The 63985-nt window shown below is 37.4% G+C and overlaps 3 protein-coding genes and 1 long non-coding RNA gene across 5 annotated transcripts; 1 reads left to right on the top strand and 3 right to left on the bottom strand.

The window, feature by feature from the left end:
• The first annotated feature begins 1180 nt into the window (after positions 1-1180).
• On the top strand, positions 1181-2707 carry LOC148871028 (uncharacterized). The gene is made up of 3 exons (XM_088971656.1): positions 1181-1525; positions 1640-2004; positions 2272-2707. Exons 1-3 carry the CDS (start codon positions 1426-1428, stop codon positions 2518-2520), a joined length of 714 nt encoding a protein of 237 aa, XP_088827782.1. The 5' UTR covers positions 1181-1425; the 3' UTR covers positions 2521-2707.
• Positions 2708-8601: 5894 nt separating this feature from the next.
• LOC148871027 (3-phosphoinositide-dependent protein kinase 2-like) lies at positions 8602-23559 on the bottom strand. Of its 2 annotated transcripts, none has more exons than XM_088971197.1 (11): positions 22494-23559; positions 19531-19711; positions 19293-19345; positions 19094-19195; positions 18907-19015; positions 18736-18814; positions 18467-18632; positions 10000-10134; positions 9747-9892; positions 9194-9416; positions 8602-9114 (listed from the first exon to the last, which is right to left on the bottom strand). In XM_088971197.1, the coding sequence occupies exons 1-11, from the start codon at positions 22692-22694 to the stop codon at positions 9031-9033; spliced, it is 1479 nt and encodes a 492-aa protein (XP_088827323.1). In that variant the 5' UTR covers positions 22695-23559; the 3' UTR covers positions 8602-9030. The 2 variants fall into 2 exon arrangements, with proteins under 2 accessions (XP_088827323.1, XP_088827322.1); XM_088971196.1 differs by having other exon boundaries at positions 8602-9117; positions 22494-23226.
• A 6448-nt stretch (positions 23560-30007) lies between these two features.
• LOC148871026 (glucosamine inositolphosphorylceramide transferase 1-like) lies at positions 30008-40867 on the bottom strand. The gene is made up of 4 exons (XM_088967484.1): positions 40131-40867; positions 39873-39995; positions 32531-32698; positions 30008-32390 (listed from the first exon to the last, which is right to left on the bottom strand). Exons 1-4 carry the CDS (start codon positions 40428-40430, stop codon positions 30708-30710), a joined length of 2274 nt encoding a protein of 757 aa, XP_088823610.1. The 5' UTR covers positions 40431-40867; the 3' UTR covers positions 30008-30707.
• A 3634-nt stretch (positions 40868-44501) lies between these two features.
• LOC148871025 (uncharacterized) lies at positions 44502-52529 on the bottom strand. Its single transcript, XR_016107014.1, has 2 exons — positions 51542-52529; positions 44502-44739 (listed from the first exon to the last, which is right to left on the bottom strand). It is a non-coding gene; the product is annotated as an uncharacterized LOC148871025 (long non-coding RNA).
• Between the last annotated feature and the right edge of the window lie 11456 nt (positions 52530-63985).

Genomic DNA, 63985 nt, shown 5'->3' with positions numbered 1-63985 from the left:
CTCTGGGAGCCGTAGTTGTCAACTGGTTGATTTTAATTGCTCTCAAGAAAGAAGAACACCAACACCAGAGAAACAATCAAACAAAGAAAAAGAGTTGGATTAATTAATGGGTGGGGAGGACTGAGAAGTATAGTAGGAGGAGGAGAAAGAAGAACAACACACGTCCAAACAAATGGAAGGAGACGTTTCATCATTCTGTAGTCCCTTCTGTGGTACCACCCAGTTCTGAAATTTGCGGCTCAAGTTCTGTTGGGACCGTTATGGCTTTGGAATTACTCATGATCCCTCCCTCTCCACACTTCCCAGACCTGAGCCTTCATTCAATGCCATTAAAACCAAATGCAGGAGAGACCCCTCACCACACAAACGCACACGAGCACCAGTGGTCATAACTCATAAGCGCTTTACTGGGTAGCCCATGAGAAGTTAGAATCCGTCCTGCATTCCGGTCATGTTTTTTTTGGTAGCACTGCATTCCAGTCATTGATTTGAATGATTTTACAACTATTTTGGTGTCTGATATTTAAACCCAGTTAATGAATTACCTGGTGGAGCTCCAAGAAGTGGTTAATTTACTCTATGAGAGCCTTCTCTTCTGAATTCTGATTCTCATCACTTTCATAACTCAAGCACACACAAGGAGAGAGAGAGAGAGAGAGAGAGAGAGAGAGAGAGAAAGAGAGAAGCTCAGAATCTCCAGCTTTCTCCTCTAGGCCCCTACCTACTGTTTGTGAGTTATGGAGGAAGGAGGATAAGAGGAATGAGGGGCCCATTCTCTAGTTTTCTTTAGTTTCTTACTTATCTTCTGTCTCCTTTTCCGGTGCAGAAGCGTTGTCAGGGTGAAGATACCTCTTGGGTTTCATCCCCCTACAACAACCTTCCCCGCACGTCGTATACCATGTAGAATTTTTGGACGAGAGAGAGAGAGAGAGAGAGAGAGAGAGAGAGAGGAGTAGCAGGAGTCAGAGTCAGGCCAAGGCGTGAGAAAGGGAGGGCATATTTGTCAGCCTTGAAGGGCTAGGCCTGGGGGACCAGATGGCGACCTTTGATGCCTCCCTCTCCTTCTCCTTCCTCTCACCCTTCCAACAGATCCCCGACACTCCTGCCATTGCTACTGCTCTCTCGCTCGCTCTCTCGCGTGGATACAGTACAAGAGAAAAGTCACCACATCTCACTTCCTCATTCCTACAGTACGACTGTTTTCATCAATCCACTTTTGTAATGTTGTCGCGCCCCAAACCAACCCCAGCTTCTATCGTCCATGTCTGGTCTTGCCACGCCTCATCTTCTATATATGTAATACCAATCTCACTCTATCTACACCCCAATTCATCATCCGTCCCCACTCGATCCCTTTAATTTCCATCAATGGAGATGGGCTCTATCTTGATTCAGTAGCTGTAGCTTGACAGAGATATCAAAAAAATGGCTTGGAACAGCAACGTTAGACCCCTTTTATCTCGAGCAGGAGACCACCAGACCTTCACCTTCCTATACGACTACGATTACGACCACCCATTTCCAGGTGGGTAATGGGTTTTACCTCCGACTGGGTCCCTCACTCTCTGGCTCTTCTTGTATTATTAGTCTGCACTCTGCACTTGAGTAATGTGTATTTGATTTTCTTTTAATTTATCAGGAATGGAGATGAAGTGTCGTCCGGAGGCGGAGACAGCCGTTGAGAGGTGGGCGCCGGTGATGACTAACAAGAGCAGCAACGGTAATAATCATGATAACAATGATATCAATAACCAGGAGAGGAAGAGACGGTTGACGAGTGATCAGATTGAGTCATTAGAGCGGAGCTTCCAGGAGGAGATAAAGCTGGAACCCGAGAGAAAGATGAGGTTGGCTCGAGAGCTTGGGCTTCAGCCTCGTCAGGTGGCTGTCTGGTTCCAGAACCGCCGTGCCAGGTGGAAGGCTAAGCAGCTCGAGCGTGTATACGACGCCCTTAAACAGGAGTTCGATGTCATCTCGAGAGAGAAACAGAAGCTCCAAGAGGAGGTCAGCACTCAGTAGAACTTTTCTGTCCTTGAAACAAAAAATCCCCCCTCTCTCTCTCTCTCTCTCTCTCTCCTTCTACATATTATATTACTTTCCTCCGCAGTTCAAAAATTCTCTTTTAGTTATCTATTCCATGCAAAGCCCATGCAAATCGAAACACGAAAATTAATGGCAGGAAGTAGATAGTTCTGCTTCCAGTCTTCCACTGTCCACTTCTTTCTCTCTTATTAGTTACAAGTAAACTCTGTAATGCAACTGTGTACGTAGGTTATGAAACTGAGAGCTAAGCTTGAGGATCGAGCCACAGCCAAAGAAGGTTCCACAGTTTACACAGAGGCCTCCGCAGAAGAGACAGTGGAGAGCACGTCGTTTGCTAGTCGCAGCTGCACCAAGTTATTAAATGGCTCCACAAGCTACGCCCAGATTGCTGAATGCAACAACAGCTTCATTTTCAATGTGGATGACTACAATCCGGCCTTGCAGCCTTACTGGGCTGTCATGTCTGGCTATCCTTGAGAACTGCAGAGGAACTGATTAGAGCTTGGCTAGAAAGCTAGGAGATATATATATACGAGTTAGTAGAGCTGGTCTTAATTAGTTGCACCTAAATTTCTGCTTACCTTATATGTACCCACCATGGGAGGAAGCTTATATATGTGTTTTGCACAGTTGCAGTGAGCATTAATTGGTTCTTCTTCAACAATTTGCACCCTTGAAGAGGGTTTTCTTTTTTACTTCTTTTCTTCTATGAATATCAATCAATGAACAGGAACAGAATACCTAACAAGAATTGCATCTAAGTATAAGAAGTTGATGACAGAAAGCTGCCTCTTGAGGCATCTCTGCAACTCTAATTCTATTCTCTGTTACTCTATCCGGCCATGCATCAGCACGTGCTTGGTCAAGCATTTTTTTTTTCACAGAAGAGGGTTGAGAATCTTGGTTTTTGAGTGACGTCGTATAGATTTTCTGTGATGCTAGGGTGATGTCTGGGAGGTTAAGTTCCAACCGGACCCAACCTTAATCATGATCCGGTTGGGTTAGGGTTGAGACCCCAGGATGGTTTAGTGTTAGTGATGAGGTTTTAACTTTGGGTTACTATCCAAAACTCCCTCTCACTTATCATAGCTCTGTTAGAGAAATTTTCTTATGTGAAACTTACCCTCTCTCTCTTTCTCTCTCTCTCTCTCTCTCTCTAAGAACCAGGAAAAGAAAACAAAGCCTTCTTTTTTCTGTTGTCTTCGCTTCTCCTCCGCCTCTCCACCAAGTTTCAACAATTAATATATAGCCGTTAAAAATTTCTCCTTCTACCTCTCAGAACTCAAGCCTGCAATACCTAATAAGGATGAAAGGAAGGGATACGAGCAGTAGGTAAAGAAAAAGGCTTCCTCTCCCAGTGGTTTCAGTTATCAAATTCAAGGGATAGGATTCCCCATATTCTGATCTCTTTATGGTTCATATGCTGACCTCTCCCAACTTAATGCGGTGCATGCAGTTGTAATTAAATTATCCTAGATTGTCGTTTCTATTCTTGGTTTTACCTAGGGTTCAAGAAATTCTCAAGGAACAGTTCAACTAAATGATTAAGCTATTAAGCTATTAAATAAGGAACCCTGTTCATATGCATGGTCTTTTTCCTCATCTGTCTTAGGGCAATGCTCAAGACTTAAATTGCGGTCCTTCTCAACTAGAGCATCAACAGGTTTTGAATAATGCATCTCAAACCATTCTAAGATTTTCTTTTAGTGGTGTTGATCATCTCCAAATTATCCCAACCAGTAGAATGACATTTATATACAAAGAAAGTGATGAAATAATATCCCCTTACTCTATTTTCTTGACATACATGAAATAATCTTCATCAACCATAGTTATCCCAAAAGAAAGTTATAGCCTCATGAAATCTCAAATACCATTTCGTAGATGATTGTTTGAGACCATAAATAAATCATTTGAGACAACACACTTTACCATCTTGCTCCTCAGCGATAAATTTGAAAGGTTGATCCACCTAAATCTTTTCCTCTAGTTCTCCATTGAGGAATGCAATCTTGATATTGATTTAAAATAACTTGAAGTCCAAATAAGCCATTATGACTAGGATGAGGAGTATAAAAGCAAGTCTCACCACCGGTGACAATGTCTCTTCATAGTTTATACCTTCTATTTGGGTATAACCTTTCATCACAAGTTGGTCCTTATACTTATCAATTGATCCATCTACCTTGCGCTTAATCTTCAAACCTGATTTGTTTTTAATGAATTTGTGCCTAAGTAGAAGGTCAAATAATTCCCACACATTGTTTTTTTTTTATCACTGAGTTAATTTCTCATAGCAGTTCACTGTAATTGAAGATAAAGAGCCTTTTGATAAAGTGTAGGCTCATTAATCTCTCATAGCAGTTACTCCTATGTAAATGGGGACCTTAAGAATTACTATAATAGAAGCATCCCAACTGATAGGTACACTCTCTTTAGACAATAACACACTCTCACTATTCTTGGTGATTTCAGTATGAGATTGAAATTATCTACCCTTGCCAAGTGAGTATGGGATTTCTTCATGTAACTCATACAACTTGATATCCCCTCTAACTTCACCAATACTTAGAAACAAATCCTCAAGAAATTCAACATTGCAAGAACCTATTTCAGTCATACCCCCATTAGGATGCTCACGATACGTACATCACATATCCCTTTAAATTTTCATGATATCTAATGAATACATACATGTTTATTAGACCCTGGACCAAGTTTTTCATATTTATGTGTGGGGTTGTGGACATAGCCAGTAGAACCCTAAGGGCTAAGGATAGAGATGGTCCAAGTTAAGTCTTTTATCATTCCACAACTCATGAAATGGTAGGCACCGACTTACTTGGGATACAGTTAAGGATATAGGCTATAATCAAAATTGCATCCCCCAAAAACTAGTTGGGAGGTTAGCTTGCACCGTCAACAACCTAATTGTATCATGTAAAATATGATTCCCTGCAACACCATTTTGTTATTGGATACTAGGAATTGGTCTATATATGCCTTTTTTCTTACAAAATGTATTAAATTGATCATACAAGTAGGAGAGGCCACGAGCTCAGCTTTTTACAAACTATTTGAGCTTGACTCGTGAAAAGCTTGGCTCGATTTAAACTGAGCTTCAAACCAAGCTCGAGCCCCATTTATAGGCTCATTTGCTAATTGAGCTTCTACATACATACATACATATGTATAATAAAATAATATATATAATATTATTATATATATAGAAAATAATATATATAAAATAAAAATGTTATATATATAATATTTTTATATAATAATAACTAATTTTTTTTTATAGAACATTTGGCTCACAGTTGAGCTCGAACTCGAGCCTCATACTTTGTTGGGGAACCTTGCTATTCGACTCACCTCGGTTCGACTCCACCCCTACATACAAGTATTCATGATCACAATTTATTTGAAGAGTTTTAACTCTTCTTTCTTTCTGATTTTCATCCTTTTCAACGATGCATTTGAAACAATCCAAAGCTTCAAAGCAATGAATCAACAAGTACACATAACCAAACCATGAGTAGTCATCAATTAAGGTATGCATTGTATCGTGCTTTAAACATTCATGGCACTTTAGATGCCAAAATGAACTAATTCTAGCAGATCAGAGGGCCTTACAACTCTACCAAAAGGCTTCCTACATGTCTTTTCTTCCAAACATGGCTCGCACACCAGTAGGTAATTAACCTTAGCATGTAACTCTAAAAAGCCTTCTCTAGGCTCTAGCCAATCTAATCATCCTTTCTTGACTAAAATGGCCAAGTTTAGCATGAAGTTTCAACAAGAAATTAACACAAACAAATAGGCAATCATATTTATTATCATCTAAATCAAGCCCGAAGAAACCATCAGATGGAAAATCATGTCCAAACAAACATCCATCAAAGAAGATGTCTAAATGATCACCACTAAACTAGAAAGTGTACCCTAAACGTAGCAAGATTAGAACAAAACACAAATTACACTGAACATCGGAAGCATATAACATAACACATCATGTAGGAGCAATGTATGTCCATTGTGCAACCTGAGTTGATACGATCCAACTCCAAGGAATTCTTCTATGCCATTTCCTAACATGACGTATTGTGCTCCCGCTAGAACCCAATGGTAGCCCACAAAGTTTGTTCCCGTATCTATAATTCAATTGGGAAGAGTATGAGAAACTAAAGCATGAATACACACAAAGGTATTAAAAGAGCTAAGTAAGGAAGGTACCTTCTTAGGCTTAGAGCAATCTCGATTATAATGACCCTTCTTCCCACAATTGTAGCATCACTACTTTTCTACGTCTTGCTTCCTTGCACGCTTGCCTCTACACTGCTTAGCAACTCCCCCTCTTTTTGGCCCATTGTTTTGATGAGAGCCTTGCCCACCCTTTCCTCCTTGTCCTTTACACTTGGGCTTGAATGCCCTGTGCTTGTTTGTTTGCCCAAGTCCTTTACACTTGGGCTTGCTTTTTTGTTCAATTAATGATTTTCCAAAAATTTATAGTATCGGTTCGATTTTGAAAAATAGGCTCATAGATCGGTTAACTAAAATGCGAGCACCCCTACCTATAGAGGGGGCATTTTGAACTCCCCAATCACTTGTGTGGATGTTACATGACTTGGTCAACCAAGTTCAAGTCATTGGCTAACATGATCCATCTCCAACCTTTTGACAATCTGAGTCATTTTTGGAATAGGCAAAATCAGAATGGCCAATTTATGGACGTTATGTAGTTTAAGATATTAAAAAGCTTTCCAAGGTCTCCAACTATGTTCAAAGGATCTTCAGCAGCTGCTTAAACGACAGAGATAAGAAAGGAGATGTAAACTCATGAAAATGGAAGGCCCGATATGGTATATATTAGAGAAAAACCACAAAAAAGAAAGGTTACTTTCTACCTCATCACGATCATCTAAACCTTGTACCAGCTATATAGAGTCAACTACATAAATCTAGTTCCACCATTTCGTTTTGATCAGTGTCATATCCATTGTATGAAGTTTTAATTTTTTGAGATTTTTTTTTTCTTTAGGGTTATTATCTGAAGGCCCTCTTCACTTTGCTAACATTTTCTTCTTACTTTGATTTTTTGATATTCTATAAACCCTCTCTCATACGCTTTCATTCATAACATGTATACTTGATATGTTTGGGGTTGGTCAATACAAATTGGTAAAAAAATATGTTGTCACATCTAAGGGTGTCAATGGACTGGTTTTGGATTGGACCCCGTCCAGTCCAAAGTCAATTTGGACGGACCAACATGACATATTGGATTGGACCAATCCGGTCCAAAATATTTATTAGATTGGATTGGACTTGCTTCATCCATAATAAATTTATATTGAATTGGGTTGGATTAAACCCATATATGGTCCATTGATATAAGAGAAGAATATAGGTGTCAGTGGACTGGATTTGGGTTGAAACTAATCTAAATCAAAACGAATTTTAACATATTGGACAGTCCAGACATTGAATTGGACTGATCCAAAATGGTCCAAAATATTCACTGGATTAGCTAGGACCTGATCCATTTATTATGAACTCACATTGGACTGGATCAGATTGGACCAAATCCATCTCAATTGAAACCCCTAGTCACATCACATAAGATAATCATTTCAACTAAAAAATGCATGTAGGGATTAATCAATTCCATTTAGAGTTGAAGCTTCAAATATGACGTTTTACCACTGAAATCCGGCAGCCATAGCCATTCTGTTGTGACTGCTGACATGGGAAGTTTAGAGGTTAGGACCAACCTTTTGCCACTGCTTGCCGAGAAAAGAAGCAATGCAACAAGCATGCAACCAGTTCTATCAAACGAGATGTGTCCTATCTTTCCAAATTCCATAAAATATTAGCCTTAGCAAAGACAGCCACGTTAGAATCGGAATATGTCCCCTTGACGGCAAATATGAACTAGAAATAATGAATTAATGCAAGGCTTTTTAGTTAACAGTCACGGAAATAAATCCCACAAGAACTAGGTATAATAGCCTGTGATGGTGCAATTCAAACAAGTTCAGAGTTTGAACAAAACAAAAAGAGAAGGGTGGAAGATACTATCATTCCAGCTTTAATCTAAATACTGCACGTTCAGACTGTTCAAAAAAGAGGCCATTACCCAATGTTGGTCCCAGCCATATGGGGTCATGTCCTCTTTAACCCTTTACATTCAGACTGTTGAGTGTTGAACACATGATCTCATGCTTGCCGGACTGAGATTTTACATTCAGACTGTTCGGTGTTTTTTTTTTTTTTTTTTTTTTAATTTACTCTACATATACTAGAATCAATGCCATCCCAGTAGTCTGAATGACTGTAGACCAGAGATTTAGCATATTGAGCAAGCTAAGTTTATTAGAGTCTGTGTATAAAAAATACATTTTCTAGAAGATAGGACAGTTATAAGAAAACAAGGGTTATCATCTTCCCATTAGATAGTCATCTGGTGATGTAAATCTGCCTTAGACGAACCGGATTAGTGAGATGAGATGTTCACCCAATTGGATATTAATGGGGCCGAATCAATTAGACAATTACTGTAATGAAAAGTGGAGCTCCAGGAAGAGCTTCCTCCCAAAGCTCCTCTGTGCAGATAATATATATTCAGATATTGTAATTTGTACAGTGCTCGAGGGAATGAAATTTCCATTTATGGATACTGTCTTTTTCTTAACTACAATAAACAGGTACTTGAATGGACGGGACCTCCACAAGGCGTTAGGCTTGCCAAAATACCACCATACAAGCAGGGTCGTGCCCAGGTTAAGAAAGGGAGACAGCCCAGCCATACCCAGTTCCAGAGGACAAGATGGTGGGTGGAAAATGAGCGTCTGCACCTCCAGAATGCAATTCAATTCTTTCTAATAAGTACTTCTCTGAAACATTCAATCCCTTAGGATCTTCATGCTCTTTCTTTATATCGTCAAAATGTCCAAAGAATATCTTTTGAAAATTACAAGTCTGGAATCACCGGTTTTGAAGGCCTTCAATTATTTTCTTCCATTGCCATGCCCTTTGTTTTGGATCCTCAAATGACATTACCTTCTTTGGCTGCTGACATGAAGAAATCTAATTCAGATAAAGCACAAATAAATGCAGAAAGAAGAGAAAATGAGAAGGTTGAGCATACCGTACAAATCTTGAAATGTGAAGAACTCAAGACTTGGATGCTTAGTTCATTGGGGTTGTCAGACCATATTATGTTCCCTTTTAGCATCAACTTTGTTGGGTCCACATATATCAATTTGGGTTTATCAGTAAGGATAAGCTGAACTTTCTTGTTAGATAATTTCTGTATTTTCTTAACCATTGATATCATTATAACAGACTCGCCTGGATCAAGAAACTGTTGCCTGTAAATATGACAAATTAACAGATCAATCAAAGATAATAGTAATAACAAGATAATACTAATCAATTGACTTCTTTAGGAAAGAAAGATACAACAAAGAGATGGCAACTATAAGGGTCCATATCTTGTTGATGATGAAGTTCTAATGGCATGATAGTGGATATACCACCAACAAAATTAGAACTCATTCACTAGATCTCATAGATCTGACTTCATATTAGTGATCATATACTTCCATCAAGAAACATCTAATTTCTTTTGGCTATGTTTTAACTCTTATTAGGATTAATGTCAAACACAAGGAAAAAAGTCAACCAGATTGTTAAAATACCATCTTGAATCAAAAGAGTCAATTGAAGCAAGCCTAGTCACGTGAGATGTTGCTTCAGAAGATGATGTAGCATTATCACTCCCATCATTATCTCCAACATGTGAATGGTTCCATTTAGATACTTGGCCATTATTAGCCTCAGCCACCTGAAACCACATACAAATGTTTGGTAATTTATTTCTCTTTTGCAAACATGTTAATAAACTAACTGCATCCCTTTTATAAGAACACTTCAAAAAACAGATTATCATACACTGGACTGCAAAGCAAGTTTGGGAGGAGTTTGCCCTCTTAAATTTTTCCAGTCAATCCCCTCAAAAAAAGGATGCATCTTGAGTGCAGTATAACCATCAGGTCCAGCACCTGGCCTTTTGCTTGGATTCATATCCTGCATTAGAGTTGCATGGCTAGTTAGAAGGCACAACTATTCAGACAATGCTACAAGTAATCTTGGTTGAGTGGTAAAAAAAGTGAAACTTATAACATAATAAACATGAGAGTTAGCCAGTGCCCAACAAGTATATTTCCAGTTTCACCAGAAGAGAAATTTCTCTAAGTCTTTTTATATGAAACTGAACTCTTTATTTTAATCCAAGCAGGCAAGTGTGTGTGTTGAAGATGACACAACAATGGTCTGGATATGGGGTATATAGGACCAACTAAATAAGCGTCTATTTTCTTAGTGCAAAGTTTTGATGGATTAGACACATAACCATTTACCTGGAGACACCCCCAACATAAATTAGAGTCATCTGGTTAAAATAAATTTGCATTCAGAAGTTGAAGGTTGAACACAAAATTCAACTAAGAATGCCCATTAAACCTCATCAAGTATAGGCTTTCATACACATATTTTAGGATTCTAATTGTCACGCTACAAACTGATTTTAATTACCTTATTTTTTTATACTTCCTTTTTTGGATACAAAATAATGGAACACAACTAGATTATATATAGCTTACTTGCATGATTTAAAATTAAACAATTCTGAGCTAATACACTTATTGGCAGATTAGTTTTAGCTAAGTCCTTGTATCTTGATTTTGAGGACAGATAGATCTGAGTCCTAGATGCATACATGCACCCAAGACACATGCTTGGATCATTGAATACATTAGTACACATGAAAAGAAGATGCACTCAAATTGTTTTTGGTTCTCCAAGACATTCAGATCCTTGACTATAAAGTTGTAAATACTTAACTAGTCCTACAGAAATGAACCTTTTATATTGTCTGATCAATATAAAATAAAAGGTAAATTAGAGACAGCTACCCTGTACTTAGGAGGTAGTGACACTTGGTCCCCTGAACTTTGTTTTGCAACAAAGACCTACTTTGCCTCTGCCTATCATTCTGTTAGTTGACTTCATGGAATATTCCATTAAACATTTCTAAACCCCCAAGCTGCCCTTGTGTTATTTTACAAAACCATGTTGCCCTTTTAACTTAGTTTTTCTAAAATCTGAACTCTTACATATTTCTCTCAACTTTCTTTCAATAAAGTTCATTTTGAGAATGCCTTGAGAATGATTTGTGCTTTAGAATGCTTATTTTCATCATTTTGATGTTTGTTGCTGGTTGGCCCATAGAATCTTGAATGGGAAATTTGGTAATTTTACTTTCACCATAAACCCTGTGAGGTCAGGGAACAAAGTTCTGGAATCTAGAAGCTCCATAGCCCAGGAGGGGGGGCTAAGTGTTACCACCACATAAATACAGGGTGGCTATCTGTAAATTACCCTAAAATAAATAAGTATACCAAAAAAATAAAATAAAATGAATAAGTAGAACCAGTGCTTGCATCAAGGGTTTTAGATTTGAAACATATCAACTTTGGATCTGTGCTACAAACATTAAAATGTTGCACGGTTTAAGTGGTCCTGGATTTGCAATTGTTATCATTTTCTCTACAACATGGACTCTTGTGTCACTGAGATTTCTCGCTTTGCTTTTATGGAAACCAAATTCTGACAAGTAATCATCTTGTAAGAGGGAGATGGTTCCAATGATCTCTAGCATTTACTAGTCAGAATCTGATCTTCAAAAAGTTCTAGGTTGCTTGAGATGGTTCCAATGGTCAGTTCCCCATAATCTGATTTCAAACGGGCAAAAGCATTGGACGCTGATGAAGGAAGTGATCATGAAATCATTAGGTTGTGTTCACAAACACACTAGGTTGCTTGAGAGAAGCCTGGTGGGCCAGTTTGTTAATTCGGATCCAAATGTAGAGTGCACAAGGGATTGGGCAGCTGCAGAATGATGCCTAAATTCGGCGTTTCAGATTAGGAAATTGAACTCTGGCTTTTTTTTTTCTTTTTTCTCTTTACTTTTGGTAGTGAGGATGAAGAGAGCAACATTCTGAGTTGAGAACAGAATCAGGTCCATGTTCTGGGGTTGGGAGATGGAACCCTATGGTAGGTGCAATCAGAGACCTCAGTCCTTCAAGCTTGGTTTGGATTAACATCTTTGGCTTCATGCATGATTTCCAGACTTTTGAATCTGTGGGAGATGTTTGTGGAAAATTCAGATTCGTTGACCCAAGAACAGCTTCATGGCAGAATCTAGTTGTTGTGCACTAGATTTTTTTTTCCAGCTAGTAGGTTTGGGGATAAATGGTGCAAATGGATAAACGGTTGCCTTTCCAATTGCCATTATCCATCCTAGTCAACAAGGTAGTTAATGATTTTTTCCCAGCTAGTAGGGGTTCGAGACAAGGTGATCCCATGTCACCTTTCCTTTTTATTTTAGTTGCCGATAATTTTAGTAGGCTCTTCTCTTAAGCAGATAGAGCCGGATCTCTAAGAGGGTGGAGAATAGGTAGAGATTGAGTTTCAGTAACTCATCTCCAATTTGTAGATGACATAATAACCTTTTGTGAAGGTTGTGACTTGATGAAGGTAAGGAATTTGAAGGATTTAATAATTCACTTTAAGAGGGCCTCAAATTTGAAGGTAAATTTTGAGAAGAGTTGTATTGCGGGAGTTCATTTGAATAGAGAGGAGATGGGGTTTATAGCAGCCTTGTTAGAATGCACCTGCTCTCAGTGGCCTCTATCCTACCTAGGACTTCCGTTAGGTGCAAATCCAAAGGAAAGTAGGTTCTAGAACCCGGTGGTGGAAAATTTCGAAAAATGATTGGCAGCTTGGAAGAGAAACTATATTTCCGTGGGGGGTAGAGTTACTTTGATTAAAGCAACTTTAGCCAACTTGCCTTTATACTTATTTTTTTATGGAAAAAAGGTGAGCTACAAAGTCTGGGGGTAGCTTTTCCCCTTACATTCGCATCACAAATAAAATTAAAATCACAAGTCCTAAACTCATTACTATCCTCACGATTATTAAGAGCTTTACGAGCTAACCGATCAGCCAATTGACTCCTTCCCGATACATATGCTTGAATCTGATATTTAGGTTAAAAAACTCAACAAGGTTTTGGCATTCCCTAATGATACTAGCTAATCTCCACGGGGGCGAGACTCGACCATTGAGACAATCTTTAACTAGTTTAGTCTCCTTTGATGGTGATTTGCTGGTCCCTGAAGTTAATCACGATGTTGATAGCCTCCCAAGTAGCCCACGCTTCCGCAAGGTTGATCATCACGATACCAATCCCAATCGCTTTGGTCTCAAGGACATAACCTTGGTGGTTCCTAGCAACACACCCAATAGCACAATTGCCATTAATCAAACAGGAAGCATCAAAGTTGATTTTGATGCAATCAGCTTTGAGCCTATACCACTTAACAAGAAAACTTTTACTGTTAGTGATACCCACACAAGAAGAAACTTCTTTAATTTCATTCCAGTAAGCAAAAGCTCTGCCAACGATATTCTCTGCATTACTGAAACCTCCATTAAAACATTTATTATTTCTATTCTTCCATATGAACCAAGAAACAAATGCAAAATTTTCTCTCAGGAAATTATCCCTGGAATAACCATTTGGCTTGCTTAGTAAAGACCACCATTTGGCTTGTATTGGGCCTTTATACTTCTTGTCAGTCTTTAGAATTCCCAAAAGGGAGGCAAAGAGGTTGGAAAAACTGATGAGGGATTTCTTATGGGAACCGGGAGAAGAGAAGAAAGATCACTGGTGTGTCGGAGTAAAGAAGAAAGAGGCCTAGGCTTAGGGAATGTGGTGAGAAAGAATGAGGCTCTTTTGGGTAAGTGGCTTTGGAGGTGGCCCCTGGAGAGGTAGAGGTTGTGGCATGAAGTAGTGAAAAGTATCCATGGCTGTTCCGAATCAGGTTGGGATGCGGGGGTATCCCGAAGGGCTTTGCTCACAACACCTTGGAAGGCTATCTCTAGCATTCTCCCTAAATTCCTCAGTTTTGTAAGGTACGATGCTTGTTCTGGAAACTCCATTCTTTTTTGGGAAGATACTTGGGTGAGCACTCAACCCCTAAAAGATTGTTTCCCTTCTCCCTATTCCATCTCCCTCTTTAAAGAGAAACCCATTTCATGGTTCCTCCCCCCCCCCCCCCCCGGTTTTCCCTTTGGCTTTAAACTGGGATTTTGGGTTTCAAAGAGGGTTAAGGGATGAAGAATTTCTTTGTGTTTCAAAGCTGTTGTTGCTTCTAGATTCGGTGTGTTTGGACCCCCCTAACCTAGATAAAAGAGTCTAGTCCCTAACCCCGGTTGGCTCCTTCACTTGTGCTTCTTTCTTTAAAGCCCTTTGCTCCAACCCCTCCTCTCAGGTCTTCCCTGTTAAAGAGGTTTGGTCAAGACAAATTCCCCCCAAAATAGCAGTGTTCTGTTGGGAACCTATTATGGTAAGATCAATACTGTGGAAAGCTTGCAAAAGAAGAAACCTTTTATGTATTTGTTCCCAAATTGGTGCTTTCTATGTAAAGTGAAGGGTGAGGACTGTAACCATTTGCTGATATCGTGCTCCTTTGCTGCCAATATTTGGAACTGGGTTGTTTCCTTATTTGGGTGCAAGTGGAACTTGCCCTCTGAAGTAAAGCTGCTGTTTACTTTGGCTGCTTTTGGGAGATTGACAAAAAGAGGGAAGCTAATGCAGAAATGTATCAGAGCTGCTACCTTGTGGACTTTAAGAGAGGACAAAAATGCTAGAATATTTCAAGAACAGGAAAAAAATCTTGCTGAAATCAAGGAATGCATATGACAAGGACTATCTCATGGTTAAAATCTTCACATTTGTTGGCAGATTACTCCTTTGAAGACTTATGGAGAAACTGGGCTGCACTGGCTTCTATAGTCTCCACCAAGATCAATTCACAAGTTGAATGGAAACCCCCACCAGATGGAATGGTAAAATTGAATTTTGATGGCAGCTGCCAAGGTAACCCAAGGCCATCCGGTATTGGTGGGATTCTGAGAGACAAAGACAGCAATATGTTGTCTCTATTTTCAGGACCAGTGGGTGAAGGTGATTTTGTAAGGGCAGAGCTACTAGCAGTGGTACAAGGTATACAGATGGCCAGTCAAATTGGAGTGAACAAATTGTTTGTAGAAGGGATTCCAAGGTAGTAGTAGGCTGGCTGATTAGCCCAGAAACAGCTTGTTGGGGCTACAGGGATCTATTAAAGAAAGTTAAATGGATGACAAGAAATATAACTGTCTGGTTTCAGTGGGTCAGAAGATCAGCAAATGCAATGGCGGATTCTCTAGCCAAGCAAGGGGTGTCAAGGGGAGATCTGTTTTGGGCTACTTTGTAATTGTGTTTCAGGCTTGGGCATGTTTAGTGTATATGGTTCAGTCCTCGGGGGAGGTAACATCTCGTGCCTCCTCCTAGGCTGATTTTATTTTTGTTATTTGAATTAATAAAACTTTTCTCACTTATCAAAAAAAAAAAAAATCTAGTTCTTGTGCACATCCTAGTGGAAGTAAAAGAGATTCATTCAGTTCCTTCGTCCTTGTCCCTTCACTTTGCTGGAGAGTTGTACGGCGTAAGTGTTGTGGTGGAAGGATCTTACCCACTGAGGTGGGTTGAAAGCTTGGGTTTGTGGAGGGATGTGGGCAGTGAGATATGTTAGTCCTTCTGTGGAGAAATCCAGGGAGACAAAAGGTTAGCTCGAGGAGGAAACAGAGGTTCAAGATGAAGGCAGGTCTGGAATTGAAAATTTTCATGTCAATGGGGGTGGTTTGATGGTTTTAGGAGTAAATGAAGACTGCAGAGTCTCAAAGCCTAATGGAGGGAGTGGGGCCCATTTGATGTAAGATGAAAGGGTGGCCCTAATGTTTTAATCGATAACTGTTCTGATGTGGTGTGCATTCCAGTGGGAAACATGGATTGTCAATCGAAGAAAAGGGAGGATTTGGAGTTGGGAGTTTGTTTGAAAATTGTACCCAATAAATTAAGTTGGGCCACAAGTCCGGCTGGAGGTTTGAGGGGGGCCATTTCTCGAGGAAGGGGTCCACAGAGGTTAGAAGGAACTGGTTGGTTAAGTTATAAGTAAACAAGAAAATATGGTTTATCTTTCAAATGTCTTAGCCCAAAAGGTTTGGGATCTTGAACAGATCTGGTTTTAGGAATGGCAATGGAACAGGGTGGGGTTGGGTTTTGCCTGCCCCGTCCCCAACCCCAAACTCAAATGCCTTGTCCCAAACTTTGGCGAGGCAAGAAATTCTAACCCCATCCTTGTCCTCGCGGGTAATGAGGATCTCTGAATTTGCCCCGTTCTGCCCCGTTCATTCCTACTTGCATACCTATAAATTTATTTATTTTTTATTTTTTTGAAACCTATCTAGAACTATTTTATATTATATAGTATAATATAATATATAATATTATAATATAATATAACATATATTAATAGTTATGTATGTACTATGTTACATAATATAGTCGAGGCGGGTTCGGGGCCAATGTTGGGGTGGGGTGGACAAATACCATCCCCGTCCCATCCCCGATCCCTAGAGTTTTGTGAACCCCGATCAATAGTCAAAAAATCCACCCCAACCGAGGTAGGGTAGAGCGGGGTCCTGTGGGGACGGGTCAAATTGCCATCTCTATCTGGCTTGTGCAAGGTGCAAAGAGAAGGGGAGAGCTGGGTTTGAGTGTTTTTCAAATTCAGCAAGTCAAGAAAGAAGAAGGTTGTTTGGTTAAATAGGGAGGAGTTTGCTGATCTTAAGAAGGCTCAAAGCAATGCTCCACTCGATTTTTCTCTATGTTCTTGTGATCAAGCTTGTGCTGAAAAAGATGATTCTGTTTCATCTAGTACCCAGATGGAGGTTAGGTCGACCAAAGATTGTGATTCTACTTTGCCCTCAAACTTCTCTTTTGATGCAAAGAAGGTTTTTGGAGTGGAGCCTGGGTTGGGGGGAGTGAAGGAAGCCAGAAAGGCAGATGATAAGAGAGAGAATATCGAAGATATTGAAGGTGCTATAGATGAGGAGATAGTCGAAGATGCAGGCCATAGGGGTGTTCTTTCTCTCAGGAACTCAAAGGATTGACACGGTTCAAGAGGAAAATATAATTATGGTTAGAAATGATGTGAAGCTGTTGACATAAATTTACAAAAGGTGGAAAGGAATGGATGTTTGGACATTAAGAAAATTGTTGAAAGAGACATTAGGATCAGTAAAAGCTTGGCTTTATTTTATTATTATTATTTTTTTTTTTTGGGGGGGGGGGTGGCGAGGATTTTGATAGAAAAGCATTTGACGAGTTTGAGAGTAGTAGAAAGGAAGAACGAATGAGGAAAATTGTAGTAGGTGAAGGAGGAGAAATTTGGAATGAAGATGATGATGGGCAGGAGGAAGTGTTTGAGGGGGAGGACTAGGGGCAGCTGCTTTTGGTTTAGATTTTGTATTTGTGTCCTGCTGTAATTCAATTTAGGTTTAGGTGGTGCCTTCTTTCTCTCAGGTGATTTTTTATCACCTTTCTTATGTATTATCCTTTTATTTTTAATGAATTTTTTGTGATCGTTCAAAAAAAAAATTGGAAAACTCTCAATTATTTATCAACAAACCATAGACTAGAAACATTTTGAAATGCAATCATGAATGTTTTATTAATTAATATAGTCCCACAAAAAACAATTAATTATATAATGGTAAAAGAGGATTAAAGAAAATCATCCATGCATTCAACCATCAAAAGAAGCATCAAATAAAGGAATTTTAGTAATTTAGCTTATCCTATTCTTCTGATGAAGCTTTTATTAAGTTTACTTCAGTTGGGTTTATCCTCTGCTCTTTTAATAAATATTTCTGCTCTGCACTGTTAATGTCAGACAGATTGCTAACATCCAGAAGGCAGGAACTTCAATGCTTAATATGTTTGCTAGCCTCATGTAGATGGAGAATGATGAAGAAATTGCCAAGAAGTTGAGAATAAATTGCATATTTTATTTATACTGAATATTGTGTACACATCAATTGGTTTATATAAAAAATTCCGGGAAAGTAGTACAGGGAAAAAGGTTTCATGAAAACATGAAAGTTAATAAGAAGATAACAGTTTACAATCAATGTTTCTCATCTTTTAAATATTAAAATTAGTAAAACATTAAAGATAATCTGAAAATGGTTATTGACTGACCAAAATATGAATCCAAGTTTTGGTTAAGACTTGGAGAGAGAGAGAGAGAGAGAGATGAAAGGAAGGTCAAGACAATTTGGACTGCATACTTTAAACCAAAAGAACAGAAGGTAGACAGAAACGAAAAGTTGTATTTTTAAAAACAATAAAATGTGTATCTAAACAATCTCATACTATAAAACGTCCAACCCGCAAATGCTTTTAGCTTACCAGTAGCTTATCAATAAGGTCTTTAGCTTCAGCAGAGAAGTAATCTGGAAATCTAATATCTCTGGCTATGATTCTTTGAAATATGAGCCATTCACTGGCATCCTTGAATGGAGAAGTTCCTGAAAGCATTTGATACAAGGTACATCCAAGTGCCCAAAGGTCGTTTCTGTTACAGGATTAACAAATGGTATTATGAAAAGGTCTCATCCATTTTGCCACAATGAAACAATTATCTGATATGCATCTCCAGATCTAGAAATGCCCCTTACCCAAAAGTTGCAGGAGAAGAATTAAGGACTTCTGGTGGAACATATGCAGCTGTTCCCACAAATGTGCAAGCTTTATCATCTGGGGGGGGGGGGGGGGGGGAAGTAAACTATTATTGGACCTTCTCAGCAAAGAAATCTCTCCTGTTCTTTAGGACACTACAATAACTTTACCTGAAGATGCATTCGGAAGGACTGTAATTTTGCTATCTTGCATTGGCTTTACGCTACCAAAATCAGCAATTTTTATGTGTCCTTCTGTAGTAAGCAGCAAGTTCTCTGGCTGCCAATAAAGAAATTATTACTGTGTTTGGCATGCCAATGGAACAGAATGCACAGCAGCACATGTAATTAGATGTACCTTAATATCCCGATGGATCAATCCTACACCATGAATATATTCAAGAGCATCTACAACTTCTGCTGCATAGAAGCGAGCTTCATTTTCTGACAGACGACCTTTCTGCATTCATACATTGATTAGCACCAAAAAATGACATTTCTAGCAGGAAATATAGTGCTAGAAGAACCATAAGCTCCAGAAAATAAAATTTACTTACCCTAGTTATTTGGTCAAAAAGTTCTCCACCTTCACAAGATTCAAGTGCCATGTCTTCAAAATATAATAATTAGAACCAGATCAGATAACAAATAAAACAGCACAAGAAGGGAGATAACAAATTAAACAATCTAAGGTACCACATGAAACAAGAGCAATGGTCCACAAAGAAAATAAAAGATGCAAAGTGAGCATGGAGAAGATAAAATATATAGGATGGATGGAACCGGAATACCTACATAGAGAAAAGGAGTCTTGGAATGTGAAAAACAGTCGGACAATGCCTGGATGATCCAATTGATCAAGTACAATGCGCTCCAATTTCACATACGAAGTTTTATTTTCTTTTGTTATGAATTTTTTGTCCATAATCTTCAAAGCATATATATTTCCTGTGTCCTTCTTCTTTGCCCTCACAACCTGATGTAAAACTTTTCAATACTTAGAGAACAATAAAGGATGAGAAAATTACAATATACAAAAACAAGACATAATTGGTTACTTCAATTCATGCATCTATTTTGCTGCTAATGGTCCAAATAATGACATGTTTCTTAGATGTAGTCCAGCATAAACTGAGGCTTAGCTTTTATTCTAATCAATCCTTTGATATGAAAATAGCTGTTATACTATTAAAGCTTCTCAAGATGAAATAAGAAAAAAAGCAAAGTACAAAATAATCACATGTAATAATATTAGGATAGAACATGTATAGAATGGAATAGAACAGAATGGTGGGACGTGGAAGAGGAAGACAGGGTACTCCAGTAAATCAGGGAGTACACTAAAGGAGTGCTTACTAACAATGGGCTAACTGATTTATATGCATCAAAATGAACTCATAATATGGACAATTTGGATAGGTAAGTCCTTAAAAGAATGTCCCTTTCCAAAGAAATAAACAATTAAAAATTTTCCAGTAGTCACTGATAAAAAAAGTATTTTCCAGTGGGTAAAAGAGAAAAATATCAATTCTTGGTCATCATTAAGAAACTAAAGGCCATCCAACAGAATGATGATGAGCTCACCCAGGTGGAAAATGCTGGGGAAGATAAAAGTGAACCTCGGGAAGGGTCCGACGATTAGCAATCAATGATATTTAATTCATTGCCAAATTGTGCATGCAACAATATATTTTTTTGATAAATATATGCAATAATATATTGTCAAATAGAAAATGTCATTTCATCATTATTATCTAAATTAGGCACCTATTTTGGCTTGGTAGCATCAATCCATACCTCCATTGTGCTCTATCTACAGCATTTCATATTTAAAAGAATTATCTGCCAAACATTTTGCACTACATGAACCAAGTCCTTTTTGGCTTCCACTTGACTGATTAGGACATTCAATTATACCAAATAGCTACAGATTTGAAGATTCATTGGTTTTTATCTTCCAATTGCAAAACCATCTCAGTAAGCATTCCCTTATTCTGCCACCATCCTAAGTTCACCAATCACCCTGATGCAAGCATTTTAGTTTTTCACCTGGCCTTACAACTCATCCATCTCAAGACTCTAATCTAGTAATCTCTGCCACACCCAAAAGCATTAAAATAGTTTTCTGTGCATTCTAGAGTTTTTGACGCTCAGTTTAATTATCACTTTTGAGTCCTGGACAAATCTGAAACAAAATCCCAAATTCTCATATACCATAAAAATTTTGTCAGACAAGTTATTAATGGTCAAAATGAAGAAATTTCGAAGAACTGAAAAGAAACTTAGAAATTTTTAAAATTCTATGATATTGAACCCCATCCCAAAAATAATAATGAATTATAAAACAAATAAGAATACCAACAACTGCAATGACGGTTGGAACAATGACAATAATAAAATTTACTATGCAAACCTCATAAAACATCATCAAGGGCCTCAGATCAAGTGGGTGCAGATCTCTCTCCTGGTGACAGATTACAAGGAGAAGCTAAGTATACCAGTTTGAGCTTGTCTTACACCACTGGTCCCAAGCCCAAATAAAGGAGGAGGGTTGCATCAGGTTGGCAGTCGTCATTAAAACCTTTGCCAAACTCTCATGATCAAAAAGGAGAGGCTTCCTCAAAAACAAAAGAAACGCATGTTCAAACCGTCAAAACGGCATTTAGGTAGCTAATTTAGTAAAGCCTAGGAAAGTTGGATCTCGTGCCTGTATTGAAGTCCCATCTTAACCCTCTACTGAAGCTATCAGCAACAATTTTATTTTCATATATTATGAGCAGAGAAAGAAATTATGCTAAATCATAGATAGTCTAAGAAAGTTCTTTTTTTTATCAGCAAAAGGATTTCATTAATGGTAGTCTAAGAAAGTTGTACACCATGATTGCATTGAAGTCCTCTCTTAACTCTCTACTTTACGGTTACCAACAACAATTTCATTCCCATAAATCATGGGCAGAAAATAAATTGAACTAAATCATTTTATTTGTTCCATTCTTGGACAATTAACCTTAGCTCCAACAATTACTAGGAAGGTATAATTCAAATGCTAGAAAGATGGGAAAGGAAATATTATGCAAAATAAATCATTCAATTGAAACCATACAGAAGGTGTATATAGAATAGATTTTCCCTCCTGCTCACCATCCATTCGTCATTTTTTATTGGAAAATACCAGTAACATCAGACAAACTCTCAATGCCACCTGGAAGACAACAAGTATTGAATTTAATATGAGTTTCTTCTTGATTCCCCACAGCTCCTTGTTGTATGTGAAATATCGCCTGTTCAAAGTGGAATCTTCAAAAGCGTTCTAACCTGTTAGATATAATCGACATGGATTATTGCTTTCATGAACCATCACCTTAGCCTTCTTCGTCCAATAGAAAAGATGAATATTTTTTCCAAATTCGCTGCAATTATTTCATAAAACAGGGCCCTTCAAACCAATTTAGGTGGAAAAAATAGAGAGGACCCAGCAAGAAAGATTTCCATTTTTTGTCTCTTCAGGTAGGCATCTCAAACATTCAAGCTTCGATAAACTCTAAGCTCATCAATGACAAATGAAAACCAGGTCCCATTAAAGACCAGAAAGGCCTAGAAATTGTTTGATAAAGAAGATAACCGTTCAGGAAAAAAACACCCAATACCACATTCATCGAAAGAATACGATTACCATCATTGCCCAAAAACTAGAAGGACAGAAGGAACAATGGAGGAAAAATGAAAAAGAAATGAAGGGGAAGAAGAAGAGGAAGGACCTTAGAATAGGAACCGACACCATAGATCTTGCCCAATTCGAAGTCTTTAATGGTAAATTGCTCTTGAGGGGCTCTGAAAGCAAAACTTTTAGATCGCGGGACGCCTACATTGTTGTTCTGAATGCGAAGCTTAGAGTCGACATCTTTCTCCATTTCTCCAATTCCTTCACCTTCACCCTCACCCTCAACCATCTCTGCCATCCTTCGCTTTCTTCCACAGACACTCTCCCCCTCTATATACTACCTCTAGCATCAAATTCTCTCACTTTCTCTCCCAGCAGCAATCTCTTGAAACAAGACGACAGAATAAATGAAGAATGAGAGAGAAACAGAGAGAAGAGTGTCAAGGGGTGGTAGCGTTGCAGCTGTTGCAGCTGTTGCTGCTGTTAACAAATCAAAACACGGCCTCCAACGAAGGGAAGACGGTCAACGAGAACCCAAATAACCCATCAGATTCCCTTCTTTGCCAATCTGATAAAGCGGTAATAAAGCGACGGTTCCATCTGACCACCTCTCAGCCTTTACTTTCTTTGTTTCTTTCTCTCCTGCTTTCCTCCTTTGTTTTTCTTCCAATCCAATCTCCAAAAAAAAAAAACAGCTACGAAGAACAACCACCCACCTGGAGAATTGGAAAATTAATGTTGATTTGGCCTTCTATTAATAATGGGTTTGTTTTCTTTCTATCCTTCACTCTTTTCCTCTTATCCAATGAATCTAAATACAATACAATCTCAATCCAGACATTGGTTCTGATGCTCCCCTTATACAATACTAACCAATATTATAATATGGAATATTACTTTGTTAAATAACAGATATAATAAAATAATAATAAATGAACAAATTAAGAAAATTAATGAAAAAGGGATGAACATTGATTATTGAGATGGATGTTGGATGGTGCGAGATGGACATTGGAGAAGAAGAGCCCATATATTTGAGTGATAGGTGGTTCATTTTCACAAACCCTAAAAACCTTTTTTGATGCTGATTATTGGGATATCCTCCAAACAGCATCTAATGCTTCCATCCATTTTCCATTCTCAGAAATTGAACAAAGTTGTAAGATGAGAGAGAGGGAAGAAATAAAACCAAACATTTTTTAATTATTATTATTATGTATTATTATTTTTTTTAGAAAAATGATAATATTTTCTAAAATTAGAGGGCCTCCAAGATAAGATTGTGAAGTGGAAGGGGGTAGGAATCCGAATTTTTCTCACTGATTTCTGTCCACAAAGAGAGAGACTAGTCGGTAATTACTCATTCTTTGAGGTGGGATATAGTAAATCCGCTTTATGTACATTTTGTATTGGATGAATCCCACAACTGTCACCTCTGTATTTGTCCTATCCCTCATGTGTATTTTAGCAAGAAGATGCATATTATGCTAAGGTGAGTGGTGATGGCTACTACTTGTCCATCCCCACTCTTTATCTACTTTTTATACATGTAGGTCATATCCACTGTTCAGCCATCCAGACTTATTCAAGGGTAGACATATTAAACATCCAATCCAAGCAAATCATTATTCAAGTAGGATGCATCTACTAGAGAAAAGTTGTTTAATAAGGTTATTAGACATGCTGTTGATATTTTTTCTTTTTTTCTTTCTTTATAATATATATATATATATATGGAGAGAGAGGGGGGTTGGGGTTGGGGGAGTAGCAAGGAGCTTTCAGGTTGGAACTTATCGTATGTCACCAAGATCTTTTGGCCAGGTGACATGAGTGTTTGGAAAAAGTAAAGTTAAAAGGGAAGAGGTTTCCTAAATGGTTTAAGTTGGAATTCTTTTCACCCATTGACTTGTATTCTAATAGTGTGAAAGATGGTGTGTCCAATGTATATCATCTATCAATCCAAAGATCCTTTGGATTGACAAGGTGTCAGATTGTCCAATTCAAGTCAGCTTTACCATGTATTGGACCTTTGAAGCTTTAGATTTCTAATAATACCCCAGAAAAGAGAAAAGGTCTTTCCTTTGGTAAAAAAATGGAGAATAATATCTTTTCTATCAGTAACTAAGTTGTCTTTCATATAGAAATATTCAATTGTTCATATTCATCAGACTGGTTGACAATTATATAATAAAATTAAAATTCTTACCTACCATGCATCTCAAGATGGTAGAAAAAAACTCCTTGTCTCAATTATTGAATTGATGACAATAAAGAAAAAGAAGAACAAGAGCTTGGAACATATTACACTCATATGAAGGCTATATATATGAATAGGTTTAAATGTATCATTGCATATCATTATATATATATAACAATATATAGTTTTTAAGGGACATTCATATATTATATATTGAGAATTGACTGGGTTTAAATGTCTTGAATGATAATTTGTGTTGTGGCATTAACCCCTATAACATGTCAGAATGAAAAAGAAAAAAAAATAGAGTTTCAGTTGTTTGATTTGCATGTATCAATACTTTGAACCTTGAATAGGAATTGATATCAATTTGTCCATATGCTCTTGATATAGCACAATGGTGGGGCAGGATTCTTCTAAACAACCCCAAACAGGAAATTAAACTAAAAATTTGTGGGGAGGCACCCTTTAACTCCCCTTTAGATTGGTCCCTGCTTGTGACCATGGTTACCAAATACCTATATTTAAAAAATACAGCATGGCAAAAAGATTATGTATAGTTGGATTTCAGATAAAAGTAGAGCCAAAACAAAGCCATACATAGTAAAAAAAGATGAGTTAAAATCATAATAGTTGCATCTGTAATTTCTGCTATTCTATTTACAAAATTCATAAAATTTTGAAAGACACTAGGTAGCAATAAATGAGGATTCCAAGTTTAGTGAGAAGGCCTTGTTTTTAGTGTTGGAGTAATTATATTTCGTCTAAATTTTATGAATTCAATCTTAGGAACTCATTGTAACATGAAGAACCACAACCTGCTCAGTTGTTTGGTTCTATGATTCTAGGCGCTGCATTTTCCTGGTGGAAGTTGAACTGAACTTGAATTGGATTCCCTGCCTCAATTCCATATAATTTCAATTCATAGGTGTTAAAAAATCACCTCTTTTGCAAATTCGACTATGATGAAAAAAAAAATCCAGAGGATGGAACCTGGAGACGCACAGAATTGAAAATCCCAGTTCTGGACCAAGTTACTTTTTCCTTTTGAGAGGCTAGATTACTTTGGTTGTCAATTTTACTGCTTTGCTTGGTGGTTGTGCATTTTCTAGGTGGGCTTCAAATGCTTGTAGGGATTGAATCCAATTGAGGTTCGAAGTATCCATAGCTAAATATGTGGCCAATTTTGAAGGTTAATACGCTTCCTAGAGATGTCTTGGCTCAATTCTTGAAATTTAAAAAAAAAATAATCTAAGAATATCACCCTTCCAACCGTGGGATACACAACGCGTATTGTGTGTGTCAGTACTTTAAACCTTGAATCCAACTGCAAAGAACATTCATTTGTTTTTCTAAGAAGTAAGAACAAGGGACAAGATGCCTGGTCTAGAAGTTTGAAAATTTCTTTTTTCACAGTAAATGTCAGCTGGGTTGAAACCAAAGTAGTAGATTTATATGCCTCCAACTGTCTGTGTGTGTGTGTGTGTGGGGGGGGGGGGGGGGGGGGGTGGGGTGGGAGGAAGGGTGAGGCATTTCATTTTCTCTGGCAATTCATTTGAAAAGTATGGCATCATTTCAGCCATCTCTTTAGTAAGAGCAGAGGACCCCGCACGTCTTGGATATGCTCCTCCAACTACTGCCAAGGGTACAGTAGAAGTGGAACGATCATATGGAATCTATTGCTTTTTGTTGTCCTTTGCTGGTCTTTATGGAAAGAAGGAATCAATGACCAAAGAGCTCTTTGTAGATAGAGGGTCATGGTCAAAGTGGCGAAATTCTTATCTGCCTGGCCAACTTGCTTAAAAGAAGTCCAAAATATTGAAGTTTGTGCATGGTAAAATCTCGGGCTGACGAGTACGAGAATGCAGGTTCGAGTTGGAGAGCAGCCACTTTGCGCAAAACCCTAGATATCCAGCCAAGACCAGCATTGGCTAATGTCAACCATGTCACAATAACATGTTAAGTATAAGATTCTCTCAAACATGGGTATGGAGCAGCTTTGTTATCTACTGCCCGAAGCCTTTCCAAAGTTCCCTCTTTTCCAATGTAACTAGTTGATTCTCATTGGCCTAAGGCTGCATCATTGCATCTTGAGCCATGACCCTCTCAAATTCTGTTGCCAAGAACTAATAAAGAGAACAATGGCAGCATTATCATCATATGCTTGGATTGCCTGTACATGGGTTTAATGCCAGTAGGCTGTAGAGCTAACATTTCATGAAGCTTCTGGCATTGTGGGCTTTGTCTACAGAGCTGCTCCCTTTGGAAAAGATGGCAACAGCTACAACAATTTGCCAACCCCACAAATTATTTCCTTATTGAAGTAACAATTTTAATAATAGAAACACATATGAAGTGAACCTGGGCAGAAAATGAGGAAGGCCGACAGCCCATGCTAGTTCCTTCTGTAATTAGTGTTTCAGACTTCCACTAGAAATCTATGAACAAAAGCTTGATTGGATAAGTTGTGCTGATAAAAAAAAGAATAAATAAATCATAGATAGAGTCATGGAGGACATCCAAGCAGGTCCAGACACATCTTTGGATATTTCCAGTTAGACCTGTTAACCCAATAATCTAGCCCAGTTAATTTTAATGAGGCCAGGCTTTTGTGGATCAGAATCAGACATTTTCTTTACTGTTTGTTAGGGGAAAGATATTTGATCAAATGGCATATTAACCCAACATGGACCATCTCTGGACCAATAAGCATTGGTAGAAAAATCCAGTATGAGCCTGGTTCCATCTTTTAGGCCGACCAGAGGGTCTTAGCATTGGGTTGAAGCAATACAATGCCAACTCTCCATCAATAGGATGACCCTGTAAGCAAAATAAGGTGAGCAGGTAGAACTTCTCTTGGTCTTCATCTCAACCTATCATGATTCATGCAAGCCAACCAATAACCTGGCTATAGTTAGCAATTACTCAGAGCCAAAAGTTGATATGTAAAATTGGGCAGAGCCGAGGTTAGCAACCATTAACTTTGCATTATGTTTTCTCCACATTTGACTGCAAAATGTTAGCATTGTCTTCCAAATAAGAGGGAGGGGGTGGCGCCACCCCCTCCGAACGTAGAGGCTCCACATTGATTGTCTTGATCTCCAGCATTCCCCCTTCCCCCTTCTAAACCGAAAAAAGGCCATGACCCAATGTCTGTGCCGGCCATCTGGGGTCTCGCAGGGGTGGATTGGATATAGACCTAACCTTTTTTTTCTCTCACAAAGTGGCTGCTCTTAAACTTGAACCCTCTTCTGAATAATATTTAATTAATACAAAACTAGCAGAGTATTGAATAGATAGAATTTTACTTTCAAGAACTTGCCAACTATAAAAGAGAGTTCACTCTCCTTTTCATTCTGTTCCAACATTTCTTTTTCCTCTCTGTATTTACAATCATACTCCCAAACATGAGTTCAAATCAGCCCCCAACAAGATTGTCCCCCACAACACATCCCCACCGTGTATGGGAACATCTCCCGATGATATTATCAGAAATGATGATGTCATCATCTGGAGATGCTCCCAATACACGGCAGAAATATGCTGTGGAACTTTATGGGGGGGCTGATTTGATCTCCCCAAACATAAAATTTTCTTTTTGGTACACTATCATATGACTTTGCTTAGCCTCTATTTCTCCATTCAGAAGGTGTTTGGTATGGCTGGATTCATGCCTAATGCATTCACACTGCTGCACAGCTATGCATAACGAGCTATGTAACCAATCACAAGTGAACATGCCAATGTTTTATATATATAACACTGACTCGTGTACACAGAAACAGGGGAAACACTGGCTTGTCCACTTGTGATTAGTTAAATAGCCCATTACACAGCAGTGTGAACCGTAGATCCAGAATCATGCTAACAAGGCATTCAAGGTGTTTTTGTTACCTTTCAAAAAAGTGTTTTTGTTTTTATCATTACAAACCAATCCAGGTGAAGGTGGGAATTAATCCGCTACAACCAGCCGGAGACCTTACCACCTAGGCCACTTTGATACTTTCATATTATCATCCTAGATACTCATTTATATTGTGATTAACAAATTCTGTACATGCATATTATTATCCTAGATACTCATTTCTATTGTGATTAACATGGTCTTCCCCACTCAAGAAGAGAGAGAGAGAGAGAGAGAGAGCTCAAAAAGGGTAAATTACTTATTAGGGGTGTAAATGGATCGAATTCGAATGGAATCAGATAATATCTGAATTCGAATCTGATTAGAAAAACTGATATCCAAATTCAATTCGATATTCGATGGATATTAGAAATTAATATTTGAATTCAACCAATTAATTATTTTAAGTAATTAATAAACATATAAAATAATTATTTTATTTATATAAAGTATATAAATATATAAATTATTTATAATTTAATTATCATATATATAAATTATATAAATATTTAATTATTTTATATAAGAATTAAATAATCAATCAAATTCAGATATTTATCAAACCGAATCAGGTAATATCCAAATTTGAATCCAATGAGCTATTCAATATTAATAAAATATCCAAATTCAACATGCAATTAACTGATTAATATCAACTAAACCAGAAATAAATGAAAATCGGAAAAAAAAAAGGCGTAAAATCATTGAAAAGGGTAGTTTGGGGATTTAAAAAAAAATGACGAAATGCCATCAGAGGGGTCCTTGTCAGACGCAATCTAAAAGCTCAGGGGTCTTTGTCGCAAATAAAAGTTTAGGGGGTTATTTGCCACTACCCCCCAAAGAAGAGGATAGTGACCTGCAACTTACCCTAAAAATATCTTTCTACTTTCTTACACCAAATCAACCATCTTCATACACTTGCATCCTTTCCACCTCTCATCTCTCACTCCATTTGGTAGAGCTCCCATTTACATAGACTGTTACTTTTGGATACACAATCGGTAATTACTTAACAGTTAACACAGTCCAGATTGGCATCATGTGGAATATTATTTGGTCAACCTTGTTATTAAAGAAAGAAACCAACCAAAAAGGAAAAACTAAAAAGAATGTAAGAAAACTTAGCATCTCTTGTATCATAAGTTGAAAAGTTGATCATTTGGCCACTTAGGCTAGGCAAACTAGCAATGAAAAAGAATAATCCACTAATGCCCAGGGGAAGAATGACCATTTTTTGTTTCTTTCTAACAATTTATGAATTTCGTTTTTTTCTTTGCTATTTCTTTCAACTGGAGACAGTTTCTGGAAAGTAAAACCAGACTATTTTCTGTAACCAAATGAAAGTTTTTTTCTATATCTTGGTTTTTTACTTCCAAAGTATGAAAGAAGAGTACTATTTCTTTTCATTAAAGCTACAAAATAAATAAAACATTTCCTCTAACAAATAATAGAATCACTTTCAACCGCTTGTACAATCAAGTTTCATGGGAACTTACACTGCACACGCACAAGCCCATAAGATCTTTTTTCTCCATTTCTTCCAAAGTATGAGAGAAGAGTACTATTTGTTTCATTAAAGCTACAAACAAAATAAATAAAACATTTCTTCTGACAAATAATAGAACTACTTTCAACCGCTTGTACAATCAAGTTTTATGGGAACTTATGCTGCACATCTAGGTTCCCACTAAGGCATTAATACAATAATACCTCAAACGGATGGATCAAGCTGTTTCTGAAGTTTCTTTCTTTTCCATAATCCACTTCAGCTTAGGCTGCTACAATTCACAAAAATGTTTGTTGCATCAAATCAGATACTATCGCACTACTCAGTTCTTTAATGGGCAAAAGAATCCTAAAGGATTGCCCTCAAACCATCCCAAGCATTTCGTGCATTCAGGACACACATCAGTGGTCTCAAAATTGTGATTTTCTTTCTGTTTCTAGAATGCCAACATCCAACCAACCTTTCAACCAAGCCCACACTGACCAAACATCACCCCATAAAAAAGTAAAGACATAATACCTTTAATGTACATCAACTAACCAAAGCTACTGATATCCCCAAAAACCACAGCCCCCAAAAAAGGAAAAAAAAATAGATACAGCTTACAAGAAAAAAATAATAACAAAATATTAGAATAAGAGCAAAAAGAAACCCCAAAATGAAAAAGATAGGTGGCAAGTCACCTGTTGTTAATTCCTTCTGCCTATACATCCCAACCATCTTTCCGACTGTCAAAGTTACATTTCCGATTAGCCAGAGTCCCATACATCTCTGAGAACTTGAGAAGGCAATCACTTCTTATCTGATAATGCACCTGTGTGTTACGGCTGATTGCCGCACCAGACAATTTTGATGTGTCAATGGCCCATGTGGGCTTCACATACTCAACTGTCCTTGATGAACTAGCATTGGCATACAAAAAATTCATAAGCACATCCTCACAGTTGAAGTATTTGTCCACAACCTCCCTTCCTACCTTGGATTCTTCACTCCAATACCTTTTGAATGATACCTTACTGTCAATGAAAGCAGCCCCTGTCAATATCATGTTGTACCCTTTGTGGGTTCGAGCATACTTCTCATCCCTGTATTTCAGTGGGTTCCCATTGATGAGTCGTGGATAGAAGCCAACTATCCTATCTGGGTATTCCCGCCATACCCTGAACCCTCGTTCAACATCATCACATGTCATCATGATGTCATCATCCAGTTCAAGAACAGCCCTGGTTTTTATCAATGGATCTAACTTGAACCGATTGTTCAAAGAGTTCTGTTCTTCTACTCTGATCCTAACAGGCACCACTGAGTCAAAGTCACTCAACTCAGGAGGTTGGCCTTTGTTCCACACCACAACAATTTCCTTCACCGATGAACACCTTGAATAGTGTTTCACATACATCTTCAAATTCCATAGGCGAGCTTCATAAGTCATTGTTATTAATGTGAATTGTGAATAGGCACCCTTCCAAGGGTAAGGTTCCTCTGCACCATTGCCACCATATATATTTCTAACCCCCACGCATGTTAGCCACACCCCTGTTACAAATATTAAAGCAAGAACTGATTTTCCAGCACAGGTGCTGGGCTTCATCCGGCCTCTAAAAAATGAACTTGTCCTGTTCAAGCGAGTACAAAACCGCCTCAGCTTGGAAGAGAACAAATGTGGACGCTCCCAAACTGAAAAGGCATCACTTCTCTTTACAGAGCTGTGGGGGCACCAGCTAAGGGGTATGATGCATTTAACAGCACCCAGCAATACTCCCACTAGTACAATCAATGCAGCCAGAGCTGCAAATGCAGCAGAGCCTAGGACAAACCTGTAAACAGAATCTCCTGAAGGAACACGATCTCCATCCATCACTCCAACCCACTCACCAGAGCTTAGCTGTTGCACATCCAGGTGATGGTAACGAGCACCATTCCAAGCATTACGGCCTTTTTGAGGCTCTTCCATGCCTAGTGGGACCTCAACTTCCCTATATTCATCTTTGGTAAGAACCTCCACCTTGAAGACACGGACTCGCCGCCCATAAGTTTCACCACAGTCTTGACCCAGACGATAAAGCTTTCCATTGTATATAAATGGCCTACCGCCATTTCGAGCTCCCAAGCTCTTATCAGTGTTATAAATAGGGTTTCGTTTGTGTGGTTTCCAGGGACCAAGGGGGGAGCTACTATACCAGATTTCTAGCTCCCCATTCTTCTTGGTTCCAAAATCACTATGATCTGATCCGAAGAGCCAGTAGTTACCATCATGGTTTATGATAACAGAATCCACAAGAGGTCTCTTCAGGATAACTTTGTGCAGTGCCCATTGCAGGGGGAAGTTAATTGCACGATATAGATGGATTTCACCTTTCTGACTGCTTTCTGGCATCATGTATATCTGTTGGAAATAAAATTCAAAACCAAACAGATCAACTTCAGGGTCCTCAGGAAGGAGAGGATAGAATTAGATAACTAAAAAACTTAACTCTAAGACAACAAAAACGATTAAGACTCATAAACAAGAGGAGTTGATCTTACATCGCCACGATGGTTAAAAACATATGGATAAGAGAGATGCCAATCCTCATCCAAGGCAATGCCCAAGTGCTGCCATGTTGCACCCCCATCAGTACTTTTTGCAACTCCAATATCTCCTTGCAAGGTTACTGAATTCTTGGTTTCGTAAAACAGGAAAAGCATATCACCCTAAATCACAATGCAAGAACATGAGGAGATTTTAGCAAGACTAAATAAAAGCACAAAAATCAGATTATTTACAATAATGGATGGACAAAAAGTCATTCCTTAACCAAAAATCAGGCAATAGATTGTTTTAGTCCCCAATAATAGGTCAGGTACTCAGGTCTAGACTAGCCATGTCAGGCCAGCCCTGACACCAGACAAAAGTCATCACAACCATGAAACTGTACAAGATTTCAAGCTTCAATATTAATCTTAACTGCACTGCTATCGTGGGATTTATTCATAGAATGTTGTAAAGTAATGGAACATTATAATAATAGTGGAAATAAAGATAAAATCTTAGAAAATGTTTGACATTCTGTTTTTCTTCCCTTTTTATCAGTTATAGGTATAGATATAGACTTATAGTGAATTAGTAATTGCTATTGATATAGAAAAATGAGATACCCAACATCTTAAGATGTATGGGGTGGGAGAAAACAGTAAAACAGCACCAAGCTGGTCATACTATAACATTGAAAACACAACAAAAATTTACAAGTTAGACCTGACCAGCTTGCCCTCAAACTCAAACCAGATCAGTCCTAGTTACCCCATTCTCTAGCAAGAGAATCTGCATGGTTATTTGCTGCCTTTGGTGTCCGCCTGAACAAGAAATTTAAGCTTCTTGACAACTCCTTCACTTTTCTACTTGTGAACCTTACGGCCCAAGGGACAACTGTTTTCAACAATGCCAGCTAATAACCACTCCGCAATCCCCTTCTACTGACAAATTATGGCACCCATTGAAAATCCAGATTCAATCCTTGGAGGGGTGCTAACAATTCAACCCTTAAAAGTGTTACTTCACCAACTCAACCTAAATCACTAAGCAGAATATTTCCAGCATGATGTCCACATCCCACCCCCAAGAAAAATAAAGAAAAGAATCCAGAAAAAACAAGAATAGCTAAATACACTCATCAAGATTCAGCTTTATCCTGCCTAGTTATGGAGATACCCATGTTGTTCTCAGGTTTCTTGTGGGAGCAAAACTAGAAACCTTCCACCAGCCTTCCAAAATAGAGTCCATAGAGACTCAATCCTTCACATTCCTCCCTAGTCTGACTAGCCAAAAAAATCCCCTAGTTAACACCCAATGTGCAATTCTTACCATGAACAAGTGAACGATAGTATTAACATCCTGATCCTTGTTTTCAAAAACTTTAGCATTTTATTCCCCACAAATGCTTTTGCACACTTACCAAATGCAGCCTAAGTTGCAGCCATCAAAATTCAACTTGATAATAGGTAGAATGGGAAGCATACACAGAATAGGTAGTCTTGTCCTTGTTGTAGAGGATGTAGGCTTCCCAGTTTTTAATAATGTCATCAGTAGAGAAGCAAGGATAGGCATATTCTTCACACAACGTGCCACCCTCATCATGACATTTTTTTTGAAAGGTAAAAGAAAAATACTCATTAAAATAAAAAGATGAATACAATCGACAGCGGGTGTTAAGGCAACACAAGGATCAACCCAATCCAAACATAACAATCCAAAGATGAATACAATCAAAAGGAAAAGGAAACACACAATCCAAAGCTCTTCTTGGTAAATTAATCTTCTTCCAAAACTCCAGAACCACAAACTAATGGACAGATGCCCAAAGCCCTTTGTCAACTCGCCAACACCTTTTTTTATCAGCAACAGAAAACATGGTTTTATTAATTAGAAGAAAAATTTACAACATCTTGAGTAGCCTCCACTACCCATAACAACTTAGAACAATATCAGAAAAAATTTCTTATATTACAGATGCCGACTCGCCAACACCTTACTCATCTTCTTCAAATGCCTTCTTCCTGCCAACTTCCTATCTCGTTCCATGCCCCTCCACCATCCCCTACTATGATCTCCTTTAGTCTCTCCTCCTTCTTGATCCTTTCAAAAGCTTCAAACGCTCGTCTAACAAACTCTTCTCCACCCCAATAGAACAAACCTAAACTTTTACTAACTCTAACATCTTTAGCGGCTAGATTCTCGATCTCCACCAATCCTCCCTTTTCATCCTTGCTATCTAAACTAACCTAATTGAGTTTATTCTCTTCCACACCTCCCCCCCCCCCCCCCAATCCTTTTCAAAAACCTCTGACCCATCTATTACCTCTAACTTTTCTCAAATATAACTAACTAATAGTTAGGAACCTGCCTAACTTAGGGCTCTTCGAGGGAGCCAACCTCCTGAATTCGTTGGATGGAGAGAGGGAGAGTAATGCCAAAAGAATTCCTTCCTTATTTCTCTTTGTGCTTCACTATTTATACTGTTTACAATCTTTGAGTTCTTTCTGTTACAGCTGTTGCAAGTGGACGATTAGTTATGCTGACGTGGCCTCCTCTTGTAAAACTGATTAACTGCTTTCCGTTGGTCTGTTCCAGTAGTCTTTACACTAATGAGTCACTACCCCATCTAACGCTTGAGTCTCAGAACCTCTCTCAACCATCTCCATCGAACCCTTGAATTCTGATCCCTTTTAGACTCTCTTCAATTTATTTGTTGGACCAATTACTATCAGGCCCCCTTTCAGTCTTAAAAAAATAGTAACATGCATCAAGTGGAAATTATTTGCAACTCTAGCTTTCTTCAACACCTCTGATTCACCCACAAAAACCTTCAGGGCTTGTGGTTTGCCTTTTCTGACCTATATCGACTCCTAGCCTCCCAACTACTACTTCAGTTCTTGAAAACTCCTCACATCCTCCAGCCGCTCCATTCTCTTCATCTTTATCAACATCCTTAGGATCATAACTAACTTCCAAGCTGCCCCCTTCAATCCTCTCACCTCTCCCCTACCTCCCTCTCCTTTTTTAACACTCCCACCCCCCTTACGTCTTCTGCTACTTCTCCCAAATTCGTCTTCTCTTTCTCTATCCACTCTTCAAATCCTGCATCAGCCTGATTAACCGAATCCTTCCTCCCTTCCTGAAGCACTCCATCTTGAAGCTCGACCCATAAAGAACCAAAGCTTAACCTTAAAGCAGTACCTACCTGTTGACCCTATTAACTGCATTCCTCCCTAGCCACCAAAGCTCTTCCTTCACTCTGTGCACTTGACGCACTCAACATGATCAACAACTCGCAATTAACAGAGTTTTTAACACTCTTCACCATCGTCTCAAGAAACCTCTAGCTCTGAAAGCACCTTTTCTCTCCAATCTAGTCATATCTAACGGCCCTCCAAATCCACTCTTCATTCTTCCTTCTTCAAGCTTTGAATTGGGCTCTTCTGCAAAACCTTGAAACCCCTTCCTTTGAATATCTTAAGCTTGTTCCATCAGATATCTCTATATTTAACCAAAGCTTTCAACTTTAATAGGTGGACCCCACTCTTGAGACCAACTTCATTAAACCTCTTACACGACCCTTCAATACCCTCCTCTAGCCTCCCCCTCTCAAAGACCCACAGTTCCACTTCTTCCTCGCCTCCAACCTCCACATCTCTCTAGAGAAGAATCCTCCCCACCCACCTTCAATCCTCAAAAATTGTTCTGCCTTTTCCTCTTCAAACCTAAAAATCAAAGATCCTCCCACATTGTCATTCTACCCACACAACACCTTCTACCTTCCCTCCTAAATTACCACTTTGCCCCCCATCTTTGTCAAAACATTATCCTCTTCCTCTAACTAAATCTTTGTATTCCTTTCACCTTCACACCTATGAAGCTCCTCCCATAACCCCTTTCTTCTCCCCTCCATCTCAACCTTTCCATTTTCCTCTTCTCTCACCACACTAAAAAAAGTCGGGTCATCCCCTTCTAAAAAACACTCTTATATCATAAGTTTCCCAAGCACATTGAAGTTCCACCATATTCAGGATTCTAGTGATATCTCTACTTCTACTAGGATTCTATCAATATCCAACTTCTACCACGTCCTATTCTTGTCACCGTGCTTAGGAAATTTGCCACAAAGCTCCCCAATTTTGAAGGTGAGTAAATATCAAGCATGGAGGGGAATTCCCATCGCCCCAATCCACATAGCTCTCCTCCTATCGCCACAAATAGCCCCTGCCGCTAGGAACCATCTACTCAAACGTAAGTCGAACTCCCTAACCCTCTCTTTTTCTGACTACAAGACCCAATCTGCTAGGCTCTATTGTTAAACATGAAAAGAAGCAAACCCCCATTGAGTTTCCTTACCCCCCAGAACCATGTTCCTTCCCCATTCAAACAACACTCAATCTTCTACCTTCTTAGCTTCCAGCTCGACCCCGACAAACCTTCCTATCAGACTCGCTTCTAGAACGAACTTTTTTTTTTGAGAGAGAGAACGCTTCTAGCACTTTCAATCTCTCGCTCACCTTCCCAGCTTGATTAATATCAGCACTTTCACAGCACGTCTCCTTTCTGACTGCATTATCACTTATTGTATGGCTTCAAAACTTGGAGTGTTCCTTATTTTTCTCATCACGACAGTTGCCATCAGTGCTTCCTTAGCCTGACTCTTGTCTTTAAATATCCTCACATTTGTTCCTCCCAAACTGTCCAGAAGATAGCTGCTCTTGTACGTCTCCATAAGAATTTACCTCTTTTCATTTGTGAGGAGAAAATGAAGTCTTGAATAAGCTTCCCAAACCTACTAAGGGAGTCCACCTACAACCAAATAGTGAAAAGAAGAAATCCCAAATACAGAAACAAGCAGACAGCAAATTGGTAATGGTAAATGTATGGTAGTCGCACAACTTGCTCTGCATAGAACATATATGTTGGGAGAGATACACCAATTCAGCCTTTTTTTTCTGTAAATGATCGCATCCACTCTTTAACTTCTATTAGATTAAATATCTTCCAACTACTTCTTCTAGGCAATCAAGAACATCATTTTTACACAGATATTATGGCCCAAAAGACACCCCATGGGATTATTTTCCCATTTCTTTTGTCTTCTTTCCCTAGTTTGCCACTTGAAGATGGAGCCAAAACAGACTCCAGCATTTTAAGATTTGTAAGATCTTCTCAAAGGCTTTGAAAGAATATTCTTGCCTAGCCATGAATAACTGTTGCATCAAAGTGCTTTTAGAAACATCCATAGGGTAAGAAAGGAATAGAAGCTTACCTAACCCTAATAAGACTACACAAAACATGATTGAGGCAACAATGGAAAACTCCCTTCAGCAAGTAAAGCACTGTAAAATGGACAGATGATGCCTTAATGATGTACAAATTTTGTGGCTTACACCCAGTGCTGTCAATGGTCTGGGTCAATCCAACAGACCTAAACCAATCGAACCCTATTCCACAAGGTATGGGTTGGCATTTTTAAGTCCAGTTTATCAATAGGATCAATTCTGGGTCAACATTTCAAGTCCCAAGTATAATAGATTTAGGGATGGTTTTACCTGTTACAACCCAACGAAGACCCAAACTGATTATATGTTTTTCATGGTTTACCTATAATAATTTCATACAAGATGTCTAAACTCTAAAGTTGTCATTTTATAGAGGATAATATAAGATATTTTGGGGGAGAGGGTTTTTTTTTTTTTATCAATGCTTAGAAGAAATTTTCATTAAATTAATTAAAGAGGCACAACAAGTAGTTGTGAAGGTTACAAATAGACACTAACTGTTCAACCCCCAAAGGCCAGTCATTTTACCATTCAAGCAGTCAAATAACTCATGCAATAAAGGCAGAGTAATGTCAATTGCTGGAAAAGGAAAAATGTAGTGGTCACTCTAGGCCAGGACAGGAATGCCTCCATCACCTGGGCCAAAGTGGAGCATGCACCACCAAAAACAATTCCAACAGGAAGTCCAATATAGGTAGACCTTTTGGTCCCATTGACAAATCATACTGAAGCCCTTATCTTCTACTCCTCCAATTGTTCCCTCCAATTCAAATCATCAAAACCCTACCCATCAGTGACTCGAAAACAAGAGATAGGGTGGAGGAGCTGCTGCCTGCTGGTTTAGGGAACTTCCAGCTTGAGTCTCTTGACTTCCAAGAACCCATCCCCTTCTTCAGCACTAAACTGCCAACAAGAACCCCTCTTCACTCTTCATCATTTTATAAGCATTACATAAGCTTGTTCCATAGAGATATACCAACCTAGCATCAAATACAAAATTCAGATTACACCCCCATTATCCTCATAAAAAAAAAACCTTGTGGCTATGCATGATTCTTGAATTGCCTTGATATCTTGATGATAAAAAAATGCATTGATATCCAAAACAAAGCAACAGGGACTCCGATCAATAAAAAGTCAAAGTCCTAGGGGCAATGAAGTGACAAAATGGAAGAAGTGTCTGTGTAGTCAGACACACATCAGAATATCAGATTCAAAAACTCCACTTTTGAAGAGCAATAAAAGAAACTTTATTAATAAGAAAAAGGTTTTACAAAAAAGAAGGTGACAAGATGACACCTCAAACACTCCATGCATTCTTAAAGGAATTCCTGCATATCATCTTTGTTTTTCCGCAGTTGCATGTTTGACATAAATAAACAGCTAGGTGTATTATGAGTTCAATTTTTTTAAGGTCCTAGTAGTTACTATGAACTTTTTCACTTTTTCATGCTGTTTTCCTCCCACCAGGTGCCAGTATAATTTGCTAGAATTCCAAGAAGAAATACAAACTATTCATGTCCTTGTAAAACTGCTTCTGAAGCTTCCTGACAGTTTTCTTTCACAATTACTTTTTTTCATATACTTAGTTATTTTTTCTCTCATCTATTACCATCTTAGACAGTGTTACCGCTGGATATGAATGTCCTAAAAATTAATAAAAGTTAGAGCCATGAAGTATTTGGGACCAAAAGCTATATGTGAGTATTAGCTTAATGAGATTTAAAGCATTGAGAAAATCCATCAAGCAATCATGAACCACCAAGTGGGTCGTTCCAATGACAGCTAACTCGCTTAGGACCAATCAAGACTGACAGGAAAACATGAAGTAAATAGAATTAAAGCATATCCACATGCATGTACAAGACAATCCAAGAAGAGTACCTCTATTGCAAGTTAAAATCAGAAATCTCAATCCAATTACTGTTTCATCATTGACTGAAATTGTCAGAGTAAGAGTAGCAATATTTACTCTAACCAATTATAATAACAAAACACCTAAAGAACATTGATAAAAAAACACAAATAACAATAACTAGAAAAGCTAAGGAGAAGAAAGAAATTGTACCTGAACGTAGAGAAAAGGATCAGCCACAAAATTGCTAGGGAATCCAGCATCTGAAACTGAAGCACAAGTAACAACTGGGTTTGATACGGGCCATGCTGCGCTTTCATCCTTCCACACATTTTTCTGTTTCCGAATCCGATCCATGCAACCAACCCATCAACCAAAACAATCAACCAGCAAAACCCGGATCCAAAAACAAAGAACCAATAAAACCAAACCTAACCTAATCAACACAAATTAAATATGAAAAGGACTTACAGACTCAATGGGTTTCAAAGAGAAAGGAGAGTCCCCATAGAAGACGCCGACCGACCATGAACCCTCAGAATCATCTTGGCAACCGAAGGAAGAAAGAAACGGTCGTTCATAAGGAGAGAAAATAAGCCAAGCGTAAAGAGTAGCCACGGATCCAAACACAACAAAAGAGACGAGAATGAAGAGAAATGTCGAGGAGAGGAAACAGTGATCCCATCTCCATCTACACCGGCACTTGAGACTCATATCACAGCAACTGCTCCCGTTGCTGCTGTTTCCACCGTTAACTGGGCTGAAACCCATAACCGAGAAAAACCAACAACTCCTCTAGGCAACGCGATCTCATAAACAATTGGCTTCACCAAAAATCCCCCCTGAGAAAAATAAGAACAAAGCGAACAACATTGCAGTTGAGGAACGTTCGCAATGAGGGACGAAAACGACGGATTGATGCAGACCCTCCTCTTCTTTCCCCTCTCCCTCCCTCCCTCCTCGGTTACTTTTCTTCTTCCTCTTCTGTTTTCTTTCTAATTTGTTATGCTTGATAAATATGAAAGGGAAGTGACAAGCGATTATAGGCCCGGAGAAAGGCTAAGGCCCAAAGTCAGACTGCCGCGAAGCTTCTTCCCACTGTCCCATTTGCATAATCTCCATTCTCTTTCTAACTATTGGGATTTATTGGGTCATTTGAGTTAAATCTCACATTGTAGTCAATTCAATTGAGAAATGGAGTTTCAAACCTGGGGAATTTATAACTACAATGTGGAGAGCAGAGAGCTTTCTCAATTCTCATCATCATCTGTATAATACCCTATTGAATGGTTTATTTTTTGTTTGGATACGACTACACAAATGGTTTTGCTTTTGCTATATTCATATATAAAGATTGGGTGGCAATAATATGTATTCATTCCTTTTCTCTGCCAAATTAGTGGAGTTTATACTATTTTCATTTTTCAATCCAAACAGAGATGTTTTGTGAGTATTGAGTAATATATTTTTTTCTTAGACCTTGTTAGGGAAGTTTCTTTACTATTTTTCAGATGTTTATGATCTATTCCATAAAAAAAATTACTAATTGATCAAATAAATCTTACATTTCTGAGCCCTTGATTTGGGAGAAATGTGCACCCAAATCCAGAATAAGTGTGAATTTATACCTGGGCTAAGAGGGAAAATTTATTAGTGACAATCCTATTAAGGTCCCCTTCATTTTTTTGGGGTAAATGCATTTACCTGGGTAAGTCGGAGTAAGTCCATCCAAGTAGGTGCATTTATCCATGTTTTTTTATTTTTCAAGCAAATAGGGCAATGACTATTTTATCCATAAAAAATCATTATTAAAATGGACATTAGTGTTAAAGCTTTCCTCCCCCGTGGTAAAGTTATTTACCCACCTAGAAACCCATGAAAATAAATTTATTCTGCTCCTCACATAAATTTGAAAAAATACCAATTTCCCCCCTGAAAATGAGTCAGTTAGGCCAAAATGGATTTTTTTAATCCAAGTTGGAAACCCTACGCCAGTAGGCCACTAAGGAAAGCTATTTAGCCTTTTTTTTTTTTTTACTTTATTGCATTGAGGCGTAGAATTGGCCTGAAGTTTGAATTTTGTGAATAGAAAATTGGAGTAGTATGTTGCTCTGTGTGCATCTATCTAGAATAAGGCTGATACACACTTAAATTATGTACTATATGGCTGCAAACGGATCGGTTCGAAACGGATATAGGCATATCCAATTTTAATTTGTTAACATTCAATTTGAATCCGAATCGGATCATATCTATCGAATGTCTAGCATATTCGAATTGAATTCAGATTATAATCAGATATTGAATAGTATAAATGAATTAGACTAAACATAACCAAAATATTATATATTATTATTAATATGAGTTAAAAATGACTTTAATAATATAGTTTATGAACAAAATGAATTGAAAACTACTTGCATAAAATTTGAACATATGACAATTTATAAATCAAATCAGATTATATCGGATCGAATAAGAGCATATTCATATTTGATCCAATTATAAATAGATTGAATTTGAATTTGGAATTGGATAATCGGATACCGTTTGCAGCCCTAATGTACTAGTTTGGAATGAAATTAAGAATTATAATGGGAAATGCTTGTCACAGGTAGAACGGATCAGGTCAATAGATGAAGCAGATGGAGAACAAAAGAAAACAATGGAGCTATCAAAGGTTCTCTTACAGAGAGTATGAAGTTGATTGATCAGATCCATTATCCACAAGATGGGGGTGATGTCATGATAATAATAAAATGACCCAAAGAACTATATCACATTGTTTGATTATTTAATCAATAAATCAGATCATAATCCAAGTCATTTTCCGGTCGATTTTAATTAAATATAGCAACTATTTTTTGGGCCACCTCATCAACCCCCTACCACACATAAGACTTGGCAAAGGATCAATGCCGTGTGTTACATGTCATCACCCACCCCTTTGAAAACAGTCACATTCAGTGATTCATATACCAACTAAAGCACTTCTACCTTAAGAGACTTATTTAGTTCAGTGGCTTTGTCTCTTATTGGGAGGTAAGAGGCTTTCAGTTGAAATCCTATTTGTTTATGTTCCAGTTGATTAACATTCTCTGCCTTTTGGGCAACCACTTTTGAAGGACCAATCCCTCTCAAAACTCAACAGCTTGTGTATGAAAGGCCCCATGTGTGGAGCCCCATAGAATACTACTTTATCAACTTTGACAGCAATTACCAAACCTTGTATTAGCTGAAACCAGCTGTTCAGAATTCAAAGTTTCAAAAAGAATTATTGGTTTAAGGTGGATAAGGAAGAGCTAAAAGGTTATATGGTGTAGGTAATGCAAGTACATAAGCTGATTGTGACCCAGCAACCCACAAAAGTCTAAAGTCTGAAAATCCACTGGCAGATAAGATTACAGTCACTGGTCACACCATGAAATCAATATTCTTTTCTTCTGGCCTTGACGTTTTCTTTTGGTGGGTCTGGGCTTATTGCATGTGCGTCCATGCAAATGCATTACAAGCAGGTTGAACTGGTGAAATAAAAGAGAATCCTGCCACCCTTTGGCCTGGAAACCATTGCTAGCTGCTCAAAATATTAAATAAATGGTAGCTTCTGGCATGAAGTTTGAGCTTTACAGGATTGCCTATTTGACTTTTCCTAAAAAATTCAGAATTCAGAGTGGAATTCTGGTTAATATATACATAAGGTTTTTGAGTGCAAGTAGGGGTTTCAAAGGACCATGTTATTGTTTTGGGTTGGAATGGTCCGAATCAAAACCAATTTGAACAGGTTCGATGGGTCCAATAAGACATTGATTTGGACCAGTTCGGAATTAATGGTACAATATATTTATTGGATTGGATTGAACCTAATCCATCTGTAATGGATTTATATTGGATTGGGTCGAGTTGGACCAATATCCAGTGTCAATTCATTGATAGAAAATAAGTTAAACACAACCTGAATTAAAACCAATTTGAACAGGCTGAATGGTTTAATAAGACATTCAATTAGACCAGTATGGTAAAAAATATTTATTGAATTGGATTGGACCTATTTCATCTGTTATGAATTCAAATTGGACCAGATCAGGTTAGACCAATATCCAGTCCATTGGCAACCCAATGTGCAAGCACACGAGGACGATTAATATTTTTTTATCCTCTTTAGTTTTTCCCTAGGTTTCAGTGTACCTTTTTTAAAACCTGGATCAGAAAATATATACCCAGAGGCCATCTAATGCCTGAATTTAATGGCTTATTCTCCATATCTTTTAGTGGACTAAGTAATTGTATGAAAAAATATGGAGGGGTATACGTATGATAATAAACCCAAAACATCATTCACCTATTACATCTACTTATTGACTTATTCATTAAAAAAAGGCAATGAGTCATTCAATTCAGTTCAGGTATTGGAGTTGTTATAAAATCGCCTCTTACATTGTGTTTGGTTGTGAAGAAAATGAGAGAAATTAAAAGAAAATAGAAAGAAAAATAATATAAAAAGCAAGTAGCCAGGTTTCTCTTTTAGTAGAGAGTAGGGCCAACTTTGTTTTATCACACCCTACCACTTTTCTCACTTTCTCTACCTTTTAGGAGAGAAAAGGAGGTCATTTTCTTATATTTTCTTTTTCCTTTATGGTCTATTTGGTTGTCGAAAAATAGTGAGATGAGAAGAGATAGGATGAGAAAGGAATTTTTTTTCTCATTTTTGGTCACTATGTTTGTTTGCTGAGATCCATTATCCTACAGAATCTGCTTCCTGCATTTAGTTGATGAGAGCTGTCAGATTTAAGAGCAGATCTGCAAGAGAAGTTTATTTTGTTAGGACAAATAAATCATGAAAAATTAAATTCATGTTAGATCTGTAACAAAACACTTCCAATTTAGTAGATTTATACAATGAACAGGGGTTTATAGCAACAAAAAAAATAAAAGTGTTTTAGATCTGGCAACCCAATAGCAAAGGGTTAGCAAATGGAGAAGATATGGGAAGAAGATGACAATGAAAACCGGCATTCGTAGAAGATGAGGATGAGAACTCCAGTCTCCAAAGACGAACCCGTGCTCCTTGTCCGCTAAGCACCTGAAACACATGGAAGGAAAAAACATTCTTGATATAAATGCAAAAAAAAGAAACGTAAATGATGTGTGAAACGGAATCCTATCTCCTTGTCGTCTAAGAATACGAAGACAAGGTTACCTTCATTGGAGAAGACGATGACAATATCCTATTTCCTTGTCGTCTAAGATCTAAGATCAAAGTTGATGGAGGAAGATAAGAGTATTTTTTGTGGAATAAAACACCAAATAGCATGAAAGGGGATGTGAGTACTTACCGGAGGCGGTAAACCTCGCTGAAAATGAAAGATAAAGTGGTTAGAGTTTGGACCGTTGCAGAGGTGGGAGATGAGAATAGTCCACCCTTAACAAATTTTCTCACACTCGTCGCACAACTTTTGTTTCTCACTGGGGTCGCACCTATTTGGTGAGACCCTGCATCCCTTATTTTAACAATACAAATCTCATCTCATTGCATCATATCTCTCGAAATAAACATGAGTGAATATTCCTATTTTCTCATCCACATCACACGAACCAAATGGATTGTTATTCTCCATAGTCGATGCGGGGGAAATTTTGGTTGTTTGGGAGATTGAACTGCAAGACAAGTTACCACACTCAGTCCCTTGTTTGTCTTTTTGGCTAGAAAAATATTGATTGCAAATGTTCTTTTACCCCGCGTCAATGCGTGCACAAGAAACTCCCAGATAGCCAATTTTTTCCACACTAAGGTCCATTCAAATTAAGGGTTGTTTTCAGTTTTTCATCATTGATGGCGTGTCTGTGGGAGTAGATGTGCTTCAATCAAAAAGGATTAATTATGTGGTTGAAGCGTTTGCAGAAAAGCCATGGGACAAATCTACCCATAACATGAAGAATATGAAGGATTTGAGGTCAACATTTAATAAAGAGTTTATTGAAAATGGTTCATTTCTATAAGTTTACCTATTTTTAACAAATTATGTATTTATCAAGTTGTTGTCATTGATGATGACAATGATGATGAGTCAACTTTTTGAAAGAGAAAAGTACTAATAATAATTAACGACTTCTAATTAAATAATTTCAACTATTAATTACTAATAATAATAACTCACTAATAATAATTAATTATTGATAATAATTTCTTATAATTATTACAGCTAATACTTAATTACTAATATTAAATAATTACTGATAGTATTTTTCATTATTAATTCGGAATGATAATTAATAACGATTTTCATAATGGTAATTAATAATTCGAAAATAATCATTTTATATTTATATTAACTCATATTAATTCTTTTGAAAATAAATATTTAATGTTAATTGTTTATATTAGAATTATTATCAAAAATTATAATTCATACATTTATATGAAATAATTAATTATATTATTATTATTGGTAATTATAATTAATACTTATATTACTTAATCTAATTATATATTTATTTATTATTATAAATAATTATAATTAATTATTACTAATAATAATGATTCCTGATAAAATTTAATTACTGATTATAATTACATACTGATAATTAATTCCTTAATTATAACAATGATAATTATTACTTTGGAATATTAATTAATTAATGATTAATTAATAAGTATTTTAATAATGTTAATTATTAATCAAGATAAAATAATTTTATATTTATACTAATTCATATTAATTATTTTATAAATATATAATTAGTACTACTTATTTACATTATTATTATTATAAGTTATTATAATTAATATTATTATTATTCTCCAATAAATATTTCATTTGGTTAAAGTTAAATTATAAACTTTCAATTATCCATTCTTGTTAAACTAAAAGAAATATAAAAGCAATTATTATTTCAGGGATTAACTAAAAGGCATAATTATAACAATTTAATTATTTCATAATAATAATAATAATAATAATAATAATAATAATAATAATAATTTAATATTACTGATTTCAAAATCAATGCACACATAATAAGAATATATTAGTAGTAAATAATAGTAATAATAATATACTCATTATTATTATTGATTTCATAATCATTAATATATTATTAATCTATAATAACTCAATAAAGACATGGAATAAAAAAATATTCAAATTGCCACTAAATGAATGAACTAAAAATCTATGAGTATTCTAATTGACTTGAATTTGACACATCAAAATGCCCAAAGTTATAATTTCAACCTAATCACATAATTCAAACATACCATTATGTTATGTACATGTTTTCCTACTTTTTTCCTAAAGATAAATTCTAACCGGTCTACATGCATTGTGGGGAGCTTAGACTTAAAATCAGTAACCATGATTGACCAAAAGAAGCATTGCCACCTAACTTGGAGATGATTTCCATACTTAGGATGGTCACATTGTTCTCCTTTCTTTCATGTTTCCTCTATTGGATGGACTTTGGAATCCTGATTAAATTATAAGTTGATTGTAGCCATACATGATGATTTGATTGTTGTCATATATTTTTCACCTCTTACTTTAGAGGATGGATGCATCTATAAATGTTGTTTGCCATGGATTGTTTTTCTTAACAATCCATTTAAATGCATTTTATCATTTGATTGTAGTCATACCATTTAAATGCTTTTTATCCATTCATATGTCCCTAAATATTAAGCAATATTGGTGATATTGTTGTAAACATCCATCTAACTTTATTATTTTATAAATAGATTAATGATTTCAAAGTTATTGATACTTTTTTTGGGGGTGGGTTGCTCAACAGGACATTGATTTTTTATTATTAAATAGTAAATTTCAAATTAAATGATACTATAGTTGCCCCTTACTTTGTATGGGGTCATTGTCTAGATAAAACATGGTAAGTCTCTTAAATCAAATAAATAGACTACCCTAAATGTCTATTATAAATAATTAAAAAAATCAAATAATTACTTGCTGAAAACTACTGAATTAAGTAAATAATAATAACAATCAATTATTTATAAAAAATAATAATAATAATAATAATAATCATCATCAAGTACTTAATTAAATAAATAATAAAAACCAAATAACAATCATCAATTATCATTAACGTTTATTCAAAGCATGCCCAATAATAATTATGGAATACATTAATTAAACCTTAAATAAGAATCAATATTTATTAACAATCATTAAAATTGTTAAGCCAAATCATTAATGTTTATTCTTAAATGCAATATATGAGTTAACAAATCTATTATATAATAATTATAGTCGACTGGAAAAAAATATTTTAAGTAAATGTTTAAATAATTACAAATTTAGTTAATATTATTACTATATAACAAAGTTTTAAATTAAATACTAAAATAAATTAATAATAGTAATAATAATAATAATGGTTAAATTAAAGTAATAAACGGTTCAAATTGAATGTAATGACTGACCCATATAATTTTACAGGTTTGACATACAATGGTCAATTTACATGGACCCGTAAACTATATGAATGTCTTAAAAATAACAGTTTATAAATAGTAATAAAAATTATTAATATTTATTCACATATATATAATTAACTTTCTCGTACTTAATACGAGGTCATTCACTAGTTATAATATATAAAATACAGGTAGCTTCTTTGAGTCGAGATCTGTTACGCACAAGATTCTAATATATCCAGGTTCAAAGCATTGAGGTATTGTATTAGTTCAGGGTAACCGATATTCTAATTGAAAAAGAGTTATCAAGTTTCAATGTTTTAAAGTGATGCAGCAAGTCTCCTGTCTAGTATAGACCACAACTGAGACCCTTGGACCCATTTCTCCTTCATCCTCGTAGAGTTGTAGCTACCCCCCCCCCCCCACCCCTGGCTCAAGTTACTGTAGGGATGGTTGAACAGGGCATGGTTTTCAAAACCAGATTGGATTGGACAGTTGGACCGGAAAAATCAGGGATCGGTCAGGTGATTGGTTCCATTTTATCCTAGAATTGTTATTTCACCAAAAACTATTGATTTGGTCAACAAACTGCTAATTAGGATGGTCAAACTGTTCAAACCGTCCAATGGTTTTGATAGTTTTTAATTTTTTATTTTTTTTGTCAGAACAGATCATCCATTCGATTCAAACAATCAGACCATTTGACCTAGGAATCAGACCTCTGATCGATTTATTGTCCGGTTCAATTTTAAAAAAAACTTGGAATAGAGATAAAATAAGATCGAGGGCTGCTGAAGATGGCTTTAAAATTTTGTCCATTGGAAGATATGCATGATGAACTTTTGAATTTTTCTTTTTGTCAAATTAATGCAACTTTTACTGTTGGTGTCATGGAGTTCCTCCCTGCGATAGATGCCCAAAGGTTCGATGCATTTTGAGCATATTGGTGACGAAGTGTTCCTATTGGAAATTGGACATGAACCCCTTTGTTCCCTTTTTAGTTCGTAGTTATTACCCAAGATCCACCCATTTCTGGTATTGCTTTGTTTTTCTCTCATTTTTCATATCATTTTTTCCCTTTCAATTTCTGTTCATTTTGTGTCTCTATTGGGAGGTGGAAACGCCTCTGGTTACATTGTTTATTTCTATTTTTGACAATTTATATATAGCATGCCAAGGAACTCCACCTTGTCCAATTTGAAAACATTATGTTCCACCATGCCAAGGAACTCCATTTTATTTCATTTTTGACAACTTGTCATTTTTCCCCTTTCTCTTATTCTCTATCCCTCTTTCTTCTTTCTGTAAATGCAAAATAGTGGCATGCTTTTAATATTTGAGAAATAGTTAAGGGCAAAGGGAGACTGGCTTCAGTCAGCGCAATGCCTGTTAGAATACTGTTCAAACAGCCTTTACAGTCTTGCATCGGGAATATCTCTGTACTTTTGTTCTTTATTTCATGGAGAGATATTCCCAATGTAAGGTTATAATGATTGATCGAATGGACTTTGCACTGACTGAATCCGGTTTCGGGCAAAGGAATCTAACTATAAGACCTTTTAAATTTCGAAGAATAATTAAGGCCAAAAGAATCACTTTGTCCAATTTAAGGTAAAACTTAACCAAAGTTGAATTTTGGAAAGTTTAGAGTATTTTAAGGGGTAGTAGTTGTTTGATAGTTTAAGTAATTAACCCAAAGCAAAACACACACAATGTGTCCATGTTAGAGAACAGGTGGGGCATACAAGTTTGTGTCATATGTCCTCAACACATACGTAACAAAACCATGATGTACCTAGCATTGTTTGTTATAGAATCTAGATTTACTCCTCATGATGTACCTAGCATTAGGATTCGGTCTTTACAAAGCTGTGCTCAAACCATGCTCACAGCCTTTTGCAACCATACATAGACAACATCTCTCTTGAATGAAAAAATATAAGTAAAGAGATGTTCCAAATGGACGGCTGCAGTTGTGAGGATGGTGTGAGAACAACTTTTGTGAGGACTGAATCTGGTTTCTTCATGGAGAGATGTTCCTAATGCATGGTTGCAACATGTTGTGAGGGAGCCCAGAATTGCCCCTCACACTAACCTCACAGCACATCCCAAATGCAAATCGAGAACATCTTCCATACTTATATGTTGTTATTCATGGAGAGATGTTCTTAATACATAACAGAATGTGTTATGAGGTTGGTGTGAGAAACAAATCTTGAATAGCTGTGAGGTTGGTTTGAGGCATGCTCTATCACATCCAAATTCCCCCCAGATTTAGACCCCAACCTAGGAAGATAGCAATGTTGGGTGCATCGATTTCATTTGCACCAAACAAGTATAACCACAGGCCCATTTGATAATAGTTGAAGTTGTTGTCTTGGATTGAACAACTTATTACTACTTTGTCATTTGAGTGGAGTGCAGATATGCTCCCAACAAATGCTTATAATATATTACTAGGTAGGTATTTGCTATCAATATGGTCTCAATAGACCACCGTAGTTGTACATTGGGAACGTTAACTATTCCCAACACATGGCTTCAGTGGTTTGTTGGTCAATAAATGTCTTGGCCTTTTTCGTACATGTTGCAGTCTAGACAATTTTAATGATCGGCTCGAGGTGGTTTATTGTGAGCATTGGAAAATCGATTCATCTGCCACTTGAACTGAAAATGGAGTCGCCACTCATCATTTATGAAATTGGAGGCCATGGAATTTCTGAAAATGATTTTCAAAATACTTTATTTTAACAATAACTTCAAAATCCAATGCATCTATCCAATCAGTCGGGATAAGACTCAGAAGGAGAGAGGGAAGGGGTTAAACACCGCTCTCCCAAATAAGAATAATCATAAAGATAAAATTAATCAATCAAGATAATATTATCATAATGAAATTAAGCTACACGAGCAAATCAACATGGAAGAAAATTCTCCTATTACCAAAGTAATCAAATATACTAACTTCTCCATTTCATCTCTTTTCTCCTAATTTATTCATTATTTTTTTACTCTCTTTTCTATCTATATATATTTTTTTTGCGATTAATCTAAACTATTCTCTGCTCATTCCTGTCATCATCCTCAACTAATTAACCTTTTTCCTTTCTTCCCCTTTTTATTTCATTTTCATTTTTTTAGTTATGAGAGCGGAGTTCTCATTGCCCCAGAAAAACCCAGACAGTGTTCTTCAACTCCGGTGATAAAACAGTAAGCAAAGCTAGAGTCTACTACCATGGTGAGATCTAGCTAAGCAGATTTCGAATCAAATACAATTATTCGATCAGGTCAAAAAAGGGTAAATGAGTAAACAAGAAATAGAAAATAAAACATACCCAATCTGATTATCAACATTTAGACTAATCCTCATCAGAACAGGCACAGTAGATTGAGATCCATCTAAACATTGTGATTGAATTCTCACCAACAATAACAAAGGTGAAACAGAGGTTACCTGTCTCGTAGCGTCAGCTGAGAGTGAAATCGAATAAGTTGCAATGAAAAGGAATCCTCTTCTACATCTACTCCCCGGATTCTTCAGTGAGTGATATTGCCTGAACAATGAGATGATGTTGCAGCTTGGGGAACGATTTCTGTTGAAGTGATCCGTATAGCCTGAACAGGTGTTTGCCAACATTTTGAAAGAGATGGTGTAGTCTGCGGCGATGAAGAACTCCACTAGCAAAGAGTTGGGCGCCGGTCTAGGATTGAACGCAATCTGATTAACGGGTAATGTAACCAACCACCATTGCTACCGAGATCAGTCGCTCAAGAACAGAGGTTCGGTGATAGATTAGCAAACACAAATGTGGGGGGAACTGGCGCGATTATGGAAGAATAAGAAGGAACTTATAAAAACGGTGAGGCATCACCGGAGATATGAGTGAAAACGAGATGGATGGCATTGCTGTGAAGTTTCTTCTGTAGTCCGAGAACAGAGGAAAACAGGGGTTAAGAGCCACACGAATAGGGAGAAAGGGAGGAAGAAGAAGAGAGTAGGAGAAATTGGAACTGAAAGAAAGGGAAAAGGCAATCTGTTGGATTCAGATCCACCGCGCAGCTCTGCCGTTGTGTCTAGAGGTTGGGGGAGATGAACAGTTTCTCCTTGGATGTTTTCGGCGATAGGTTGGGGAAAAGAATACGCGAATAAGAGAGGGAAATGTTCGAGGGAGATAAAGAGAGAGAGGGAGAAGGAGGGTGATCGGAGTGAGTGAGAGAGGGAGATTTCGAGCAAAGCACCACCGCTGCTGAGAGTTGCAGCGGCAGCAACAAAAAAAACAGAGGCGATGGAATGGGAGGAAGAAGAAGAAGAAATATCAGAAGAAAAATAGAGAAAGAGGGAGAGACCGGGGATGAAGCAGACTCGTCGCCACTGCTCTGCTACTGGTTCTTCATTCTAAGGGGAGACGATGAACAGCCGATTCCCTCGAATTCTCCGGATTAGGGAGAATAAAGAGCTTCGGTTGAATTTATATGGAAGGCAGGGGCAGGGGCATTTTCGTATTTTTGTGGATACAAGGGGTATTTTTGTAATTTCGAAAAAGTCTAGTCAAACTGGGTCAATGGGTGGTCAAACCGGGATTCTGGATGGATGGCCGAGATTTTGGGTAAAAATTGAGGATTGAGATAGGTCTGACCACAGAGAATGGGTTTGTATGTATGGGCTAGCAAGATTAGCCACAATGGAATCCTTTTAGATGAAGAGGCAAACGGGGGTATTTTTGAATGAAATTTCACGGGGTTAGGTTTTTGAACAAACTGAGGTGATACGTAAGGTTAGATTGAGCCAACTGGACCCGGATCGGGAAAATTTGCAATCCAATCAATTTGGAACCTTAAAATAGAATCTTAGTGTGATTGAAGGGTAAACAAAGGTATTTTGGTTTGATATTTCACAAGGGGTATTTGGGGGTGTCTAGGATCTAATGATGTGGTTTGATCTGGCTTTGAAGGTCGAGATCATAGGAACGAGATGTTTGGGAATGAAATCTTGGTTTGATGAAAGGGAAAATGGGAGAGTCTACGGCTAGAACTTTATGGGCATGTGTTTTGATGTGTCTGGAGCTTAATGATGGTTCGATCGGTTCGGATGTGTCAAGATCAAGGTAATTTGGATACTAAGTGTTTAGGTTAATGAGAGAGGTCGAAATGAAATCTTCGCTTGATAAAGGGGTAAACAAAGGAATCTTGAGTTTGAATTTCATGGGTAGGTGTTTTGGGAGATCTTGGTTCTGATGGTTGTGTTTGATCTAATGGTTGAGGTGTAAGTGGGGGTCAATCGGGGCCATCATTTCAATATCGAAGAGGTTTAAAGGTGGATTTGAGGGCTTTGGGGTTGAAATTTTGGTTTTTTGGGTTTTCGGGTATTTCAGAAGGATTGAAAGGGTCTGATCGGGTGCTTGAGGTGAATTGGAGGTTCAGGCAGCAGACCGAGCAAAAATCGGGTGCTGATATTTATGGTTTACTCATTTATCCTAATCTTTTAGGATAAGTTGTTGGTCTACAATCCATTTTTAACTTTGAAAAAAAAAAGCCAATTTATCACTTTCTCTACCTCCATAGTGTCCATCAACATGACACAAAACCAAGAGAGGAAAAGCTCCCCTTATTCCCTTTGAAACTTCAAAGATGAGAATAAAGTTAGAAACTTCCATCGATGCATCATTGACAGCAATGGCGATGTTAATTGTGAAGATGTCATCATCACCACTACCAAATCCTCTTCAAGGACACCACCAAGCCACAAAACTACTTAATTTCCCAACGAATGGTCAAATAGGAGAGGGAGGAGCAAAGGTTGAAGGTGGGGGTATTTTTGGAAAACTAAGTGAATTTAAGGAAAGTGGGATTGCTTGGGGGGTCTATTCGAATACCGAACAACTACACAAGTGAATGAGTGTATAGGAAGGAAAGAAGTTTGGAGACTTTAAGTGTAGGACACATGGATGGAAAAACAGAGAGGGAAGTGAATATTGAGAAGGGTATAATGGGGTTTTTTAGAAAAGGAGCATGGAAAAGAATGCCATGTTTTGAGAGTAAAGGGGTTTTAAGTGGGGCCCATCTTTTAAAGACTAAAAGAGATTGAGATATCTCCAAGTTGCATCTTTACAAGCTAGGGGTTTTGAATAGGAGAAAGTTTATGTAGGTCCAAAGTAAAGCTCTTGTTATTTGATCTTAGAACTTTGGAAAGAAGATCATGAGGCTGAGAATTGAGTTATGTGGTGTTAGTCTTGAGGAGGGGAATCAAATTAACAACCACGAGAATAAATTTGATTTAGGGGGTAGTGTGATGGAAGGAACAAGCTAAAGAGCACAAATCTTGACCAGTAGGTAAGGTGATGGGAGCATATCAAAAGAGAACCAAAGCTGCTCCTATGCTCATTTGGCATCACTACGAAGACGTAAGGCCCATATGGGAGCTAGGTTAGCAATGGATAAACTTGGGAAGGAGTCTTCAATCCACCTTAAGATGCTCTTTGTGTGGTTGAGTTTGTTGCTTGATAGGACTTATTTGGTTTTCTTACATTTAGGGGGATTGCATTTGGGGACAAGTCTTAGTATTGTAATTTCCCTTTATTTGGCTTTATGTTTGTAATTTTATGAAACAAGTTTAGTTTAATTTAGCTTCCTTTTTGTAAGTAGTTTGCTAGGGAAGTTTCTTCCTTTGGAAGCTTCTTCTTATAAAGCTTGTAAGGCTCATTTGGAGAATAGTTTTTGCTAATGAACAAGAAATTTTCTCTATAGAATTTGGTGTGATTCCCAAGTTAGGGGTGTGATTGCCCTCACCCTTAGGTGTGGTTACCTAGGGTTTTCATCTTTTCCTTCTCTTCTCTTCTTTCCCTATCAATTCATTGTTTATGCTAGACATTTAGACTTAAGTTGGTTGCAAGAATAGTACCGAATCACAAAGATCTTGCATCGGTTTGGTATCAAAGCAAGGATCAACATTATGGCAACTCATAGTGGAATTAACTTTAAAGGGAGGCTGACTAATAGGCAACAAAATGATTTCATTCACATGATCATGGAAAGGGTTGATGCATTTGAAGCTCAAGTCAAGGTGTTATAGCAAGGTTCTCAACAACCGTAGGTTAATGCTACAAATACCACTAGAGAGGCTTCTTCTAGTGCCCTAAGGAATGGTGGAGAACTTGCGGAAGAAACTGAAACAAAAGGGGAGAATGTTTCAACATCACTAGAGCAAAATAAGCTTGAGAGATATGATACCTATAAGGTTGTTGGTGATATCACCAAGAAGGTATAAGTTGAAGTTCTAGATTTATGGTAAGATCGATCCTCAAGCTTTTTATAATTGATTTGTTACTTTAGAAAGGTACTTTGATTTGTATGATATGTCAGATGAGAGGAGGGTTAGATTTTCTATCATGAAGCTTATTAGACAAGCCCAAGTGTGGTGGACTAGTTTAAAGAATGAAGTTAAAGTTGAAGCAGAAGTATTTGCCTTATGATTACCAAGACGATATCTTTGATCAATTCAATAATTTAAAGCAAGAAAGCATGCTGGTGGTGAAGTATATGAACAAGTTTAAAGAGCTGAAAGTTCGATGTAAAGGAATTGAAGATCCATGCCAAACACCTTCACATTTCAAATCTGGACTAAGGGTTAAAATAAGGAATCAGATGGTTGTTCATCATTTTTATGATGTGGATGAAGCCTTCCAAATATCCTTGAAAATTGAGAAGAGCATGTGGCAACCTCGTATTAAGAAATTTCATTTTCAAATTGGAGAAATAAATAAGAAGACCTATTGATTTATCTAAAACCATGTGGCCAGCACCTCCATATGGCACTACTAATTGGCCAAATGGCTCTAGACTTAATGATCCATATGATCTTAAAGGAAAGGCACCTATGGTAGATGGTCAACCCAAGGGGGATAAGAGGCTATTTTATTTTCGGTGCTAAGGACATGGTCATATGACTTATGAATGACCAACAAAAAGGCTTTGAATGTGGATATTGAGCAACATGAAGAGAGACCTGAACCCCAATCCCATGATCCACAACATTATGGGTATAACTCACCAAAGGAAGATGATTTTGGAAACTATGATGGTGTTGATTTGCAAGATAATGATGTGGATGATTCCTTTTTAATGTAGTGAAATGAATACTTTTTTGTTTCAAAGAAAGAGTAGGATTGGAGGTGGATTACTATTTTTCAAATATTAGTTAGCTACGGAAATCAAGCTAAAAAACTTTTATTGATAATAGTATACACATGAATGTGGTGTTTGAATCAATGGTTAAACGCTTGAAGTTGTCAACGGAACCACATCCTCACCCGTATGAAATTGCTTGGATTGGCAACACCACCCTTCTAGTAACTAAATGGTGTTTGGTTTCTTTTTCCATTTATCAATATTCAGATTCTATTTGGTGTGATGTTATTCCCATGAATGTTACTCACATTTTTCTTGGACAACCTTGGCTATATAATCGAGATGTATACCACTGTAAAAAAACAAACATTTATGACTTCATGTTTAATAACCAACAATTTATTTGAAGGCCAATGTCAATAGAACAAATTATGAACTATGGTGAAAAGATATCCAAGCATGTTGTTGAATCGAAGAAGGCCTTACACATGATCACTAAGGAGTTGAGGTAGAGAGCAAAGAGACAGGGGTCATCTATGCTATAGTAGCAAAAGAAGTGGAAAAATTGCACATGCACCACTAGTAGATGCACCTCCAAAAGTACACAAGTTATTGTCAGATTTTTAGATGTAGCACCGGAAGAACTTCCTAATGAATTTCCACCAATGTACAACATCTAGCATGCTATTGATTTTGTTCTAGGTTCCTAACTTCTTAACTTGCCTACATATCACATGAACCCAATAAAACATGTTGAATTGAAAAAGGCAAGTTGAAGAGTTATTGTCTAAAGGTTTCATCAGATAAAGTCTTAGTCCTTGTGTAGTTCCAACACTTTTAACACCAAAGAATGGTGGCTCTTGGTGTATGTGTGCTGATAGTTAAGTCATTAATAAGATCACCATCAATATTAGGTTCCTCATTCCTAAACTTTATGATATGCTTAACATGATGACTGGTGCAACAATCTTTTTCTAGGATAGATCTTAGAGTGAGTACCATTAGATTAGAATTCAACCCGATGATGAGTGGAAGACAACATTCAAGGCTAAGGATAGCTTATATGAGTGGTTGGTTATGCCTTTTGGTCTCTCTAATGCACCTAACACTTTTATGTGGGTTATGAATCAGAAACTCCAACCCTTAATTGGTAGTTTCATTGTTGTTTTCTTTGATGATATAATAGTATATAGCAAGGGTAGTGATACACATGTTGTCCACCTTCAACAAGTTATGAGGGTTCTCTTTTAAGAGAAATTCTATGTTAATTTGAAGTGTTGCTTGTATTTCTTAATTTTGTTGTATCAGTTGATTGTGTAAAGATTGATCCAGACAAGGTTAAAGCCATAGTTGATTGGCCTATACCTACCACACTACATGAAGTTAAAGTTTTCATGAATTGGATGCATTTTATAGGTGTTTTATTCAAAATTTCAACACCATAATGACACCCATAACAAATTGCATGAAGAAAGGTCGGTTCTTATGGTATAATGCAACAACCAAGGCTTTTGAGGAGATCAAGAGAGACTAACAACATCACCAGCCCTTCATCTCTAAGACTTTTTAAGGTCCCTCTTAGCTAAGAGGATCGCTTAGTGGCTTTCTTTAGTGAGAAGCTTAATGAAGCCAAGTAAAAATACAACACCTATAAAAAAATTCTACACTAGTTGTAGTGCAAGCCTTGTATTATTGGACCTTGTTGACATAAAAGCGACAATACCTAGATACATATACATGCTTAATTAGTTACTATGACAAAACCTATACAACACCAGATATTATATGGACACTTTTATATAGACTTCATAGAATTCAACACTTGTAAATGATGTAAAAAATGGTATTTTTCAACAAATAACACTATAAAAACTCTATATAGTATCTAGTAGCTTAATTATATTTTGTAAGACATAAGTCTTCAAAAATGGCATTTCAAGACTCTGTATAGTATCTATATATGGTTACACATACTCACAATTTCCTACATCTGTGTTAGTATTTCCTAGCTGGCATCATAGCATGAAAATATGTGCTTATGCAAGGAGTTTGGATGTCCTTATACCAACCTCACAACATGTTTCAACTGCACATTGAGAACATCTCTCATACTTGTATTTATTATTTGTGGGGAGATGTAGGATGTGTTGTGAGGTTGGTGTGAGAAGTAAATCTCGATATGTAAGCTCCTAAATATTCCTTGGTCTTGTTATTAGTTTCTATTATTTTTCCAATACAACACACTTGTCAATGATCTCATGCTTAATTTATATGATTCTTGTGTCCTTGTCTATCTTGTGATCTTTATTGCATCTATGCTTTTTATAATTCCTGTAAATAAGTCATCTTTTTTTTTATTGTTTAGATTAATCAAAAAACTTTACCAATACACTTCATGAAGAATGCACATATACCATTGTAGAAAGAACTTTTGATAATGCTAATGGATCTAGAAGTAGTTGCCAATGCCACAATGTCTGTATTAAGGTTGTAGTGTAACAATGCAATGGTTGCTACTATTGCCACTATTGCATAGGTTATAGTTGTTGCAACAAGAGAACAATCAAATTTACTTGTATATATAGATAGATGAATTTGGTAGAGATGTGAACTTTCAGAAGTGTATAGATATGATGATGAAGATGGAGGAACGCTCACCCTAAGTCAAAAAAGAATGTCATAAGTCAGGGATGATAGTACCTATCACCTGATAAAGGTAAGGCTATCAATGGGTCAGATCTACCTAGTGGACCCAAATCAATCGAAACGATTACAGTGGTTTGGTTTCATGATTTTCTCCCAATTAATAATTAGGTCAATTCTTGTTCTTGTTTGTCACAAATTGAGTCAAATCTGGAGTTGATTATTTTTTAAGTATATAAAATATTTTCTTATTTTTTATAATTGTATCAAACTTTAAGTTTGAAATGGTAAATTTGATAGATAATAAATAATACAATATTAAAATGTTTAGTTTATTAATACTCTAGCCAGACTTTGAGCATAACGGGAGCTTGCTCCCCATTTCCTTAACATCTTCAGGAAGCAAGATCCCCTTGCTTAGTTCAAGCACCACCCTAGCATCCCTCTTCTTTTTGTTCAACCACACCAACCACTTTGGAATAAGCAATGGTGCCAACTCGACAGTTTGCCCTTGTATCTTTCCCATGCTGGCGCTCAAAGTGTTGACTCTTTTTGTGTTGGGAGCTATGATGACCTATTCAACACGAGGGCTCATAGAATTGGTAGACTCCACTTACTCCCTCCTAGCCACCTCCTTTGGCCTTGTCACCTTAATGTCCTCTACGTCGATATGCACGACCTCCAGGGTGTTCATGCCCCGCTTATCCGACCTCGAATCGCCACTTGTAGCTCGAGATGTCCTTGCCTTCATGATCTCCCTCTTCTTCTAGAGAGTAAAAAAGACTCTAATTGTATCTAAATTGACGTTTGACATTCCTTATACAAAGGGCAAAGCACATCAAACAACCCGAATCTACCCGGTGGACTCAAACCAACCAGGACTAGTAGCTCCTCGGTCAAGTAATCCCTAACCAATAATTTATTGCTGACTAGGTCCTTAACTAGTGCTTTCTCTGGCTTGGTTAGGGTTCTTCACCCAGTTCATCAATGGCCACAGTTCACTTCAAGGCGAAGGGCCACCCTTAGGGATGACAACGGGGCGGGGCACCCCCTCTCGTCCCTGGTATCAGGGTGAAGATTCAACCCCCATCCCTAGCCCCATCGGGGATGGGGAATCCCCGACATGTATCCACCCTGCAACCAATGATCTGGGGATGGGTAATCCCTGACATTTTCCCGCCCTGATGACTGTATCCAACTCCAAATTCCAAATGTTTGAAGAGGAACTCAAAGTTTTGGTTGTAGAGCTTTCAAAGATGGCTTTAAACTATAAGACCATCTAATTCATACTACATCTTTAGAGCTTTTAAAGAGTTCAAGAAAAATTAAATAAACAAAACAAAACCAAAAAGTTTAGGTAATTTTTTATCAAAAAATTGGTGATGGTTATAGAGTTGATGATCAATAATCAACGTCCTCCAAATGGGAAATAAAATCCCTTTGATTTCATCCACTGTCATGTGTAGTATACTAGTATTATGAGGTAATGAAAAACCAACATGATAATTTGATAAGAAAAAACCAAATTGTAATGTGGAAACGAATGGACAGACAATAAGAGTACCGACTATCAAGAAACACTGTGAGAATAAATCTATTGCAATGGTGGCGGCACCGCCCGACAGTCGGCAGATGAATGGAGAGCAAGAAAGGAAGAAAAAGCTGAGAGTTGCATCGCTATGAAGATTGAAGGAAGATTGCAGACTGAGAAAGTGAGAAGTCTCGAAGATAAAGACCAAACTGAAGATTACTGTAGACTGAGCCGCACTTCTATGCTACGGCATTCAGTAGCTGGTGGTTCCTTTGTGCTACGATGGTGGTGGCGCCTAGCGGTCCGTAGTTGTGCAAATGTTGAATGATTATGATTCTATGATTCTGTGAAGTGCGAAGGTTGATTCTATGATTCTGTTGAAGGAAGACGAAACAGTAGGGAAACACCGAAACTACTCCTAACCTAATGCGTTTAACACACACACACATATTTATATATATAAGGGTATATTTGTAAATCAAAATCGAGGTCGAGGCAGGTTCGGGGATTTATAGGCAGACCTCATCCCCTTCCCATCCCCGGTTCAAGGCAAAAAAATTTGTCGAACCCGACCCATATGCATTTGTGAATGGGGAAAATCTACCCCGTTCGGGGCGGGTCAGATCGGGGATCCAGTTTTGTGGGTAAAATTTCCATCCTTAGCCACCCTTCTTCAGGCATGATGTAAAAGAACTTGCCCTTCTAGTCCAACACCTTGGAAGGAAGACCATCCAACAGTTTGTGCCAACAGGTAGAAAAAACATCCTCACTAGATAGGTGCTTTTTCTAACAAATAGCCCAAAGGTCTGAACATTTAGGAGAAAGTTGAACTAATGGCAGATTGAGATGGTACCAATCAGTAGTCTCACCAAGTTTGGGTGAAGTTGACCTATGGTGATGTCATAGTAGCTCAACACCTTGGACACAAATGGGTGAAGGGAAAACCTAAGGCCCGCTAAGAAGGACTGCTCATATATGTAGACCTCCCTGTCCTGGTGATGCCAAGGCTGCTAATTGGAACTGGGAAGGTGGGGACACAACACCACTCCCTAATTACTAAAGGTCAACGAATGTTAGTTGAGTCGGGCTGAACTTGGACTTCTTCCTCGAGGACAAGGCCCCTTTATGGGAACCTTGACGCTCCTGGACCGGGGACCCCTCTTCCCTAAGTTGGACTAGGACTCCTCCTTAACCAAAGCATTGACATGTTCCTCTCCCTCAAGCTAAGAAGAAGTAGACATAGTAAAATAAAAGGAAATGAAGGAGATTCACCCAAGAGAGATAAAAGAGTAAACCGACTTGGCTCTAACTAATCTCTTCAACCACGCATTGAGCTCTTTGACCTTGCTATATAGGACAACTCCACAATGGGCAAGTGAAATGGACCCCTTGGACTTGCTATTTATAGTTAAGAATGGCGGATCATCAACGACTGAGATTCATTTGATCCAATGACAGAGAGGTTCACAGTGATTCACTTTATGAGGTATGAATTCAATTTAGCATTTTTTGGGCGTTTGTAACAGTTAATTTTCCATCTGACTTCTGCGCATATGATGGCACAATTTGTAGACTGTTTGGAATTGGCGTATCGAACTCGTGCAAATTTGCAACCTGTCAAAAGCCTAACTATGGAGCATTTGACAAAAATCGCCACAACCGATACTTTGCTCAAAAGTCCCCCTACAATTACATCCTGACACATGACAACACAAATGCTTTAGGGAGAAGTACAAATCAGCCCAGTTTAGAATTTATTAGGCCCAAAGAACAGGGGGAATGCATCCTGATTGTGAATTGATGCCAAATTCACAGGCATGATGTGGTTTATAGGGGGGCTGGAATTCAGAATTCTGCATCGTGTGTCTCCATACTTTTCCCTGATTTCTGCTTTTGACAGGCCGTAATGGATCTTGGTCACCTCAAACTCGGAATACAATATGTCAGAGGGCTCAGGTGGATGTCTTAGGCCGTAATGGATTCCAACGGCTAAGTCAGTAGGTGGTTAAGTGTCAAACTCTCTCTCTAAGCTGATAAAAAATGTAAGAGCAGAAATCAGGGTAGAAGGTACCTTCAGATGGTTTATAAGGGTAAGCTGCCACCATCTGAAAGTACCTTCTACCCTGATTTCTGCTCTTACATTTTTTATCAGCTTGGAGAGAGAGTTTGGCACCTAACCACCTACTGACTTAACCGTTGGAATCCATTACGGCCTAAGACATCCACCCGAGCCCTCTGACATATTGTATTCCGAGTTTGAGGTGACCAAGATCATCACTTTTGATGACAATCAAATATCAATTTGACATTTTTGAATACTAATAGAAAAAAACCAATTTGTTGCAGTACGTCCAAGTCTCAATTTTTTTATAAGGAGTTCTATCTTTGTTCAGAACAACATACATAAACAATTTCTTTTGGTGATGGTATTAAAATGAGCCATGCCATTAACTAACTTGAATTTAAATTTGACAGTAAATAAATTCAAGTTTTGGGCACACGAAACAAAACCCTATTACGTACTCCTTTCGTTCTCTTGCTGAACCTTTGTCTCATAAAATTGTTCACCATAGACCAACAGCTAGCGGACCCAAAATTAAAGTTCCAGACGATTGAAATCAATCAACTCGCGGAAGGAGCTGAAATTAAAATAATTAATCAGCTGTACGTGTCTGCCTGAATTCATGAAACCAAATTGGAACTCCGGTGTGCATGGGAAACCCAATTGGAAGTTGGAACAGAAATCAATCAACTTACGTGGTATTTCGCCACCGGAACTTAGGTTACGGTTGGGTCATCTTATATATATATATATGTATATATATATTAATACAATAGGGCTTCTCTCTTCATGCAGAAAATGGAATCTATTCGTGCGAGTAGATTCCTATGTTAGAGAAACCTTGTAATTATTACAACAATTAATAGATCTATAGTAATTACTTACTATAATTTAATTAATAGAACCTACTGATTATTACAGTAATTAATTACTATTAATTTCCTTCATGACCTCAAGAAATTAAATTCCAAAATAAAAATATCGATCCTTCCTCGAATATAACAAGCGGCAAACAAGACAACTACCCAATAACCTGCAGAAACTTCAGAGTATTTATGTTGGAAAATAGTAAAAAATGCATAATGAAATTTATCGGTAATCGCTTTTCAAATTAAGAATTTGCGAAACTGTAGCATTGTAGAACTATGAAATTGAGAAATTGCAAAAGACAAGAAGGCTGATTTGTGTCACTTGGTTACTCTCCTTAAAACCGCATTTGCTCTGGCCCTATAGTGTAGTCGGGTGATTGCAAATCGATCGCCAAAATAAACAGCCCACATGCCACTAATAGGCGTGCACTTGCTTACCAGACTTCCACAAACCACAAAGAACGATGCTCAAAGAAGAATGATTGACATAAAAGAAAAGACTATGTTAAGTGCATTGGTGTGTGTTTTTATGTTGACCAACACTCTTTTTATAGAGTGTTCTCAATCACCCAAATGGACCTAGAAGTGTCATTTCAGAGAGAAGTCTCTTCAGAACAGTGCACGTATTCGAAGAGACATAAAACAAAAAAGAAAAAGTTTAAAAAATAA

Source organism: Nelumbo lutea, chromosome 2 (genome assembly GCF_056320005.1).
Source record: "Nelumbo lutea isolate HS-2025 chromosome 2, American lotus-T2T, whole genome shotgun sequence".
Classification (NCBI taxonomy): domain Eukaryota; kingdom Viridiplantae; phylum Streptophyta; class Magnoliopsida; order Proteales; family Nelumbonaceae; genus Nelumbo; species Nelumbo lutea.
The sequence above is the reverse complement of the archived record's forward strand: the minus strand, read 5'-3'. Positions and strand labels throughout refer to the sequence as shown.

Coding starts and splice junctions, on each gene's coding strand:
- LOC148871028 (XM_088971656.1), top strand. CDS start 1,426: ATGGCTTGGAACAGCAACGTTAGACCCCTTTTATCTCGAGCAGGAGAC. Junction 1,526..1,639: donor TTACGACCACCCATTTCCAG/GTGGGTAATGGG, acceptor TTAATTTATCAG/GAATGGAGATGAAGTGTCGT. Junction 2,005..2,271: donor AACAGAAGCTCCAAGAGGAG/GTCAGCACTCAG, acceptor CTGTGTACGTAG/GTTATGAAACTGAGAGCTAA.
- LOC148871027 (XM_088971196.1), bottom strand. CDS start 22,694: ATGGCAGAGATGGTTGAGGGTGAGGGTGAAGGTGAAGGAATTGGAGAA. Junction 19,016..19,093: donor TGATCCATCGGGATATTAAG/GTACATCTAATT, acceptor CTTTATTGGCAG/CCAGAGAACTTGCTGCTTAC. Junction 18,815..18,906: donor CCTTCCGAATGCATCTTCAG/GTAAAGTTATTG, acceptor CCCCCCCCCCAG/ATGATAAAGCTTGCACATTT.
- LOC148871026 (XM_088967484.1), bottom strand. CDS start 40,430: ATGGGTTTCAGCCCAGTTAACGGTGGAAACAGCAGCAACGGGAGCAGT. Junction 39,996..40,130: donor CTTTGAAACCCATTGAGTCT/GTAAGTCCTTTT, acceptor ATTCGGAAACAG/AAAAATGTGTGGAAGGATGA. Junction 32,699..39,872: donor ATCCTTTTCTCTACGTTCAG/GTACAATTTCTT, acceptor ATTGTGATTTAG/GGTGATATGCTTTTCCTGTT.